Source organism: Ruditapes philippinarum, unplaced genomic scaffold, assembly GCF_026571515.1.
Source record: "Ruditapes philippinarum isolate M1 unplaced genomic scaffold, ASM2657151v2 ctg10131_1_1_1_1, whole genome shotgun sequence".
In the NCBI taxonomy this organism is placed as follows: Eukaryota; Metazoa; Mollusca; class Bivalvia; order Venerida; family Veneridae; genus Ruditapes; species Ruditapes philippinarum.
In genome coordinates, this window is record NW_026853952.1 from 8,890 (window position 1) to 73,923 (window position 65,034).

Sequence of the window (65,034 nt, forward strand, 5' to 3'; positions counted from 1 at the left end):
GTCTCTAACTCGAATGTCATTACGATATTATATGCAGACAAAATAAGTTGAAAATTTAATTCTGATTCCCGACACCTTGGTAAATCATGTTTATCATACAAAGTTTAGAAACAGAATTAAAAATGACCAAATCATTAAACGATACCGGGACACCGAATATTATTCTTCCAAATATGTTAATTCTGAAGAATTGCGCTTAGTCTACTGAGTTTAACCACACAATGCAATTAAGGCGTGATTAAAGAATATTACTTTAATTTGTACTCTGCCTGTGTACCTCAATGTGAAATAAATTTAATTCTCAAGGTTTTTTTTTTCAGGCGTAAAACATTATCACAAATGTATCCTTTAGACACACGGAAGAAGAATTTTTTTAAAATAAAGTAATCAGCTAACTTAAGGTTGATAAAACTGTTTCCAATGAATTGAATGTAGCAAAGCGGAATCAACAATCAACAACATAAATATCAAGCACGATGAACATTAAGTCCTAAAACCCAACCACAAAATGTAATGTTGAAAGACCGTTATATGCTTCCCCTCTGATAATTAGTGAATTGAAGTTTGGAGAAGTTGCGGGCTTACAAGTTTCAATATAAGCTGTTATATTAGTGCTATGTAAGCCACGTGAAGTCGTTAATAGATTCAGCATACATCAAGATAGATATAAGACATGTTATATATACTGGAAAATATGGAAAATCTTGTTTTGCCAGGTCTTATCATGAGAGTCAATATATATTTAAACTATTTCATGCAATCTAGTGCCTGGCTAAATGGTACTTAATCCTTAACAATCAATGATAAATTGGGGTCAGGAAATATATTAAGGCCGATATTATGCATGGAAAAACGTTTTTAAAAAAAAAAAGAACATAAAATAATGTTGTATTTGTGGTATTTTAGGGTAATTAATCTAATCGTAAATCTCATTTGGTATTATACCAACTAAAATCATGTGAAACAAGCACATTTTCATTTCCAATATACACTTTAAAGAAAACATTTTATTTACTTTAAGTTGTTTCTTTCTTGTATATGTAACATGTTTATTTCATTTTCATCCATTCGCAGCTGACAATGTACTTCTTAAACGATGATTATATTTTCAGAATCTCGCCATATTTATTGTATGTAAGCTGTCGCTTAATTGTTTTTATTTGATTTATTTAAAGTAAATGGCGGCTGGAGTGATTGGACGCAATGGGGAAAATGCTCGATAACATGTGGCGTAGGACTTCAAAGCCGTGTTCGGTCGTGTACAAATCCAACACCTGCAAATGCTGGAGAACATTGCATTGGGCAAAATTTTGACGTTAAACTGTGTTTTAATGACATTTGTTTTGGTGAGTGTCATCCCTTTTTATGCTTATAATATGATTATTATTCATGTGAAATTAAAATTAGTATATCCAACTTTAAGTAATGTTGCTCGTAAAAACAACCAATGTGTGTAACTCATTATTTTAGCGGTGTATGTCAAAGTAAAAGATTCACATTTAATTTATAGTATGATTTCATGGTATCTCTTAATCATGCTAACGTTTTTTACTCTTTCAATTTAAAGACTAGAGACATGTGGCAATTTTTTAAAATTGAATGATAAAGGTTTGTTTTTCATACATATAAGTACCAGACACAGATTGCACTGACATTATGAAGCATAATGGAAAGGAGAGAACTGGAGTATACAACGTACATCTATGGAAAACAGGCAGAGATATATCCGTGTACTGTGACTTCGATACAGATAATGGAGGATGGACGGTTGCTCTATAGTTATTTTGTATAATAATAAAAATAAATTTTGTTTATATATATAAAACACAATTTCTTTCTAAGCATAACCTTTCACAAAAAAGTTCCATATACTGATATTTCTTTTGTATGTCGAGACAAGTTATATCTTAACAATTTGTTCTAAATTTTGATACGATGCACAATGAAAGAAAGTGAAGACCCAGTGTAAAGCAATATTGCGTACATAATGGTTTAGAATGTTCCAAACCGGTCACAATTCTCATCATTAGAATATATTTTTGTTACAAGCTATAAGCTTAAGGACACACACTCGAATAAGTTTCTGGCACCAATCAATAATGATAGATTAATGTTACTTTTCTTGTTCAAAGAAAGAACTGCTTGCACCAGGCGGAATTAAACCCACGTGGTTACAGAGCCTTAGAAAACTTCTGAGGCACATGTTCTTGTCGTTATAATATGAACGTTTATACCGATAGTTACTTCATATTCATCAGTAGGTATAATGAACATGCATATAAATGGTGTTGTAAAGACATTCATCGAAGACATGACGTTTTGCTTTGAAGTTGTAATTTTTGAAACAATGTCTGGTACAATTTTACATCTATTATCATTCCGCCAGGTATTTCAGCATCGCTTCAACGGCAGCATTGATTTCTACAGGAACTTTAGTGACTATGAAAAAGGATTTGGTTCTGTAGACGGGGAATTTTGGTTAGGTGGGTATATGTTGATTCATTTTTCATACAGTTGTTTGAATTAATTTCTGATGGCTTTTTCGATAATAATTCTTATTTTATTATGACATTTTGTATGCAAACATGCTTATAAGTATTACATTTTTCTTAAATACATAAAGAATAATATGACAATATTCTTTTTTTACAACAAGTTTCACTTTTACATGTTTTTGTCGTGATCTTTATTTCATTTTATGACTTGTGAATGTGCAGTAAATTTCCCAAAATGAACTTTACAATACAAACTGTGCTCTGCAGGACATGTGTTATTGCTGTACACAAATCTAACTCACAAAGAGACATACAATCATCATTCTCAATGTAATGTAATTACAATTATATCGTTTTCATTATTGATAATAATGTTGCCGTTATCATAATTTGCTCAGTGTTGCCGTTTAAAATGATTGCTTCCGCTTGATCGGTATCATTGCTTAATCTGTAAATAACACCAATTCAACCGTTCGTATTAATATACCCTTGATACCTGGAAAGTAACAATGCAAACTGTCTCAAATGAAGAATACATACATGTGTGTACCTCAGTTTATAAAACATTCAGATTGCAAACCAGTTTTGAAGGTAAAGTGTACATTTTTGATAATGTAACCAAGATATACAGACATTAACACTACATATACACAAAATTGATTAATTGCAATTCTACCCCTCCCCCTTATATATTTAAGGTATGTATGAAATCGGTTGACATCATTACTTATTTTAGATATCATTTCCGGGTAAATATGCATGTACATTTTTCAATTTATATATGTATATGCTCGCACTAAACCGAGCTGCCTTTTTACATTCTATCAATTTCGTATATATACAAGTGTGTACATACATTTATTTAAAAAAAATAGGTTCAATCTTATTTCCCTTAACATCTGGTAAAGAAAAACAATGTTGATTTCATCATTATCAGCACATATATCAGAGAGAAAAATAGTGGTTAGTACTATTAATTGTATCAAATTTGTAAGTATAGCTGTTTTATTTTCCACGATCTTCAATCTCTGGACTGTCTGATATACATGTTTGTAAACGGAAATCTTGCATAAGGAATTTTCCAATAAGTGCATATTTAGCTATTTGAAAGTAACATTGTAAATATATATTTGGAATTCCTAGCTCGTTTTGCAAAGTGATGACAAATCTTTATTATTATACCTGCCATCGAAATTAATCAAATTATCTATTTGTTAGTATTGGTATAGACAGCAGTGGAAACTTGACTTTCTTTCTGTACCGTCTTATAGTTCGTTGATGATTAAGGACGCGAAAACAACTCATTTGTATTTAGTACAACACGATCATGAATCAGTCAACTTATCATTTATGGCAATAAGAACAATTGGCCTTGACCTGCCGCATGCATACTTTGCAAAGATTCCGCCTCAAAGTTTCGGCTTATCACTATGTACTATAATTTCGAGTAACTGTAAGTATTTGCTCCAATGACTTATAAAATATTAGAATATATTTCATTAGATGATCTTTGTTACTGTTTTTTTTGGGGGACAGTTTATGCTTTGTTATCTTTTGTACAAAACGACTTGAGAAATAGTCCTCATGTTCGGGAAGTGGTTGTTATCTTCATAAGATGTTCGGGTCGCCTTCCGTACATAAGAAGGGCCAATTCTAGCGCAAATACATAAAAATAATGTACTCATTTCTTAATATTCAGCTTTTAATGATAAACACGAAATAATAGTCTACACTACACGTTAACAAAATGAAATGCATATAACCAGTTTTGGTTTGTACATAGTTTTTCAACAAAACATTGAACAAGTGAACAACATTTACAATATACATTGTGGGATTGAGCATAAAGCTATAAAGCTTATGAGTGTACTCATAATATAAGTTTTGTAACAGAAAAAAATATTTCTTTATAAAAACAATTGATAATGTGTTTTTTTTCCTTATGAGAAACAAATTGCACATCTTCAAGATATAAAACATGAAATGAAGCAAGATATTAAAATGTAAAAAATGGTATTTCGGATTAAGAAATAAAGATGCTTTTCCGATTAAAATATTGTAATTTTTACGAAAAGTGTCATATTAATAAGCATAATTGCGTACAAACTATCAAAAAATAAAAGAATTTGCACATTAGCAATCCGAGCAATACATCAGACGAAATGATTGACATTCCCTACCATAGAAATATATATGGAAATTTTCCTTTATATTTAATTTCATGCCTTCCCCTGATCTAAAGGTCACATTCGTGTGTGATGTAAAGTTTAGAAATAGAACTGCCCAAGAAATCATTCAAATAAGTAAAAATTAAAAATGTCCCAATGAAAATAATTAACTATTTATTAGAAAAATTTAATTACGTCAATGTATAATTATTTCGATCTGCATGACTTTCTTTCCCAGACCATTTATTTCATAATGAATAATTAAAAATGCAGAGGGTGTGTTCAAAATTGCAAATAACTAGTGTTTATTCATTATGATAAAATACTAATATCTGACTGATTAGCTGTCTATGGAAATTAAATATATATAAAAAAAATGTTCAGTTCATTTTGCAGCTAAAAACTTCAAACTATATTTTCTAAATGAGATTGTATTTAAGAAATAATATATCCCAAACTGTGATTTTATCGCTCAATAAATCACTGTTTGGAGTTTGGATGCGAGGAATTATATTATGAGGGGGTAGCCCGAGTGATATAATGATGAGCATCGGAAATGACAAACCCTGTATCAAGTGATAAAGTTACCAATTTAAATAAATTATTTCGATTCTAACACGACATCATCAAAAAAAAAAAAGAAAAAAAAAATGCTGCCGTACATGTTATTAAGCTAAATGTGGCCTGATTTGTTTCGTACTTATTATTTTCGACGCGTCACATTTTAAGTGGTTACGTCACATGTATAATTATTAAGTCTAAATATAGAACGTCAAACAGTGATTTCATTGCATAATAACACACACTTTAGGTTATTCTTTGTTCAAAAGGGAAAAAATCGGGTTGTGTTAGAATTCTTTATAATGCATCAAATAAGCTAAACATAGAATCATTGCTTATCGTTTATCCAAATATAACACACTCTAGATGCCTACTAATTTTTTAAAGTTGAATCAAGAAATAAATATAGTGGCAATCATCATGATAATGCATAAAGAAAATATATTTATCTTACTAATAGAACAATACCCACTCTCCATAAATAAAAAAGTAGTAAGTATATAGAAAAAATCATTCATATATTTGACAAATAATTTAACTTTAGGTTTGAACATTTTTATTTGTCCGTCCGATTAAAGTTATATAAATGGGAAACTGCAAATACTGTTTGTTTTGTAAGGGAATGGGCGGGTCGAGGAATATCTCCTTCTTAAAATGTTTATTGTCCTTATAAAGACAGTAACTGCTGTACATGTATTATCCTACGCATTACGTGCAGATATTGAACATTACTTGCTTCCATTGCTCCTTTATTAGGCACTTAAATTTTTTTTATTTTTGAGGGGGAGGCGAAATATATGTAGATAAAAACATGATTACGACCTCTTCACCGTGCCAGTCGTATTTCGTCCAGAAATATCTTAACATCACTACCGGTTATACGTAAATGGGTTTTGGTGTTCAAGAAAATATAATGTATGCTTATGTATATTTTCTTTCAAGCATGTCAAACATAATAATGATTAAACCTTTACAGTTTTTCAGTATTTAATTAATTCAAATTTGCTGTTTCGCTTTTCTATCTTTTAGAAAATCTATTGGCACCAGAACTAAAACTCACTGGCTTCAGTGAATTTATAGGAATGTTATCATGTATGAGAAGACAGCATTCCACCACTACTCTTAAATTGTTGCGCATGGTTGTTTGCAATGTTTTATTGTGTTCAACATTGTGCCAGAAACAGTGATATGTTTTGTATAATATATTCATATATAAACAAATTGAGCATACTAAATATACTAATGACCATCTCTAATTGAACATATAAAAAGATATATGTTTATAATACTAATGTTCCTTATATAATTCATCAGCCGTCATGTGTACGTTTCATTAAATAATAAATGTGCATTTCATTGTTAAAATAATCATAGTAGACTTGTATAAGACTGACATTTATAGGAAATATATTTTTTGTTTAAACTTTGTATTCTTCTGAGTAAAATCACCGTCAAAGTTATGTAAAAATGTTCTTGTTTCCAAACTAAGGATGAACGAACCTTGATCTGACCAATGAATAACTGATTATGTATTTCTAAGAATTTAAGAATCGAATTCCTGATTGAAGTCAGTCCTTATATTTAATTAAAAGACGTTTTCGGGAGTTTCCATATAGTCATATAGGCAGAATTAAAACTGTTCAATAGAAATTCTTAAAACTTGACATATTGTTAGAATATGATTACAGCAATATTTTAAGCGAAAAACAATTTGGGTCACCGAACTCGTTTTTAAGTTATCTGCCTCAGACGCTAATTTAAGGTCATTTCAAGGGCCGATAATTTACACATACCCCGAGTATTCAAACTATGGTTTTAAACTATTTGAATGTGGGGTACTTATTCGGTAATTATTGAATGGTTCCTTTCATCTATCAGTTAAATAAATATACTACAAAATAAGACGTTACAAGCATGTTTAAATAGTATTTAATGAAGTGAAAGATTTTAATATGTGCTTGCATTTTATTACATTTTTTCCTTAAAAAAATAATTATATTCAGTTATATTCAGGCCTTGAAAATATTTACGAAATGGTTTCAAAGGGAAAAACGGAGTTGAGGCTGGATCTGACGGCCGCTGACGGAACATCTGTATACGAAACATTTCAGAATTTTAGACTTGGTGCAATGCCGTATTATACTCTTCATATCGACACGGGTGTGGGAACTGCAGGTATTCATTGTCGTCGTCGATTTTAATTTTTTTTTTTTTTTTGGTTTACGATGAATACAAAGATATTGCAAGTTGCGTAATAACAGAATCATTTTTTAACATCATAAACAATGAACTATCACATAAACTGCTGCGCAGGAATGAAATAATGCCATTTGATTTAAACGATATAACACTAGTGTAAATACACTTTAACGCTGCACCATATGAAAATAAGTTAATTTTTATACGTTAACTGTCCTTATTTTAGACATGTGATAAAAACATATTTTATTCGTGTAGATTCATCACTACATATAAGACAATAATATATCCACCAGAAGCTCGCATATTAATATATTTTTTTCAACTCGTTCAATAAAATTTAGTATAAAACCTACACTCATTCAATATATCCTATTTCACAATGTCCAGATTAGTTAGTGTGTATCACTGTCTAATATTATTGTTTTGTTTCCAATGCAGGCTATTGGTATCATGGTTTATCATATAACAATGGTAAACATTTTTCAACTTTCGACAGTAGGAGTCAGTAGAAATTGCGCTATAAAAGACCATGGTGGATGGTGGTATTATAATTGTGCTTATGCAAATCTAAACGGTGAATATGTTACTCCTGGTACACAACGACCTGTCAATGCGGAAGGTGGGATGACATACCACTCATTTAAACGCTGGGAATCACTCAAGTTCTCCAAAATGATGTTCCGACGGGTATAAATACATACTGATCCCATTTTGTAAGGAAATAACACATATTATGTCCAAGATTGTGATTGCTTCTATGTAAATGATTTGTAAAACATGATTTAAAGTAAATACTTTTAAAATTGTTTCTTATAGGAATAACACAGTCAAGCTTATTGAATAACCTGATGTGAAAAAGTATGCTTCTATGTATTAACTTATTGTTAAACTTCTTAAAAATATTTGTTAACGATAACGCTAAATAAGTTCGCATTCGTGTGTAAATTCAGAGTCACTTTTGCAGCAATAAAAGTGTAGACATGAATAGAACAATCTGATGATGACTACGCTTTTTATTACTCCGCCTCTTTCTTTTTTGTTGTAAATCCTCTTTTTTATAATAGTCAGTGACAAACGTAATAACTGAGTGGACATAAAAATGTACACTGTAGACCATAAAAAGAGGCAAAGTACTATTAATTGCACTTGTTATTGATATTTATTGACAAAAATATATTGACATGCAAGTTGTAAGTTTCAATATATTATCATTGACTTTGACGGAATACTAACCACTGGAAAGGTTTTATTTCTATCGAAAAACTTTGCTTCCAAATAATGTTCAATATTTTTAAGGGCAGGGAAATTATTTTTTTCGTCTTTAGAAAAGTGCATACATGTCTTTAGTAATGTTTAAATAAAGGTTTAAAATCATTGTAAGATGTGATGTGTTTTTATTCATTCGGAATTATAGTAAAACATATGTAAACAAATGTAAACGTTTTTACAACTATTGTTGTAATAATTAATAAAAGTTGTGTTTGTTTGTTTGTTCGTTTGTTTGATTAGGTTTAACTGCACGCCGACACAGTATTGATCATATGGCGACGTTCAATCTTTACTGGTGGAGGAAGACCTCCGGTGCCCTTCCGAGCATTATTTCAGACACGAATGGTCACCCGAGTAGAACCAACGACATTCCGTTAGTTAGTTGGATAGATTCTTGATTGCAAAAGCAACAGAAGCAAGAGATGGTTCTGGTAAATGGTCATTATTTTTTGAACTTAAAATAGGGGTAACGAAAAGAAAAAACAAATCAAGAATATTGTTTTTGATTTTTTATCGTTATTGTATAAAAAAGGCGTTATTGTGTTTAGTCAAAATTGATAGCATGGTCGTTATATCCAATACAAACGGTAACAGAATGCATTAAATTAATTAGTTTTTTTTATATTTTATGTCGCAACAACACTGTCAAAGTCATTTGACGACTTTCCAGCTATAGCAAAGGTAAAATACCTCATGTGCTCTACCGTGCATAATTCCAGACACAAACCTGAGTAGAACCACCAACGTTCTATAAGCTTGCTTGAAAATTTACTCACAAGAATCCAACGTCGTTGGTGGGCTTCGAATATACAGCTGTATTGAAGTTTCCGACCTTAACCACCCGGTAACGGATGCAGTATGTTCATGTTTATAACAAAATAAATGCTCATGAAAAATTTACTCAATTTATACGTTTTTTTCTCTTTCTTCTTCTTTTTCTTCCGCTTTTTTTCTAAGATTTTAATGATAGAAATTAACCATTTTGAGTACCATTACAATGCTGAAAGATGATATTGTTTTATCAATTTGTATGACTGGCGAAAATGCACTTGAACATGCATTTTTCAAAGTAAATATTACATTTTTTAACAATCATTTTACTCAACTGTGGAGATCATATCAAAACACCAGTCGACGTTAAGTGCATCGTACTTAAGGACTGGAATTATTATTATGAAATAATTTTGAATGACAGACGCATATTTCATCACCATTTCCACAAGTCACAAATTACATATGCAGATGATGAATGTATCTTAAATATATTCAGAATATTGAAAGAATGTAGATTAAATACAAGAAGTATTGTACGAGTTGTATAAAATCTTATTATGCGATCCTTTGCGATTCACGGTAAAAAGTCATTTTTCATTGACGGGCCTATGGTGTAACGTTAATTTAGCGCGCAGTAACGCTGTGTGTATATAACGCAATTAACGTCACTTTAAGGTGTTATAACACTAGATTAAAATCATCAGACATTTTCACAAATAAATCTAACGACAATTTTTTATCGTAAGAGAAATCTTACGATAAATCTCATTTTCACAAAAAATCTTAAGAAAATCTTAAGTGCAAAATCTGTCGTAACTTTACGATAGGTGTTCCTAAGTGTAATTTTGGGTAAAAAATCATGTATGTCTTACCTAAACTGAATAAAAACAACAAAAAATTGGAGGACCAATATATATTAAGCAAACAGTATGTTATAAATAACACAAATCAACATAAACATTTGTGACTTCATGATTTGATGACGTCACGATGGAAAGGGTTATGAATAGTTTAAATGCGAACTCTACTGTAGTATTGTTGAAAACAATTACAATTTTGTGAGTTCGATTTTATTGCCAACATGTACTAGTGGCATCTTTTTATTTATTAATACCTTAGCAATAACGTAGCTGAAACACTTAGATACATGGTTACAATTATTTTCAATCAAGATAGAAAATATATTAGTTTGAATCATTTTTTTTTGTTCATTGTGTTCAATACATTTTTCAAGCTCTTTATTACTTGATTTTAAAACCAGAATCAAATAAAGAGCACGCATATCAATATCAAATGAACGTTGCTAGGGATGTTAAATAAAATTTTAACTTACGAGTGGCTTTGTGAAAATGACATACGATTTTACTTACGATTATCGTTAGTCAAAAACTTAAGATAAATCGTAATATTTTTTTGTGAAAATGTCTGCTGTTTATTAAATAGTTATGTACAACTATTTTGTCTTGGGTCGTGTGATTGCACGAAGGTACTGCATAAGTGTAGGTTAAACAGTAACGAGTAGAATAAAATCATATTGTACGAGTCTCTGGCGCGCATAATATTCTTTAATTATACAGGTTAAATAAACGTTTTATTGAATGTACACGGCGAGGGTAATATTTTTTTACCAAATATCCAAAGTAAAAAAAGATTGTAGTTAAAATGAGTCATTTTACATTGACACGCTTATACGTTTTCTCCACTGTATAACAAAAACTATGCAATGCTGATTCATAACGCTTCTCTTTTTTACGCAGCTCGTTTAAAACTCATATAAAACACTCGTGTAATTAAACAATCGCCGAAGTCACGTGTTTAACCTTCTTTTATACTTTAAATACTATCAACATGTTACACATGTTTTAACCGATCAACCCATGGACGTTTGGTAATCCGAATGCATAGCATACCTTACAGCACTTTCTGTGTGGTGTTGTTAAATCGACATCAGTACACTTCCGGACCATGATTGAGTAGTTTGTGGCCGCTTGCAATTGTCCAAATAATGATAAAAAACCGTTCTGTATTGTAGTGCACATTTGTTACCATTTGGATACAAAACACGTTTCTATGTATTTATTCTCTGAGAAATCAACCGTAAAAAGTCTATGCTGGTTTTAATTAACAACAGCAACCGCAGTTCCCATAACGTTTCCTTGAAATCCAGTCTGCAATTACCGAGAAGTAGCGCATAATGAATAATGCTCTGTATACAGAACCATAATTATTCAGGGGCCATCACTTTATATTAAAAGGTTCGACAATATCCCTCCCAGTTCAATCGACGGAGGATAATAATATGACATGCTTTAAAGTTTTCATATCTTCAAGATTCCATGCCAGCCAGATGTCAAGTTCACACATAGGAAGGAAGAAGTGAACGTCTTGTGGAAAAGATTATTGTGTACAAGTTTGAAAGAAATCCATCAAGTTAACAGAAAATACGAGTATACCTTTTTTAGAACCTGACTTTTAATAAGCGTAATTAAATGTCTTGTTAAAGGGGTTGTTGTGTCCAAATGTGAAAGAAATCCATTCATTAATGAGGATAAAATATTTTTCAAGATATTGAATGTAACAGAATTTCATATTCATGACCATTTATGACATTTCCCTCAGTCTATGTGTCCCTAATATCATACATATTGGAAACATATGGTGTATTAGTAACAAATGAATAGTGCTCAAAACTGCAGTTTCTCCGCTGCTTCAAATGTCCTGTCGTTCTGTATAGGGGTCTTGGCAAACTAAGTACGGCAAGCAAATTCATTGAATTGATATCACCCGCCGCATGATTCTTATCAAGTGACTGAAGTTTCTTTGTAGTGTGTACCTCAGATATTGAAGTAGATAATTAATTATCATTACTTTTGATACAAAACCTCTAACAAAAGTTGATACATCTCAAGCAAAAATGCCTTTTGATGGTTCCAATAAATTTTGTTGAAATCCAGTAAGCCGATGTCGAATAATAGTACAAAAATGAATATAATTAACTATACATACTGCATATCTATTGAGTGGTATTATCTTATATTTCAATGAACTTTTATAACATATTCTGTCCATAACTTATGTGTAGTGTTTATAAATATCCTTAGCATGCTTTTTCAGACTTTTTTTTGCGAAAAATGCTAAGAAGTAAATTATAAGTGAAGCCGCCAATTAAGTTACGACAACATAGTTTGAGATATAGAGTTCAGTGGAAGATGGATAATTATTGACTACTGCTGCCACGAGTGAAAATATTTATTTTTATTATCATAAGTGAAATAACAAATGTTATTTTACTTGTGATAATTAAATCAATATTTTTGTTCGTGGCTAAGGCTGCCGCGAGTGAAAATATTGATTTTTATTTTCACAAGTGAAATATCAAACGATCTGTCACTGAATTTACAAATTTCCTGTAAAATGTAAAATGTATTGTTGTAGAAACGTAATTAATAGAAAGAGCATCAGAACACGACACTATCTGATTTGTACGGGGGGGGGGGGCGTAGCCCCCGAGTAATTATCAGATTGCCGAGTGTTTTGATGTTCATTCTCTTTGGGTCATAGTCAAACGTAAAAACACATTCCCTGTTGTCACAATATGAAACCCCGGGTAAAAATGAACAATGAACGAGCATCTGAATATGATATTTCTGTCGCTTTCTCTTTCTCTTCCGTCACAATAAGTGAACCCCAGCAAAAATTAGCCGATCAATGGACATGCTCTGGAGTGCGGGTAACTAATATCTGCAATCCAGTTAATGCACTGTGCATGTATATGTATACGATTAAACTCTGACACATTTGTAACAGAAATATCCCCAAACTATGATACATTATGCATAACTGTGGACTTGTACTACAGTAGATATGTATTACAACGGATATGCATTAATGTGGATATGTTTTACAGCGGATATGTATAACTGTCGATATGTATCACTGTGGATATGTAATATGTATTACAGCAGTTATATGCTGTGGATATGTTTTACTGCGGATATGTATAACTGTGGATATGTATTACTGTGCATATGTATTACAGCAGATATATATTACAGTGGAAATGTAAAACTGTGGATATGTATAACTGTGGATATGTATTACTGTTGATATGTATTACTGTGGATATATATTACAGTGGAAATGTAAAACTGTGGATATGTATAACTGTGGATATGTATTACTGTTGATATGTGTTACTGTGGATATGTATTACTGTGGATATGTATTACTGTGGATATGTATTACTGTGAATATGTATTACTGTGGATATGTATTGCATTTTGGCGAAGAAGATATCATTTTAAAGAGAACCAGTTTATTTTTTTCTGCCTTCTGGCTCCCGATGCATGAAAACTAGAATACGTACACAAATTTAGTGTTATTTTTTTTCAAATCATAAGTTAAACTACCAGAGAACACAATTATTCAGGATAAAATGGAATACGGTTTTCAATAAGATAACTTTAAGCTTAAAATGCTTAAAAAGTGTAAATGTCAGAGAAAACAATGTATGCGTATGAATACGGACTTTTTTCTCTCTGACGTCATTTTCCCGCAATCGCCATTTTGGCCAGTTATTCCGAGAAAGATTGAGAAGATTTGATATCGATTAGGAAGTTCCAGTGTTTAAAAGAGTTGTAAGTTTTATTATACAATCTGGTAAAGCTGTTGATATATTTCGCTTGATATTATGATTATTATTGATGCAAATTTTAGTGAATTACATCGATTCAATGTCAGCTCGGCCCAAAAATGTACTCGGGGCCCCCGAGTCAGCTCGGCCCTTATCTAACTCGGTCCACTTTTAAATTAATTGATATATTGGTTTGTTTTATCACTCTTTATTGTTGAAACCATATAATTAAGTGAACTGATTAATATCTGGATTATTCATAAATATGGAAAGATATTTTCATAAATTATTATTACATTTTTGGGGATGCTTAACTACCTTTTGAACACATCTCTATTAGCTATCTAAGCTGGACAAAATAGGTCCAAAACTTTGCCATGGTAGGAAAAATATAATAATCGGCGAAAAATTATAGTTTTCTATTTTGTGATCATGATTTTTGCAAGTGACTGGAGGTACTGCCCAAGTCCTGTAATGTCAGTTAAATCCTATCAATTAAAGTCAAAGAACGTGCATAATATACATGTAGTACCAACATTATTTAGTCATAAGTGAACTGACTATCATAAAACGCAACAACTAACAAAATATTACAATATGTTGGTTTTTTTTTTCCAAATCGATAAGCTTTGAAATGCTTCAAAAGTGCAAATATATTGTAAGAACTTTGTATAATGCGAATGAAATATGAATACATCCTATTTTCTCATGTACGTAATTTTCCCGTATTTGTGTAATCACCATGTCGACAAGGCAAGCAGGTAAACATTGCAACATTTTGTTCAGTGTTGAATACGACTGTATGATATTCATTGCTTATATTTCACTTTACCTTGAAAAATAATGCAATCTGCTATAACAATTACTTTATCCCTTTGCATTTCCCTTTAGTGATTAATAATGCATAAAATCGTGTGAAAGAAGTCCGTTTCAACAGACTCGGCACTTGTCTAACTCGTCCCAAAATTTTAGAGGACAGGTAATAATTACAATTGTTATACAATATGACTAAAGTTCAGATCTATTTACTTCATACATGTAGATCTGATTTCCACAGTTTTGCCTTTATCAGATGTAGGATTTCATAATAATCATGGTCAGTCCATAATTTTATAGATTTTTTATTTGTAAAGTTATAGACATTTATATGAAAATAGTAGTTGTATTAAAATTCAAAACTACAGGTCAATAATAATAAGATTACTGATTATATTATTAAATATAACAGTATGTTATATTCAGAATAATTTGATGGCTATCAATTTTCACTTTAAACAAAAATTTAAAAGTCATCATACGGTGATAAAACTTACCTAATTACCTTTGTTGATACAAACATTGAATCAATAAAAACAACTTGTCTTTAGCAGCGGAATTTTATATACATCATATTTATTTTAGTCATCATTGCATTTATTGTCTAACATCTATATGATTATCATACTAATGGTACTCATATATTTTGTTGATGAAAGTTAGTGAGTTGGTAGAGGAAGGAATAATTTACAATGGCAGCGGCTAGCAGTATAAACTAGTATTGTTTGACAAAAGTGCTGGCTGTACGGGAGTCACATACGACAAGCATATACTTGCTGTTGAGGCTTGCCGTACAGCATTTTAAAAATGAGTTGCCTTAAACAATTATTTGCAAGCTTGTTTTTCTAAAAGAAGATTTTATTGAATATCATATACAATTTACAGTTGGAATATTAATTTTTAGTGTTTGATGATCAGAAGATTTTTTTCCTTCTGAAAATCATGGTGTGAATGAATAGTTTAAGTCTGTGTGAAAACGCAAAGAGAAATAGACTGAAATTATTAAATCATTTCTATGGACAATATTGATGTAAAACATTTGTAATCAAACATGTGGGTCGATTTCCAGCTGTAGTTGGATAATGACAAAGTATTTTCAATAATTTAACTTTTAGCTAATTGAAAATTTCATGCCGGATGTTTGCTTACCATTACATTTTGCATAAGAGCTCTATAATTGACATTAAAGTCCACGGGCCAATTTATTTCTGATAGATCTTTCGGATATCTTGTTACAAATTATGGCTGAACATCATCATAGAATTATTAAGAAACAATATAAATTTTATATGTTAATTGTTTGTAAAAATGTAAGAAGACTTGCAAGTTACTGACTTCATCATTACATTTATTTATTATTGAAAAAATACAGAACGGCTAGGCTCAACAGTGCGTATAGGGTAGACGTACCAGAATATATTGTAACAGTCATGACGGCTTTCCCATTGCTGTCAACAAACTTTAACCTTGTTCATGACTTTTTCAGATTTTGGTGTATTGTCCTCATACTTGGTCGCAACAACCCTTCAAGTAGACCAGACTAAACTTGACCTTGATGTTAATATTCAAGGTAAAATGCCTAAATTTTGCTTGATTTTTTGCTATTAGTGGCTATAACTCTGTTATTTTTGAATTAATGTCTTCAAACTTGAACGCAACAGTCTTTCAGGATAGGACCTGATTCACTCATAAATATCCTTGAAGCTTTTGTGATCAGAAGTTGTGCAGAATGATACAAACCCAGAAAAATTTCATTTACTTGGTTTTGCAACTTCTGAGAAATGGATGTAAAAGATAATTGTTTTCTTAAAATTTCAGGACAGTATAGAAGATTGTAAAGACATATAGTACATACTGTATATACACTATAATTACTATACTAGACCTGTCCCAAGACTTGGTAAATTGAATTATAGCTTACATGTAAATAAAGAATGTATTTACTATTTTATTATATCATAGATTTGGTTTAAAAATCTTTGTAATTGGGCAATTTTGAACAAATTGTTTCTTAAATTATTTATTTGATATGAACTAAAATAATTATTGGGATACTATATGTATATCTCATAGTAATTATATTTCATCTTTCCAACTTTCTGTTTCAGAAGGTAGGCCTACATGTCGGATTTGTGAATGTGAAGGGCAGGATATAGATTTTAAGGATGCTTTAGGGTCAATGAGGATGGAATCAAGAGAGATAAAGGCTAAAATATGAGACTGTCAATCTGACTAACCTTGAAGTGAATAAATGGAAAAATGTTTCTTTCAACAGCATGGGCATTTAAGGAAGAGTTACATTATTATTTAGAAGTATTTGTATATGATATTTCTTAATAATTATATTCTTAATAATTATATTCTAATAGCTTTTTATTCTTGACTTGTTTAAAGGCCGACGTAGGACAGTTTATTTTAAATCAGTGACCTTCTGTCACTGGATAGTCTATTGTCACAAAAGGCCAAATTAATAAAAAAAGAATTACAGTGTAATTAAACTACATCTTATACTAGCAATTAGGAACAAAAGTAGGTACCAAGAAGAATTGTGACAAGGAATTCAGCTTTCCTTTCCTTTTCACCTCGATAATAATTCACATTAAAATATTGAATATTCACAGTAAGTTGTCTGACATATATGATAATCTTATCTTGACTTAGCTGTATATAGTTTATCAGAATCACTCACATATATAAATTTAAATAATTTTGTAAAAATTGCTGCTTAGCAAATAGATAAAATTACTTAGGGTGTCTGTGCAGATTGGTTTAGTTTCTTGACATTTAACCAACTGCATTTCACTGCTGTAGGTTTGAGCTCTGCAAAGGTTTATGGATTTTTTCATGTGAAAAAGCTATCAAGCTCATTTATGGAACATTGATGGTTGTACTCGGGTGTTGTTAAGTGCTTGAAATCATACACTACATAGGGGTACCCGAGGTCTTCCTCAACCAGTAAAGCTGGAAATTGGGCATATAACATGTGCTTTAAAGTGCACCGCCACCCCCCACCCCTTCGGGAAAAAAATGCAATTTGAATTCTGCAATTCACTTTTCAGGAAACAGGGGCGCTTGTATGATAGAACAGTAATAGCAGGAGTGATGAGGGAAGATAGATGAGTCTTTATGTCGGAAACACTAGAGAAATCGAAATACCGGTATTTGGGTTTTTCAAAACTGAAAGAAAATTGAATACCAGGGGACTGCCTGCCCTTTGCAATAGTGGATAATAGGATACTGAGTTCTTAGATGTGATGTCGAAAGCCTCTTGAAAATAGTACATTGACTTTATCTAATTAGAAAAAGAAATGACATTCAGGAGAAAACTAGTCACCAGTCTTTCACTAAAAATGTGAGATAACTTTCCAATATTTGAAATATCCCAATATGTATACAACTATAATGAGCCACCAGTACTTCACCACTTATCTATTTTTGAAATATGTATGAACAGAACTTTATAAACTTCAAGGTGAGAGTTTATCACAAAGAACATGAGATAACCTATGATTGAACAGAACCACATTGGAATATAGAGATACCAGTTCATCACCAAGAAGATGAGCTAACTTATCAATGTTTGAAATTTGTTTGTACAGAAACATATCAAGTTCAAGTTTCTTTAATTAAGAACAGACATATTTATTAGATAACTTACAATATTTACAAACATTTATACTACCACGACCATTTAAAATATTTCAGCTGAGAGTGTATTATCCAAAATGCATGTATTGTTATAATGTATAACTCTCAGTTCATTGCTGTTGGTAGCTTTTCTAGCCTATAAAGATACTCAAGTATGTTATATATAATAGGATGTTTTTTATCTTGAAGCAGCATGGCTCCAGGTTATTGTTATTTTTCATAATAATTTTGAAAATGTATTTCAAAGTAAAATATTGTGAAGTTAACAAAGAAAGTAATGACTATTGTACATATTGCTTATGACACAGTCCATATAATTTACCAAAAAGACGCCAAAATATGCAAAAATAGCCCGGGGTTAGTCACACAGTAGAAATATGGTGATCATTTGAATATTGCAAAATCAGTCATTAATGGTTTTTATTGCACTTTTTACTTTTCGTAATACCTATTTCATCAAGTTTGATTTTCTTTTGGCATATCTGGAATCATGGAGCTTTAATTCTAAATGTAATTGTTTCATAGAGAAATTGTTGTTTGATCACAATTTTAGTTTTTGTTACTGTTTGAAAATGAATCTTTAAGTTGAAAAGTATGGAATAGTTTGTTAAATCTTTAAAATTGTTAGGCTTGTCCAGTTGATAGAAGATTTATTTGAAAAAACTGCACAGAAATTATGATGTTAAGCGAAAACAACCCTTAAAATTGAAAGGGCATGAATTTGACTCTTTTTCAAATCTCACAAGAAGTTTCATTTATATTTATTCATTTAGAAAAATTATAATTGCCCATAAATGTACCGAATATGATATGAGAATTTTCTATGAATGCCTACTTTTGATTTCTACAAAGGTTTATGTTAATAGTATGATAACTTATACAGTGTGATACCATCATTTTAAACTGCTTTGGAAATAAATATTTGGTTCCTTTGCATACACTTTTTTTGACATAACAAAAATCTGTAATTTATGTAGCTCTGATCAAACTTTTGGCAAATTGTGTTACATGCTTATTGATAATTGTTAATTCATTCATTAGTATGATAGTCACTAGTTGCATAGTTTTATTATAACACTTCTGCCTGTTTTATTGAAAACAAATTTTGTTGAAAAAGGTGAAACATATAGGCAGCTGATATGAATTAGGGCATGTGTTTAGCTAAAAAAAGAATTTCGAGCTATTACTACAGTCAAGTTGCTGTTCCTGCACATGTTGCTTACCAGAAACTTTAAACTTAGCCATTATTTTTTAATGGATTGTCTTCATTCTTGGACACAACAATTCTTTGGACAAGACCATTAAGAAGACCAGACTGAAGTTGACATTGATTCATGAATTATATTGACCTTCAAGTTCAAATGTATAAACTTTGATTTTGAATTTTTATTTCCTTCAAACTTGTAGGCTAAGACATAAAAGAAAATCAAACTCAATATCTCATTGACTCTTAAATGTTTAATTTTTTTTGCTTTGATTTTTACAATGCATTTTACAATGCATCAGCACAGTGAAATCATAGTATGGTTACTGTCCAGCATACCTGGTAGAGTCAACAACCTTGACCACTCTGTCACAGACACTCCTTCTGACAAGACAATCAAGAAGATTAAATGGAACTTGACCTTGAATTTTATTTTTGACATATTGTTTTTGCCATCCGTCCGTCCGTCGGTCAACCTACTGGTGGAATTTCTACCAAACTTTACAGGAGTGATCAATTCCATTCGTAGTTATGCACATCACTGACATGTTACTTACGATTCGCTGCTCAAAATTGCCATCAGAGCTAAACATTGAAAAATCTTGTCCGACCTTTACAGGTCAAACAACAGTTGAGATTTCAACCAAACTTTACAGGATTGATCAGTACCATCCATAGTTGTGCACATTGCCTCCAAGTTCCATTTCACTGCCCAAAATGGCCGCCACAGCTTAAAATAGAAAAATCTTGTTCACAAGTCAAACTACTAGTGGGATTTCAACCAAACTTTATAGGAGTGATCAGTACTATCCTTTGTTGTGCATATCGCCAGCAAGTTTAACTTTGCTGCACAAAATGGCTGTCAGAGCTATAAATATAAAAATCTTGTCTGGCTTTCACAGATAGAACTGCTGGTTAGATTTCAATGAAACTTCACAGGAGTGAACAATTCCATCCCTAGTTGTGCATATTGCCGGCATGTTCCGCTTCACTGCACAAAATGGCCCCAGGGTTAAAAATAGAAATATCTTATCACATGTCAAATTTCGTGCTGGATTTTTGCCAAATTCAAAGGAGTGATCAGAACCATACACAGTTTGAGAAGACATATGTTTTTGTGACAAAAAACCTTCAAGTTCACATATTATATGGCCTTTACCTTTATTTGATAAAATAATCTTTGAAATTAGCTAGAATTGTCATCATTACTTTGTTATTTTTTAACAGATTTGATTCATGCTTGGACTAACACATGTTGAAAACCAACATGTTGAATTATTCTGATATAACTTTGACCTTTAACTGACTATTACCTCCAAGGTTAAACAATTTAATTTGCTCACATTGTCATAACTGCTTTTTGTCTATGATTTGATTCATTCTTTGACAAAAGAACACTTATCATTCAACTATGACATTTACTTAAATGTGTTGACAGTCAAATTCAAATTTGAAATTTACTTTATACATTTATATTATGTTTTCTAGGAGTACTCTTATAGGTACTACAATATTCTCAAACTGACGTGTTTGACTTTTTATATAAGAAAAAGCAGAGCATGGCCCAAGCTAGGTAGTGGCTCTTGTTTTCAATGCCAACTACATTATATGTATCCATTCCAATTTACATTCTCACATGTATTATTTATTGCGCTTGAAAGGTTTCTACAAAAAATAAGTCTGTTCTTACAGTTCTGGTTTTATTTTAGAATTATTTTATAGACAGTTAATTTTTTCCTTTTATTTTCTATTTGCATAATCATTTCTTGGAATAAATATAGTAAGTGCACTGATTTATGTTTTATACACTCACATGCGGAAGTCCTTCACATGAAAATTGGATGAAAGAAAAATTTAGATAAACTTGAACAACTATAGTTTCCCAACAAATACCAATGTCATATTTTGAAATGTTAATTCATGATATATATGATATCAATTATGCATTTAGCCTGGATTTGTAAGTATGCTCTTGGTACATGATTTTCAATTTTGACAAGAGTTTGGGGGCAATACTTTTATATTGTATACAAAATGGGCACTTATTCTACTTTGAAAATAGGAATGATATCAGCTTTGAACACCTGAAATAGATTGCTCTACAAATCTCGAACTTTAAAGTTTTGTATGCAACATATTGCGCCCCCATCAGTGCTTTCAGCACTTTGATTTCTTATAGGTTTATTATTGTAAACGATAGGGAACGAATTTTTTATTTTTGCCTATGAAAGAAAAGAGAAAGAACATCAAAACGCCTTCTTCTCGTACAAATCAGATAGTCTCGTGTTTCCATGCTCTTTCGATTACTATTCTCTCTCATATAGCTGTTTTCAATTGTTCTATTATTTGGATTTTTATCTTTATACATTCAGTTAAAATTCTATTCAATTAAAACAATTAATTGCATGAAATGTATTTAAATAAATAATATATGAAACATTGACTTTGTGATGTGGGCTGTTGCTAATGTTGTTATTACGTGCAGCCCAACTACTTCTTTTTATTATTCACAAATATAACATACTATAACATAACATAGAATAACAATACATAACTTAACATAACATAATATAACATAAAATAACACATACCATAGCACATACCATAACATAACATAGCACAATATAACACAACTTACATATAACATAACATATAATTTATTCAACATAAAAATTCAACATACAAATTGTAATTATACACTTTAAAGATATACAATTCAGATACAGTGTGGTGTGAATTGTAACTAGTTACAGCAAGTTAGCAAAGACGTACTGTTGACAAGTATAATCAAAGGTTACGACATAGCTAACAGAGTGTGCATAAACAAATACTTGTAAATGCAAGAAACAAAGGAGAAAGAAATTTGTTTACGTTGTATTATATCATTATCAACCAATTCAACGGCAATTATTAATACTTCTAAGATGACATAATTGTTATATGTACTAAGCATTTGTTGTCGTAGTTATCTCCCTTTTACCAGTCTGCATAAGGAAAAATGTGTTAACTTTATGGATATTAAAAGCCTATAATCTAACGTTATGTCCTTTTTTTAAATGCATTATACAGCTACTTGCCAGACTACTAATTGTTTTGATATTTGTGTTTGTCATTAATGTTTCGAATTTCTGCATTATAGGCCATCTACAAAACTATGATAAAAACAACTTTCTACGTAAATAGTAATATTTTGGGCATAATAATAAGACGTGATATTCTGATTCTATCAAATTTAATGGACAATGTCGACATTTTGTATTTTCTCTTAGAATATCAACGTGCCTATTTCCAGATTGTTAGCTGATATCTCAATTTGGTTAAAACAATCAAGTGGCTATCTTTATTTATAACGCTTAAATATTTTTCAGGTCAAGTGCATTTTTTTATTTGATAAGCCCAGTTTCCCTGTATGATAACATATTATCTGCATCTTCTTTAAGCATGCTATACATTTGTTTTAAAAACTGAGTAATCAGGTGATTTTAATATTTTAATATCATGGTTTTACGGTGTATTGCCATTAGATATCTCCCTATTTCTCCATATAATGTATCTAGAGTTGTTGAACTACGGACACAAAGATCATTTTAAGGAATTTACAATGTACAAATTCTATATTTTTACAATCATAATATCCAAACAATTCTGCGCTATAATCTAAGACGGATCCTACTAATGTATCAAACAGTTTACATTTATCTTGAATATATAAATCTAGTTGTCTAAATACTGACAAAAGGTTATGTATAGAAAATAATGAATGTTGGGCAAGATGCTTTTATGTCCGATTCCAATGTCTATTTTTAAAGAAATAAACGCCTAAATTTTTAAAGCTTTTAACGACTTCAAACGTTTGACTGTTTAAAGTGAAGTTAAAAGTTTTTAATTTTTTAATTTTATTTTTGTTGTGTTAACTTTCAGATTCAATGTTTGACAGTATGAATTTCAAATCATTTAACATTGACTGCAATCAGGGGGGTGTGTGTCCGAATGCATAACGGTTCGATTTCACGAATCGCCTTCCCTTTGATCTCTGGTTTTCGTGATTTTTTTTGAAATTCGGTCTATAGATTTCCTCTCATTTCTATTTCATTTGCTTTTACACATTTTGACCTAAGTAGTTTTTTTATAAGATAAACGAACGTTGTTATTTATAAAAGCATGTTTCAAAGTCTACAAAGGCTAAGTATAGGTTGTTCTTATCAGACACAGTTTTAACTATTGACACAGTTTGGGTTTTTATATATTAATCTGTTTTATGAATTTGTAGATAGGTTTTTATGTGAGTTGACTCTGAGAGCTGTACTGTCGGCGGCCTTTCACAGGAAAATATATATTAAACAAAATATATTATGCAATTATTTAAATGTATTTTCCAATTAAATATACAATTTAATGATTGCATGGTTGTTTTACGGATATTGTGAATGTAAACAAAAAAATATTTCAACGAATATAGTTTACGCAAAAACGCATAGAAGCATTATTTACAAAACATATTACAATATTGTAGACACATGTATATTAAACACTATGCTATTTAATTACCTGGAAAATATATATTTGCAATTACATGTATTTAAATGTATTTTCCAATTGAATATACAATTTTATGATAACATTGTAGTGTGTTAAATGCACAGTTATAGAGTGATAGATAAAGGAGCTTTAATGATAGAATAAACTGTTTTAGGGAAAAATCAAACACATGTTAAAATACAGTTTTACGATTTTATTAATAGTAATTTAAGCACCTGTAACACTATCATATAACCTTACGTGTTTTTATGTATAAAATAGTTGCAATAAAATATTATTAAACTAATAAAATAGACTAACTAAGTTATCCTTCCTTCTTAGCTAGTGATTATTTAGTAAGCAATATTGTTCCGATAACTTTGAGTAATTAAGTTAAAGTATGGTTTGGTACTATTGACCTGAGACATTTGCATATTCAATGACCTTTTGCCGGTAATCATAGGATTCCGACGTAAACCATACGGATTTTTAATGATTATAATTCAACGGTAAATGTATAACTTACCAGCATACCACTTAACTTATAAGCCTCTTGACACGGTGCAAGACTTTCAGTAAGTTGTAGATTCGAATCAAATGTTTTTTATGTTTTCTTTTACAATTCATTATTATATTTTTTCTAGACTTGATCTTTATGTTCTACACATGCGAGTCACGCATTGTGCGACTATACATATTGAAATTAATCTATTCATATAACGTGATCACAACTTCCTCGTTCTTACCACTCGGCCAACAAGCAGTATTTAATTATGTATTTTATATTGTATAATATAATTTGAATAAAGTATCGAGATCTGTACTATTATTAAATTTAAGCGTAAATCATAATAAATTACAAAATTAACGAAAAACATCCCGCAAATAAAACTAGAACTGCCACTGTCATGGCGTGAATACCCCCGCATACCACTTTGTCAGAATCAACAGAGGCCATTTAGAGCTCAAGGACAAATTCCGTGCCAAATCTGAGGTTTCTAAGCAAGTGCATTGCTAAGTTATGTGTTCTACATGCTTCAAATGTGAAAACACTGCGGACAGGAATTCTTAAGCAATTGAAGGGAAAAGATTTTTTGTCAAGGTCTCTGTGACCTTGACCTTTGACCCAGTGACCTCATAATCAACAAGGGTCACCTTATGGTCATGATCAACCACCATGCCAAATATTAGGAATGTGGGTCAAAGAATTCTTTAGTTAATGGGCTGACAAACTTTTTTAATCAAGGCCCCTGTGACCTTGACATTTGACCAAGTGTCTTAAAAATCAATAGGGGTCACAAATTAATCATGATTAACCTCCATATCAAATATGAAGACTGTGGGTCAAAGGAATCTAAAGTTTTTGGGCGGACAAGCTTTTTGAAGTCAAGGCCCCTGTGACCTTGACCTTTGACCTCAAAATCAATACGGGTTATTTAGTAATCACGACTAACTTCCATGCCAAATATGAAACTGTGGGTCAAAGGAATTTTAAGTTATTGGGCGGACAAGCTTTTTTGAAGTCCAGGCCCGTCTGACCTTGACCTTTGACCTGGTGACCTCAAAATCAATAGGGGTTATCTACTAATCACGACTAACCTCCATGCAAAATATGAAGATTGTGGGTCAAAGGAATCTGAAGTTATTGGGCGAACAAGATAATACCGACGGACAGCCGGACGGCCGGACAGCCGGGCGGCCGGAGGGACAAGCTAATTCCAGTATACCCCCCTTACAACTTTGTTGTGCGGGGGTATAAAAAGTTTTATGTCAATAATGCCAAACAATAGGCATCGTATGATCTGGAAGTTAACATAAATATGGTATAACAGAAAGAGAACAAAATGACGATGCCGATTAACCTTTGTGGATATCAATCTGTATACGGAAAATAAACTCTAAAATTACCTGTAGTTAATGTGAAACTACAATAGTCCATTGCTGATAGTAAATGAAATATATTAAATACTCCATGTACACATACACAAACACAGCTATAGGGTCTCAAATGATAAAACGAGACAAACATGTTGAAAGACAGTATTTTATTGAGCTTCAAGTTACAAAATTTATGTTTATATTTAAGTAATAATTCTTCTTTTTGTGTACACACGTGTTAATAGCATAAAATCGTCTTGTTTTACATTCATTAGATAGGATTATTTATTTTATACTGTTGAAGATTTATAGAGAAATAATTTTGTTTATAGTTACAGTCTTACTTCTTTAATGTTGCAAACGCATGTTTAATCGGCTATGAAATATAATCGAGAAGTAATAAGTTACAGCGACTAACATAGCTATTAAACGATTTAATGTTACATTAACTTTCTCTCAACATACAAAAATATTAGCTTGTAATATTACACATCAACAGCAACAAATCAAAACCAACAAAAAAGGTCGTCAATTATATGTAACATACTCAATTTGATGACTCCATTGCGTGGACGTAGTGGTAAAAGCAAGCTATCGTCTGCATACCCTAACACCGTCTCGAAGAGAACTCAACATTATGTAATTCAAATTGCAATAAATCATAACACCATGGGTAGACAGGTTCATTCCACTGTATACAGTATACGAATATATCATCTAACATTTTATATTAATATCTTTAACAGAGCAAAACAGATAATTTATTCAAATTTGCACATAGTACATCATCTTGTATTAACATATAAATAAATACATATGTCAACGTGAGATACAATAAGAGAAGACTTATGTTAAACAGTTATGTTAAATAGTTGGCACATAGAAATCAAACAATTTATCATGACAGATTTTTAGTTATCTTTCTACAAGTTATTATGAATTTCTTAAAGTAAGAGCGGTTGTGATGAACGGTGATAATTGTCACCCTTATCATAAGAAATTTCAAACATTATTATTTTTTTATTTTGTCTTACATTATGCCTGCTTGAAACAAGTTGATTAGGGAAAAAATGCAAGTGTTGACGATTAAACACTTAAAGATATGATTTGCCTTAGAAATGCTATCATTTTCCTCCAAAAACGTTTGTTTTATTTTTGGTATTTTCCGCAGTTTTCAAAAATAAACTCAGTTGCCATATACATAAACACTATTTTGCTTTTTTTAAACTATATTGGCCATTGGTACAAATAAAAGTGAAAAAGTGTTTTGTATGGAAGTAAAAATACTACTTTGAATAGATTTTGAAGCCTTTACAAAACATTATTGAACTTTAGCGCTACTTTCTTTAGTTTTAAAACACAGTATTCATTATTAAGACATTATTTAACAAAGTTTGACATCTTACAGGAAATTAAAAATTATGGATTAAAAAGCCTATACTGATTTTACTTCAGTATTTCTTAAATTAACCTAACTGTACATAAGAATTCCGCTGAACGAAGGCCATCGGTATATACCCGACTCCAAAACGCTATCACTATAACGTGCCTTCACATATACCTTTTCATTAACGGCAACCCGAGCAATAGCACTGATGGAGCTGCAAGATGAAGTAGCTTTTTCAAACCCCGTGGTGACCGCAATTTGCTTCGTCTCCTTGATGATGCTAATGATAATATGCCTGTCTCTTCGTTGGCAAACATGGGCTGTGAATTGGTATACCCCGGCCACAGGAGCCTTGAAGATGCCAGTTGAAGGATTATACCCTTGTCCATCGTTAATGTTTATATGTGGAAACACGAGCACTTTACCAACTTGGTATGGATGCGCATGGATATAATAACAAAGGTCGATATACCTGATTGATCAAGTATAAAGCATTAAAAAGACGAGCCGTGCATTATTTTATTACATTGCAAACAAATATCTATATCCATTCTAAAATGCTAATAAAAGAAGATTGATAAAAAATATTTTTCATTAAGCATCATTTTCCTGACTTTTGATTAATTGACGCCATATTTGACGTCACAAGGCGTGTAAGCATTCGTTTTCTTGTGCTGTGCATATATCGTGGCATAAAGCAGATGAAAGTCAAATCTGTTTGATAGGGAAGGTTGTTTAAATAAAATATTTGAGCTAAGACAAGCATACAGTGCACAGACTAATTTCTTTAAATACAATTTTAGATACATTTTAATAGAGTTTGTAACCTTATCGCTGTTATGAATAGATATTATCAAACAGACATTACTTGTACAAGGACCAATTTTACACAATTCGGCTTCATCGTTGTTGCCAAAGCAATGGTTTCCGAAACGTTCCGGGCGAGGTTTAGTGCATGATCGTATCCGACGGCGCATTCCAGTATCGCATGTCGCGGAACATGTTTCCCATTTACCCCAAGAACTCCAGCCTCCGTGCACTTGAAAGGAAGACATGTATATTTTATCGTATTTCAAACTTAAAGCAGGCTGTGCAAATATCGTTGCAAAATATAAACACAAATTAAGCTCTTTATATATAAATAAAGTGACTATTGATGCAATATGAGTACTACCCAAAATATGATTAACGTTCCTGCTTACTTGACACTAACCTTTTGAGTTTGACACAATTACACGCATGAGTGATACATACATGGGGAAACATACTATGTGTAGTTGAACAAATGTGATCTAAACACAATATTAAAGTCAGCCGAAATATATTCAAAGGAGTTGATGATTAAGTTACTAAATAAACATCAATTGCATAGATAATGAATCTTATACAACTTGCAGATAATAATAATACAACTCTTTGAGTATATTCTTAAGTATAAACAATATTTTATTTCAATGAATTTACCAGGACATAATTGAAGATTTCTTTTCAATTTTGTTTCCTGGGCAGTCAAGGCCACCATTTTATGGTGTCGGATTATTACATGTACGCTGCCGCAACAGTAAACCATTCCCACATGTGACATCACACGATGACCACTGTGACCACGACGACCAACCACCATCAACTTCAAGATATATTTTATATTTCATATTTCTCTAAAAGTAATATTGTAAAATGTTTTGCACATTTTTACGAGCTCCTTACAAAGTTTTACATAATATGTAAAACAACAATAACAACCAATTATGACGTCAATTAGTATTGGCCAGTGACGATAATGTTATTTATGATACTGCTGCAAATACATGATTTGATTACTATAACCGACATACAAGTAGCATACATACCTAAATTACATAGGTCGCAAAACCGTGGACAAATTTTCTTGGCTTCATTTTTCACTTCACATATACTGGACATTGAGTTCAATTGAGCACAATCAACATGTTTGCTATCCTTGCATTCAGAGTCTGTAGAAAACAAAAACAATGTCCAAACGGCAATTGTTATATGCGAAAGTGATTGAGTACTAATCGAGCGAGCGGCGAAAGTCAAATGACCAATACACCCCATTTCTGAGATATAATTGTCATGAATTTTTTATCAATATTTAAATGAACGGGAAGCAAACGACTGTCTTGTCTATGTGCAATTAATAGTTATGCAATTCATTTAAGCTAGTAAGATCAACTAAATGATGAACTATACAGATTTTTACTAAAGCCTAATGACTGCATTCTGTATTTTGTCTGCTTGAGGATAAATTGTCCTATAAATTATACAAAAACGCAATTTCTGAAATATAAATAGTCTAATTCAACCCAATTTGAAATTATAAAGAGTTACATTTAACGTCAGTTTAACATGATAAACTGTTTGAAAAAAAATCTAGTCAATTAGACAATATTTGAGCACTCTGTCTGCTAAAGAAAATATTTTACTTAACATAGATTTTTCTCATAATTGAATGTCCAGCGCATGCAGAATCATTCATGGAAACTGCAAATACTTGTGACCGAGTGGTTAAGGTATTTTTTATTTGAAACCACTTTCCTTTTCTTATGTATGTTTGTTCAAATACCGCCAGGGTTGGGAGTCGATTTTACAGTTAACTTTCAAAACTAAACCATTGCTCAATTTTAGTACATGTACCCATTCGTGCCTGAAATAATGCAAGGAAGGGCACGTAATGTCTTCCACCACAAGAAAAACTGAGAAGTCACCCTATGACCTTCAACAGTATTGGTGCGACGTAGAAAACATAGCTTACTTGGAGGATATGTACAAATGTCCTTGTTGCATTTGCTTGTCGAACAACATTCTTGGCAATAACTTTTGTCAGCACTCATTTTCTGTACTGGAACTTCGGAGGTATTTTGTATTTCAGCACATGCCTGAAATAACAATGCTAATCTTTTAAAACAATATTTTGTGGTAAATTTCCCCCAATAAAGCTACTGCATTTTAAGTCAAACTTATTGGGTCTTAAGCTTGACAATTGTAAAATCTTTTTTTTTCTTTTCTTTCTTTCATATCAAATTTTAGATGCACTCATCTACAACTTCAACACTACTTGTTTAATGCTAGTCGACTTTTAGAATCGTCATTCAAACGGTTTCAACTTCAATTTAAAAATGATATCTTCAAATTATAAAGTTATCATTTATAAATTGCCTACAAACGGAATATACTAAATAAACGGAATAAATGAAAGATTACCTTCTTGTCAATACATTCGAGGCTAAACTGCACTTGACTGGTATAGTCTCGTTTTTTGTAACAAACCTACAAGAAAAATATAAAAAATGGTACTAGTAATATCACATGTATATTGTTTTTGGAAAACCTGCCTATCTATCTACCTACACAACCATCCACCAAACCACTTCTAAACCGCGGCATACGACTAGATTTATCACAAATAACTGCAACTGATGTCTTTCTTTGCGTTAGATTTCCCAATCTTGCGAACTAGAAACATGATCACTTAGAAACAGTCAAAATGTTGAATGCATGTCTTTGTCTTAATTTCTGACTGTCTATAAACGTTCCCTCTCTCCCGTTTATTTAATCATTCATTTACACGCCTCGTCTATCTGAATAAATGTTACTAGAAAGAGTAAGAAAGTAGGTCAACTACTAGGTTAATAAGACGCTGATAAGAAACTTAAAAGTAAAGTCTGAAAGAAAACAGTCATTTTTAGCTGTTAAAATCGTCTATTTTTATTTATAAACGTCTGTTACATAGATGTGCAAGACGCGATATTCAAAGAAATTCCAAAATTTAATAATGATATAACAGTGATAAACATGGTCTCACTCAAAAAGTGATAGTTCAAAATTTTACAATACAACTACATGTAATACCTTGCAAATGTTTAAACAAAACATTGACTAAAATACTGTTTTATTCATTCAACTATTGAATGTGTTATTATACCTCTCCTTCGGAGCATGTTTCAATGGACGTACATTCTCCTAAGCTAAGTGCATCAGAACACGTGAAGCATGAAAGAGACGCTGAAATATGGTTTGAAAATATATATTATGATAATAATTATAACGATGACTCTTAGTGTGATTGAGGAATTGCAAAATATGTTTAAATATATAATTTTTAAATAATCAATAATTTTTAAAATTGTATTAATATTACACTCGTTCATTGAGAAATTCATATCAAATTACGCATTAAATAAAGACAAGTCTTTGTTGCTTAGCATTACTAAAATAAAATCTGTATGGTGTGGCTCAGTTGCGCATATTATTTCACAGAATAATATCTACTCAGAGTGAGTATAAAACGCTTGTTTAACTGGACCGGTATTAAATCACAAGTCGATGCAGATGTGGACACAACATAATTTTTTTACTACTTAACAAAGATGCAGTAAATTATGAAAAACTAGTGTTACGCTAATTCAAAAGTGTAATAATTTAAAAATATGACAAAAAAAAACGTTTGATTATTCATTTAACTCTTTTGCAAACAATCTTATTAAGATCTTATCAAGTACAGAACTAATTTTAGTATTATTTTGAATAGTCCGGTTTGTTCATGTGTTAACGTGTTCTAAAGGAATATGAATGTCGATCTTATCAGCAAATTGCTTTCAAATAAATATAATTTACGGAAAGGGACGAATAATACCGGACTTTCACGAATCCTAAGGAAATAATATACACAAAACATTACTTTAAGAAAATTAATGAATGCTTTAACATACCTGTACCGCTGATTGTAGATACAAAAAGAAACATTGTAAGCCTAAAACACAAAAGGATGTGGTTACTTTGTGAAAAAACATTTTTGCAAACCTAACAAAAAGAAAGAAATACAAATATCTCTTTTCATTCAATAGTAATGTCGTTATTGTCCTGTGCAATTTACAGACTATCCATAAACTACGTGCACATTTATTTAAGTGCTTGTGTTCTGACATGGTTTTATCTCGCTGGAGTTTTATTAATATTTTAAAAAGAATGAAATGAAATATTGCGAGACAGTCTTAAATACTCCGCACCATGTACTTTAAATAATCAAAAATACAATGTCATCTATCATCATAATTATTATTATCATACAATATAAAGGAATAAATCAATATTAATATCATGTATACAGGTCAAATCAAATTTGTAAAACCATAAAAACTACTTACATTGCACCAACATTTTTCCTCACTCGTATGTTAGTTGTTCTTGTTGAAAATCTGTATTGCGGTTGTGAAATAATAGTCTAATATACATACATAAAAGTAAAATGTATAAAAACACAGGAAAAACATAAGAATTAGGTAAAAAGGAAGAAAAATATGTTTAAAAAGAGAAATGATTTAGTTATATGCGATTTGATTACACTTGCACTATGAACTATTTGTTTTGTACATTTTCATTAGATTAAAGATCTGAATTGCTGTCATTTTCTTTTGAACCTGGTACATGCTTTCCATATATTACCAGAGATAAAATAATGGTATTAATTAGATAACTTAAATTAAAAGAAGCAAACAGAGATGCAAATTTTAAAAAAAAAATGTTTTTGCTTTGATCATTTGATTGCATTTAAAAAATTTAAAATATGCAGTTTTTAAAACGAAGATATAAGCTCTGTTCACAGGTAAAATTAAAGAATTAATCAAAGATAATGCGCAATGAATCCCACAAATTTCAGTTGATACTTAACTCTAATCTTAAAAAAGACTTGTATTATTCATAACTTCAGAAATTAAGAAAACAATAAAAAAATAAAATAATAACATAAATAAATAAATAAATTAATTAATTAATGCGACAATTAGAGAACAACAATTCATATATGTGTAAACAAGAATTTCATCGAGACCTATTGACGAGAAGGGTTATAATATACTTTAAAATAAAAAATAAATTTTAGCTTTTGTAAAGTAATGATCATATAGAACATAATTATGTTACCTCATTTTAATATCTACAAAATAACTTACCGTCGTCCAAATTCGCGCAGTCCAAGAAAAGAAAAATTTTTTATAAAAACAGTATTAGACTCTTAGATTCATTGTCACTGATAAAATTAATTTAACCCCATTTGACGTTTATATTTAGAAAACAATTTGCCCTTTTATAGGCGTAGAGACGGGTGTAGAAATAAAACAATTGAAATTTTTATTCTTCCTTAATGACCAATGAAAGCTTTTGTATTAAAATCGTTAAGTTTATGTCTTTATCGTAGCAACCGTATATGAAATGTCTATTTTACATGGTTTTATTAATATATAAAAATGACGTAAGAGTTTTTAGTAGGGTCCAACTTTGATCAGATTGAATATCATTTATTCAAAAAAAAAGGACATCACTGACAATCTGCAAACATTAAAAATGGAGAAGCCCCTCAACGTGTAATTCATTTCATGAACCTTTTACATGATGAGATTAGTCACTTTCTGCGCATGCCCATTCTGCGTAAACTATGCCAAAAAGAGTTACCGAAAGAACACATTTTAAGTATCAACATAATTACACAATTTGACTCAATCCAAAGGATTAAACAACAGTTTTGAAGATATAATTTTGGCAAACAACCGTAAATATAACTTCAATATTAGAAAATATCTAGAACTATCCGCGTCAGTCTTTGAATCCAGCGTCTATCAAATTTGAAGGACCATTGAAATTTTTTTTTTCCCAATATGCCATAAAGAAACCCTTTGGGAAAACAAAAACATTGGGTTTAAACCATCTCTTAAATTTTTTGTGGCTTGGGAAATTTCTTAACCTTGATATAGGACCCCATCTTCCCCAAAGACAATAGAAGGTAAATGGGGTTAATTCAACTTTTAAGTAATTTTTTACTGAAAATTAAATTTTAAATGTTATGAATTTAATTGAAAGTAATTTCAAGGTTTTTAAAATCAAAAACAGCCCTTAAACATTTACTTTTTTGGGATGTTTTCCTTTTAGCTTTTTGTTAAACCCCTTTTGGAACCCCTTCTTTGTTTTTCTATTAAAACATATTCTATTTGAAAATAAATTTCCCCCCAGCAAACCCGGGTCACCCTCGTAAAAAAAAATTTTCAAAATTTCCAACTTTCAAGTAAAATGTACAAAAAAATATACAAATTACTTCAATGATTATGCCCTAATAAACTATAGGATATCAAATGTGAAACAAAAGATAAAGTTATACTTTTGGATTTTGTAATGTAGAAATGCAAATGGAATAAAAAGATGTAAAATAAAACAATTCATTACTACATTGATCCTAAGAATGTAATCCGGCAACTTTCACATTTATTCAAATGTAAAACATATCTTTAACATTTTTATTTACAATATATGAACATTGATAACATTATTGAGCGTATTATTATATTTGTGTTTGCATATATTATATTAATGAAATACAAACAAATGAAAAAAAAAACATGATATAGAGGATATTTGTTTAGTTCAGTGAAAGATCGGAATATATTTCACCGAGTGAGCACCAAAAGGTATATTTCAGCCACGAGTGAAATATGAACTTTTGGTGTTCGCAAGGTGAAATATATTTCGATCTTACACTAAACTAAACAAATTTTCTATTTATTACATGCAAAGAAACGTTTTAAAAAGACATTAAACCTAATACTGAATGAAAAGCGCGCCAAATAATAATACAACGTGACGTCATTTACGACGTCACGTCATTAAGTTGGTACCCAGTACTGTGCACGCTGGTATTTCACTGAAACAACGTAAGGGGCTTAAATTCAAAACAGTGAAATTATCAAAGTGTTAATTTCACTGTTTCAAAAGTGAAATAACCAGTTTTATATCACTGATATATTTCTAAACCACCGAAAAGCATGTAATAAATATAAATATATTTTACAAAAAAATAAAAATAAATAAATAAATAAAATAAAATAAAATGAGGGCTCTGATTTTTCTTGTCATTGTGATACACTGTCAATTTACGAATAAAAAGAGCCCTATAATCTTCATTCCTAATGACGCGTGAAACATGAAAGTACACCACAAACATTATGGGCTATATGTGCGCTGTATTGTTGATTTGTATACGACTGTATATACATACTTTTAGTGTTTTGTTTCCTTCTTCCTTCTAGATTTTGGTTTGATTTTGTTTTGGTTTATGATATTGAAATGGCTTACATAACCGACAAAAATTCTTAAAGACCGCCCAAAACGCTAAAATTTATTAAAATTGTAGGCTAGTTTTGATTGAGCATGTTCAGTTTCGATCCAAAAATGAATTGTTTCAAAACAACCGGCAAACCCTTTAAATAATAATGCTTTACAAATACTTCACACTGATATATCAGAAAAAGAGGCAAGATCGTGCAGACAAAATGTTTTGTGACTTCTTCACCGTGAATAAACACGAATCCGATATACATTATTATTTTCTTCTTCTGTGTGTATATGCACCCCTGTTTTCATTTTTATTAATGCATAAGGTGCGGCGAGACTGGTGAACGATTTTTGTTCAATGCAAACATTTAAACGAGCCAGAGCTTCTGTCTGATAACATGATATTGAGTATATGTTTACTTCTCATGAAAGTTGAAATTATTGCATTTGATTTTAAGCAAAAAGTGAGTAATAGTTATAGTTTATGACACGAGTTAGTTACGAGGGTATAACACTGGCTTGGGTGAGATCGAGGGATGTTTCTGCTAAAACAATGTCGGGCTGTTAGGCCGAGACATTTTTTGTTTGTTTTATGTTGTCTGACTTTCGTTTTTTGTTTTTTGCTTTTGCAAAATTAAGACGAATGATTTTTATGAAACTATGCTTTTATTAAGACTAAGACTCTTCTATCAAAATATATGCAAACAATATCATATTTTTAAATAACATATGGTTTAAGAAAAAAAATGTTTTTGAGTATTTGCCATTGCCAAGTATGGACAGGTATAGTAAAGAGTCCGATGTCGGGTCTATGCAATGGTAGGAGTTAGTGATGTCCTAAGTTTTAACTCTCTTTTGGAAGAAAAATGTGAACAGTTATAACGAGAAAGAATTAGTAACAAATAGAACAGAACATTAACTTTAAAAATAACCCTTAAACCTTGTTATATTAGGTTTCGTATAGAGTCCGCTGTCGAGTATATCCGATGGTAGGAGCAAGGTCTGTCCGCTTTTTTAAGCTCGTCTTTTGGGAGAAAAGGGTGAGCTATTGTTGCTGGTAAGAAACAGAACAGAATATAACAAAACATTAGTAAGCATTTGCCATTGCTAAGTATGATCCGGTTATTTGATGTCTGTCTATCATTACATTTTGCATAATGTATAGGGTAAGAGTTGGTTAGAGATACAAATCTTAAATGGACAAGGAACAAAAAAGAAAAAGAATGTTAGTGTTGATATGACCTGATATTACGGTAAATATTAAAATATTGTTTGACTGGCTCTAAGTTACGCATACTTTTGCATAACCGTTTCGATACTACTAGTAGTCATTTACTTATCGAGCAGTAGTTTCAGGTCAATGGTACATCCACAAGGAGGACGCTTAGAATATATGAAATCCTTTACAACCCTCTAGTCCTGGTTTTCAAGAATGTGGGATACACATATATTGAGAACATCAACATGGTATGATATCTAATAATAATTATAAATTATCAAATTTTTAAAACCCTCTCTAGACATTGGGGTGTCAGTTATACCGGGCTTAAACCGTGTTGAGGTACCCGACAATCAAATGTTTTGTAATGGAAACAAGTTTTCACTAGTTGCAATCATTGGTTACGGGTACTCTTTTCTATAGGGGAAACAGAAATATTATGGGCAATATTTTGACAAGCGTTAATAAGCAGTTCGGGAATACGAATACTATGCAAACTTTTGGGAACGCACAATTAACTATCCCGATATAACAAAGTTTTTCAGATTATATTATTCAAGACCGTTACAGTTACTTGTCGGTGTTTTGAAAACTGTTAAACTTTTTATAAATGTTCATTTTACGGCCATGTATGCATTTCGTAATGTAATCGAACGGGGAGTGTCATGGCGTGGTCTGTCCTTCAATTTGGAACTTGGTAGATTTCACCTGTTGTCAATATGGTCCACCAATAGATTTTGAATTGTGACTATTAAATAAATAGAAAAAGGCAGTGGTTTTCTTTTAAGCGGAATGTTAAATATTTCAGACACAATTTACGAATGGTAACAGTATGTGGACTGTGGTGAAACTAATAATGAACATACTATATCGTACTTATTTAATAGTTTCATTAAAGTCGATTTTTTAAGACTTAGTTAGCTGTTTTTTTTTTATAAAATATAAGATTGTTTGATTTGTAATGTTCATATTTATTTTTTGTATATTCGAAATAATAATTTAAGACTTAAGAAAATATTGTCTGTCAATTTTTAATTTAAAATAACCATTAAAATATTTAATGCCTAGCTTAATACATAATTACTGATGAACTAAATCACTGAATGAAATATACATAAAATAGTGTTTGTTACCCTTCCCGATGCCACAACTGTCAATGCTTCTCAAAAATATAAATTGCACAAACATTATTAATGATATATTTTTCTGATAGAATCATATTTGTTTTGCAATCTAAGAAACATATCGAGTAAGACTTTAAATTGTATGTTTATATTTTTCTATACCCTATCCATGCTGGCGCGAGAGGGGATGTAATAATACTCTTAAGGTTGTCTGAAATGATAAACACATATTGACATGCATGTGTATTTTATGGAATTACGCCCTTAATTACTTGAGAAAAAACAAGTTCTGAGTAAATCCATAAATTAATTCGTATATGGGAATACAACTGTTACCTAACTTAAAAGCCCATCATTCCCCAGCTTTTATTTTTCAGAAGCCTTTTATTTTTGGTACATTCTTATAGTTTCCAAAGACTAATTCATTGGCCAATTATCAGGACCATCTTGTTTTTCTGTTGCATACTAGCAATTAATACAGAAAGTATCAGTATTTCGTATGGAAGTCAAAATATCACTTTGTTTACATTTACTACTTTTCTGAAAATAATTTCAAATAAAGCTCTACTTCCTTAAACTTATCAGTATCTAACATGCTCCAAAACAATATTATAAACTTATAAACTAGAACTCAAGTCCAATGAGGTAAAGATTCACTTGTTTCTGAGGCATAATATGCATTTACATGATCCTATGACCTACCATTTGTTTTACATATTTAAGTATTTTTGTCAAAATGTATGAACTATGCTTGTCTCGTGACTGACTATCTTAATAGTGAAGTCATCATATCTTTTCAAAGAGTTAATTCATCACTTATCTAGTTCAATTGGATTCATTCATCCCTGACAAACAACATTCGCAAATGTTCTTGAATATTTATTGTGACATAGTTATGATGTCCTGAAATGATCATAAATGGAGTGATCAAAAGAAATAATTGAAAATGTAAAAGCCTCGTTTTAATAAAGACTGTTCAGTGACAATAGTGGTAAATGAAAGCTACCATTTATGACCCCTATCACTGACTTAAATAGAATTCAGCTTATAAACATGAACATGATGAATAACTTGACTTTAGAAACATTCGCATAATAACGTGCAAATACGGGTGTTATTATATAAATAACACATGGGTTTGTGGGTAACAACAAAAATATCATCCCGACAAAAAAAACTGTTACACCTCGGGTAACAGTTTTTTTACAAGGGATGATATTTTTACTGTAACTCACAAACCCATTTGTTATTTGTTTTATTGCCCCGAACAAATACTGTTGTCATATGAAATTGTCAACTAAATGTAACTGTAACAAAAATAAACCAAGAGTAACACTAACTAAACTGTCAATACCTTTTAAATTTTAAGTGTACTGTACAGTAGGCCTACTTGAGATGTTTTTTTTTATTCTTTAAGCAATGATGATATCTACCAGTCATAAAATTACAATAAGCTGTGTTTTATTTAGAAAACAAAACACAAACCCATTTATACGGTTATGATCAGTGAAATCTGATCCTCCTGTATCCAGAATATTCTTCGAATGGTTTTTGACCAATGTGTATTCAAAATAACGATGATATCCTATGTCTGTCCAGCATATCTGTAATGTTTCACTGATTAAAATAAAATTGTTAAGTACTCCTTTACTCGTCTGAATGTTCCAGTTTGACACATACTAATTACATTGCAATTACTTTCGATGAATACGGATGTTTACTTTTAAACTATTCAACAAAAAAATATTGAAAACCCGAAAAGCACTCAAGGATGCAAGCAACTAAATTTATTGGTGTTCATAGTAACTTTAGTGATGCCTTATTGTGGTAAACTTCGAAAAAAAAACAACAACAATGAATCGAGAACAAAACGGAGGCAATTTTATTTTATTTAGAAAAAAGACCTCGTGTCCAGATTTTATACTGTTAAAAAGTACTGTTACCCCTGTAGCAGTATAAATTTCTTGGTCACGTGGTACACTTGAATTAACGGTAAGAATAACTCCCAGAGGCCTATGGGAAATTAACATTACAAAATAACATGGAACCTTCATTGCTAAGATTGATATTTAAGAAAGTAAGGAACCTATACTTTATTAGGTAATAGGATAAGTACAAAATGTGTGCAAGCTATTTTTAACAGTGTCATTCAATGGTTAACATAATAACAAAAGCGTTTCACCAGTATTTATATATTCCTTCTTCCGCCTAATTTGATAGTTTGTGATGAGCGTTTAGAGAGTAGGACTATGTATTGTAAGTTATCAAAATTTGTTTTTAATTTACCTTTATCTTGATATGACGTTTGTTTTATATTTAAAGAAAAATGTCAATGATTATATTTATATTCAGAATGTTTTACGTAGACCCTTAAACCATCTTTTATTCGGTATTTTATTATTTTTATACTACATTAAAGCTCTGAATACAGCAAATTAATATAACGTGAACTGTTATTTTATGTATTAACCTTATAGAAATTGTTTATGTTTCTTAATCTTCCGATGGACCAATATCTAAACATGTTTTTTTAATTCAATTAACAATTTAGCTTTATGCCACCAGACACTAATATATTATTTAAATGTTATCTGGATGTTAATAAAATATTCATAGCCATTCAAGTAAATTCCAGAAGGTCAAATACCCATGAGGACAATATATTTACAATTAATCAACATATTAACATAAAATAAATGCATGTTTAAAGAAATCAGCAGTTAAGTTCATGATAGATATTTAACATTATTATCTGCTACAATTCATCCGAAGTTAATGTTAGCATACAAATATTCTATTTTTATATAAAATCAATGCACTTTATTATAAATTTACTTAATACAATAACATGTGATATCTGTATATATTCACTAGCACAAATAGAATAGTAGCAAAATATGTGATCGTCGTATCTAAGTATAAGCTTGAGGTTGTCAAAATATAAAAATTAACGAGTCTCTATAAAATCAATCCGTAGATCCTAGTTACCTCTATCTTGACGTTCGAAAGTATCAAGATAGAGTGTGAAAAATCTATAGAAAACATATTACACATTAAACACATTTAAATGATTAGAAGTAAATTCATTATAAAACTTTGTTTAAAAAAAATATTTCGCCTCATTCTTATCACATGGTATTCATATTTAATAACAAAATATTAGAAAATACATAAAACAAAACATAAATTAATAGTTTGCATAGATCAGAAGAAATTAACAAAATTGTATTTTTTTGTAAGGTTGTGAGATCAAATTCCCCAGAACCTATCTATAATTTAGACTTTGTCTGTACCGTCCGCTTTATTTTACGCAGGCAAGTAATATTTTCCTTTATGAAGTATTCCATTTCGACATATATATTTTTTCAGTAGATAATGTTTTAAGCAAAGTAAAATTATAAAAGGTTTAATTCGATATTTTTACATCCATTTGATATCTTAATTGTACTTATCAGTGCATGTATTCATTTGATGTTTAGCTATTATTTGATTTATGGCAACTCTCTCTCTCTCGTAATATATATTCTTTCATTCACAGGTCTGTCTGTTAGAAAATAATGAAGTAAACATCTTTACAAACTAAAAGAATGAAGCCTAATTTATTACAAATATGCAAATTTCATTTGTAAACATTCATTTGTAAAATAGCATGATTCAAAATGATTATATAATCGTGTAAACAAAAAAAACAATATTCCAACAGTCGCACCACATTCAACATCGCCTGACAAACTTAAATCAGCTTGGTTGCATTCAAAATATTTACATTGTTGAAAAGATTGTGCCTCCATCAATACAATAAACACGAAGACGGGTTAATTTAAAGTTAAAAAGATAAAAAAAATGTTGTTTTTTTTCTACTTGTACATTTGCAATGATAATTTATCTAAACTATCATCTTGAAACAAAAGTAAACACCCTCGGTTGTTTATACAGGTTGGGTATTCATCTTCGCTGTATCTGCCATCAGTGGGTCACGTATGTAACATCTTTATTCTTTGCATTAAGTGCATTTTAAATATTTTAACAATGCGTGAATAGAACAATTTTAACAATAACAGGCACCGTATCTTCTTAAATCCCTATGCAGTTTGAAACTTAACTTCGTTAAAAGATATCAAAATAAAAGATTTAATATTTGATAGTGGGCCATAACTATATTATGTTCACACGTTCTTTTTAAAGAACAATTCATATCCAGTTTTATTGCAATTGTATCTATATAGTTATTCAAATGCATGGCATAAACACAAAGAAATTGGCTTCTTCTTTAAAGATTAAAGTCAGTACCATCTGCGTATTGTCTTAGACTGACATAATCAGTACCATTTATTTTCATTTTTATAATATTTTATAATCTTTATAAAACGCTTGATTGTTATTTTTTTTAGATTCCTTGGACTGTTTCAGTTTTACTGAAGCTGTAAATTTACGCGAATGTAAATCAGTGGAAAAATGCGAGAAAGGTCAGGTACGATACCAGAATTCAATTATACCATCACACAAAAATGTGCAGAAGTAACGAATATTTCTTAATTGTAATGTTTATATGCCCTTCTATTTGCAACCATGCAATAGTGTCCGTGTTGATTAGCAACAATTAATAAATAAATAATAAAAAAACAACACATTAACTATTAATTAATCAATTAATTAAATAATTAATTAAAAGATTACCATATATGAACAAATAGTTCCTTATTTGCTAAAGTATTAGCAATTTCTGATATAATTTGATATATTATGTAGTAAGTTCTGATATCTACTAATTACTTCATTGAAAGATTGTAGTTTTTAGATTTCAATTATTTATTCAAAGGTTTGTTTTCAAAGACGAGAATATAATAGTCAGGTTCAGTATGACATGGGATGCATTGACAAAGAGGTAAAAAAGAGACTTTTTGTGATAGAAAATTTTCACTTTCATACAATAAATAGATAACATCTTTAACGTATTTTCACATTATCAGCATATCGGTGCCAGCAAATTCCGAAAATTAAAAACTGGAAATCAAAACGTTATTCGGTTTTGACAAGAGGTGTTATTTGGGCTTTTGAATACAATATGCTTTTTATTATCTTATTTAATGTTCAACACATATAACTTTGTGATCGTCTATCTGTTTTACTTACTAGATCTTAAAAAAACCCATTTCAGTTGTTGTATTGTTTGAAAATTGCATTTAATTAATTATTTTTTCCAGAGTTGTGGCAGATATGCAACGCGTCAAAATGACTCCGAAATTGCAAAAATGAGCGTTGATAAGTCGAGTTTTTGTTACGAATGTTGCTCGAAGGATAAATGTAACGGAAATCTATGTACTTATCCTCCTCGTAAGCGCCTTTCTTTATTAGTTTATAGTTTGAAACGTTATCTTAGATATAACAATTTCAGCAAGTTCAGCAATCAAACTGCATAAATGATTAAACAATTTAAATAGTATAAATACTTATTCGTTACAGATAGCTACCTCATGCCAACCTAATAAATTTATATGACACAAGCTTTGGTAAAAATTGGTAATATATATCGTTGTAAAACAATATTTAACTTAACAGAAAATAAAGTTTGTTTTAGTGTATGGTGATGCCATGATGGATTTGCTGCACAAATTTAAAGTAAAATAGATACGGGAACAACTGTTTTCTGGTAGTCGCATACCGTGTTTTCCATTTGTTTTCTTTTTTTGTTCAATTTTCCTGAGCAATTGTTTAACATGTACAGTTACATTATAAAGGGTATTTGACAACAAATATTTTGATCAAATACTTTATGTATGCAGTTGTATGCAACAATTTAATGATGATTTTTTACTTGTTTTAGCCTCCCTTTGTCAAGACGACAAGTCAGTTGATTGTGCTAAATGGAACTCGATGTTTGATATTTGTGAGGTTACTAGTCAAGCAAAGAAAATATGTCCACAATATTGCAATCTTTGTGACCTCGGTATGTAATCTTTAATCGGACTGAAACAAAAGTTTCAACAACGTCTTTATTTTGTTGTAATTTTAACCAGCCCAATTTACATATTTCCAAGTTGGTTCCACATTTTGTTTTATTTTTGTTTGAAAACTAAAGCTAGAAAGTCGTATAATTTTAAAAAAAAAAAAAAAAAAAAAAAAAAAAAAAAGATGCAGAGAATGTTCTCAATATAGGGTTAATTTATATTGTTTATTTGATTATTATTTAGGTTTTACGTCACTGGTGACAACTATATTCATTGAAAACAAAGTATGCAAACGTTTAAAAATCCCGGTCTAACTTATTTTTTAACTTTTATAAAATTTTGATAAAGCCTCATGCTTTATTCGTTGACATAGTTATAAAGTCACCTAATTACATAATCATATTTGTAAATAAAAATGTTTTCAATGTTTTTTTCTCAACAAAACCTTGAAAAATCTTGTTAAAATGCACATGCTTGTTTACTTCCTAGTGATATGTTAAGAAATAATCAACATTTCCAAAAAAAATTCATTAATCAATGTTGACAATAAACTTATTTTTACACGCAGTGGACGGAAATTGGGCTCCATGGTCATCATGGACATCATGTGACGTCACTTGTGGATCAGGCTATTTGTTACGACATCGGACTTGTACAAACCCAGCACCACAAAACGGAGGCATTGATTGTCCGGGGAATGGAACCGAACTTAAGACATGTCAACTCAAATTATGTCCAGGTAATGTAACAAGTATTAGACATTTTAGAAAATGATTATGTTTATAAATATTTGTGTTTAAAAGAAAATCATCATGCACATTTATTCATTTGTTTGTAAAAGTATTTTATCATTTTTCGGCCGCACAATTATGATTACGATGTTTATTTTTGGGTAATCCTTAATCGCACAATAATAATATTATACATCTGATGATATAGTTCTAATATATTTATAAGTTAAAAGGAAAGACTAAACTTTCTTGACATACTGTGGAAATAAAAGCTTAATGTTAAGGTATATATCATATCATTTTCCGATGGTATTTTTTGTTAAAAAGAAAATAAAAATAGCACAATAGAGTTTATCCATTAATATTTTCACGCTAAATATCCTTTGAAAATAACATTTAAATATGTACAGTAAAACATAAATACATGCATTTGAATAATATTATATACAAAAGGCAACACTCTGAATATGATCAGAAATATATAAAGAGGTTTTAAAAATATAAAAAAAATATATGAAAATAGAAAGTATGTGTGTTCTGAAGTAAGAAGTATTTCAGAGATAATTTAAATTCATACTGGTCAATATAACCTTTATCAAAAAGCATGTATTATGCATCTTGCACTGGGGATATAAAGGGGATATATCGATTATTGTTTTTCATTTTTTGTATTAATCTGGAGACAGTGTTTTCTTGCCATCTTTATAAAAGAATGGATCCTCACCTATTTTTTTTATTAATTTGCAAGTTATAGACTTTGCTTTTTGCACGGTCTAATATTTAAGTGTGCATTTTTCACGCTTAACATCTTATTTCAGCGTATTCATTTCTATATGTAGTTGTTCAGTGTGTGTAGCTAGGTAAGCGCCCGTAATTACTATGAGAGTTTTTTTTAGTAAATATTACATCCGTTATTAATTTTTCAATGTAAAAGTGCTTCATAAAGTATGTATAGGCATTTTTTGTCAGCCACCGCCCCCATTCTTTTCTTTTAATTGATCGCATTATATTGTGATATTTCTAGCATCGCGTTATTAAATCATCGATATGATTTTTCCATGTTCAAGTTTTATCAAATTTCATTCCTAGTAATTTCGCCGGATACTTGTATTAAGTTCAATGAAAATTTGGATGTTTTCGCTAAGATTTCTTTGTTTTTCTATAAATATAATTTGCTTTTTGGTATATTTTATTGTGAAACCGTATGCTTTAGTCCAGTCATCTATTTCAGTTAGAAGTGTTTTATTTTTTCTATGAATTTACTTATTTTAGATGGTATTTTACTTAATATATTTTAAAAAAATGTCAACGACTCCAAGCAATTAATTAAAATTTGTTTACACGTTTAGTGTCTTATCATAGGTTAAACCGAAACACCGTATCCATTCTGTATATTCTTGATATTCGACGAGATCCCTATTCGAAGACTGACGAATAGGGCCGAAAAGTTGCGACTTTATTTCTAACAATGCAATTCCGCAATTTTGGTCATTTGTATTTCAAGAGATAACTTTGAAATGTTAAACTTGATTCTTTATCTTGTAGACGCTTGTTCTGATCGAGGTAATGCGGTCAAAGCGCCTTATGACCCCGATCAGATTAAGACAGCACCTTCGGATGCCTGATATTTATGATTGTCAAGAGTAAGGTAGTTAAAGCGCCTGAATGATCGCGATCAGATAAAGACAGCGTCTACGAGTGTTCGATATATATGGCATTCAACGCTACAGGGGTCCGTTAAGTTATATGCCTTAATGTGTATTCTTATATGTTGTCGATAAAATATAAAGCGGCTTAACAAATAAGCCAGATTATCGGAAGCTGTCGTTCTTCATTAAAGGGTTGCTGCAGTAAAGGAGTTCTGCTGTAAAGGAGTTAAGTTGTCGTAATCTCCCCATTTTTTGACGACGAGGCATTTTTCTTAATAACACTATAAATTAAAACATTATAGTTATTACTGATCGACTTGTGTACATAGTGCAGCCTCAAACATTTTAATGTAAGACATTGATTGAAATACATATACATGTATAACATATATGTGTCAATACCAATCTAAAATGCATTATGAATACATGTATACACAACAGCTACATCATTATCATCATCATCATCATCAGCAGCAGCATAAGTATCCCTTTATTCATTGGTAATTGAAAATAAGGACTGTATAAGCTAAACCCCGCCCAATTTTACATTCAAGTGATCGATACGGTAATCATCCATTGAATGAATGAATGAATGAACGAATGAATGCATGAATGCATGAATGAATGAATGAATGAATGAATTTCTTACTGTATCTGCACATCGAGTTAAATATTAGTATCCTACAACATTCTCAAAGTGTTATTCATTTTAAAACTAAAGCGAAATAGATAATTACGGCTAAATGATCAACATTTTATTTATTTTTTGTGTGATATATCCAAAGAGGGTCATTTGTGTTTTTCACACCATGCAATGGAATCTCAATCTGATTAAAGGGTAATAAAACTTAATTGATCGATCTGAACTTTTGTTATGTAACATGTTAAGTAATTTATGACCAGTGATCATAATGTTTTCACAAGATTTTGGGGTGTGAACATACATTTGAATGAATGAATGAATGCACTTCACCAATTTATTTTTGTTAGTACGTACTTATAAACTTTAACCTATACTTATATAATATTTTATTGTAAAATTTGGTTCGGAAGAATACTTATTTATTTAATATTTCATTGTAATATTTGGTTCGTAAGAATAGCTATTTGTTTTAATACACCGTGAACAGATTGACGTTCTACGACATTGCGCTGGCACCCTTAATTCAGGATATGCAGACGATATTTTACTTCTGCTTACTATATACATATAACTAAACGGCCACTTTTACATATTAATTGTTTTCCTTAAATGCAATCTGTTAAAAAGCCTATTTGTTAGTTAAGTTTTATATATATAAGAGATTAATTATTATCCTTCTTATTATGAATACTACTACTATTATTATTATTATTATTATTATTAGTAGTAGTAGTAGTAGTAGTAGTAGTAGTAGTAGTAGTAGTATTTTTATTGATACAATGTGATTTCACAACGAGTTGTTTAAAAAAATTGTAGAACGAAAATGTAAGGAATCTAAATTAGTACAGTTCTGATAGACTCTTAACAATTATTTAATAGTGCATGGTGGCTGGAGTTCATGGGATGTCTGGGGAGAATGTTCAGCAACATGCGGTATAGGAATGCAGAGTCGAAAACGGTCTTGTACCAATCCAACTCCAGACCGTATCGGAGATCACTGTTTTGGAAACAATATCGAAGATACATTTTGTAACACTGGATCTTGTGCAAGTAAAATATTGAATGTTCTTTGCTTGATCATAATAAGTTTCTCGTATTTGTAATAATTTATTTCATTTTATGTCATAAAGTTACATATTTATTTGGAAATCAATATTTCATTCATGATATTGTTCATTCTTAACTACTTGAAAAATAAAACAAAAATGAATGTTTAACATTCCCTAGGTATTTGAGTGTTCATTGGCAATGAATTATCAATTTTCCCTGTAATTATGGATAATTCTGTTTTATTTTGACTCATTATATATAATGCCCCTAGTGACTGTTTAATCGGTAAGAAACAGACAAATATTTAAATGCCGAAGTGATGTACGTGAAAAGTTTTTAACAGAAATATAAAAGTTACATGTGTGATATTTAAGTATAACCATTTTGATCGTTTCTTTATTCTAACTTGGTATAATACCTGTTAAAGTCATAAAGAATAAGTATATTGAGATTATTTTCTGATTTGATTTTAATTTAATAAGCAGCTCTCCGTGACGCACATTTCCATATCCTTTAAACTCTTTAATGTAAATACATTTCATTTACTTTTAGCCGTTGCTTTCTTGTTCAGGTCACATGTTTTACCATGATCTGCTTACAATAAAACTTTTAAATGATCCATTATAACCGATACACATATTCACATGTGATTAGAATTTCAGACTTTTGCAAAATTTATGTATACAATTTGTTTATGATCAAGTCAATGTGGGGCAGTGGGTGGACTATAGCTTGTCGTTTACAAAATCCTGTATTTTAAAGTAAATGGCGGCTGGAGTGATTGGATGCAATGGGGGAAATGCTCGGTAACCTGTGGCGTAGGACTTCAAAGTCGTGTTCGGTCGTGTACAAATCCAACTCCTGCAAATGCTGGAGAACATTGCATTGGGCAAAATTATGACGTTAAACTGTGTTATAATGACATATGTTTAGGTAAGAACCAGCCATTTTTATACTTTAAATGTTATTTGCCGTGTTTAAAGTATAGTTGATATATTTCGCCTAAAGCAATGTTTCTCGAACAACAACAAATGTGTTGAAACCATTACTTAGCGATGGATATCAATGTAATGCAACAAAAACTGAGACACAACAAGGTGAAACAAGTCATCACCAAAATAGATACTTATTATGATAGAACAGTATAATTTATTGCAGATCACTCCAAAATTATTTTACAACATGCGCTGTAAAATAATATTTAATAATCTGAAAAAAAATAGCCAGCCAAATTGCTGAATTTTCATTTTATTTCTAATGATATTACTTCATCTTCAACTCTCAATCCAACCAAGCATGTTTTACCGTTTTCATTCAAGCAGAAGAGGTATGTAGCAATGATAAAAGTAATAATTGTAAAAGAGATATATAATTTATTTAAAGATGATTATTTCAGATGAGGATTGCTATGCCATCAAGAAGCGTAGAGGCAAACAACAAAGTGGAATTTATAACGTACGTCTTTGGAACACAAGTCGAGTTATACCTGTGTATTGTGACTTTGATACAGATACGGGAGGATGGACGGTTTGTTTGTTTTGAGTCTCTGTGCATTTAGATGGTAAGATAAAGATCTTTGATGACAGGATGTCAATGGCCGAGTGGTTAAAGTTGTTTACTTCAAACTACTGGTTCCTCACAGTTGTAGGTTCGAATTCGCAAGGGACTTTTGATTCATGCGAGGAAGCTATCAGGCTAGCTTTCAGAACGTCGGTATTAATCCTCAAGAGCCCACTTGTGCCTGAAATAATGCACGGTCTTCCGCTACTAATAAAGCTGGCAAATCATCATATGACCTTTACTGAGCTGGTGCGACTAATACTCCGTTCTCGTTCCTTTTTTATAAAGATAACTTTTCTTCATTTACATTTGCAAAATTAAAGCATTGCTTTTGAAAATATAGATAAACTTTACAGCTAACAAGGTTATAACGAACTTCCGGTTATACGGAACATTTTTTGGACCCGAAATGTGCCTTTCTTTATTTAATAAATGTAAAATTTTATGGTTATAGCGAACACAGTTATAGATAATTATCGCCTTTAAGAAACTGTTTTCTTAGTCCAAATTTAGAAAGAACAGAAAATTACAGTTTTAAAACGAACTCCCATATATGGCTATCTGTAAATAGATCCCGCATTTTCAACTTTTGTTTTCACTTGCACGGACTAAAACTCGACCGAAATTTACGAACCATTTATCGATGTATGCACTTTGATTACAGCTGTGAAAAATGAATTTGTATAGCAGTACGTTATAGTTTTCTTTTCAGGAGATTTTAAGCATGAGTTCTTGTCATCAAATTGAGACTGTTATTCCTTTTATTCTATCATTTCTTTTATTTAATAGTTTTTCTCGAGTAAAATAATTATGATCATTTATAATTGGTTTTTAATATAATCACGCATGCTATGTGTCTTGCTAATCCATTGAAAACTACAAAGTACGCTTGATTGAAATGAAAAGAAATCTATATCTTTCATAAGTAAAAGTTACCCTTAAAAAATAATAGAAACTATTTAATATTAAGTGAAGAAAAAAACCTTGTTTATTCTTAATCATGGAAAGAAAACGAAAAACACCGAGTTTAGAAACAAAATAAGATATTTTATAAGAAATCGTGTACCACCTAAATGGCAAAGGATTCAAATTCCAATTAGTTTGTTTTACATGTAAGTCTGTTCGCTATAAAACTCCTGATACAAGGAACTAATTCGCTACATGCTCCCAAGGAAGTCCGGATATTTAGGAACAGATTTTAGATGTCCCAAATGAGTTCGTTATAAGCGGAGTTTACTGTATGTCTTACATATATTTGGTATTGACTAAACAGATTTTCCCATAAAGCATCCCGCTTTGATAATTATAATATATTAACAAATAATTATCCATTTAGGTTTTTCAATATCGATTCAATGGAAGTGTTGATTTCTACAGGAACTTCAGAGAATACGAAAACGGCTTTGGTTCTTTAGACGGCGAATTTTGGTTATGTAGGGTTGTATTGAATTAACCGTTTCATAAATGACTTGTTCACAGGTATTTTCTATGGTTCATACAATCAAAGTTTATCCGCAACAGGGGATTTAGTTTGTTTATACTTTTATCTGATAAATAGTATTGAGATCATGTCTAGGCCGATAATCACCTTCCCGCCCGTGTTTGACGTGTATTAAAGGCACATTATGCATTTGAAATCTATATGTGAAACTCTTACGGAATGTCAAACGTATGTTTAATAATGTTTAAATCATTGATTAAAATATGTTACATTTATTTTACAATTGAAAAAGTAGCGCTTAACATGCAGAATTGTGTAATAAAGGCAGGAACATGTACACAACGTTGTTTTTTGACACAGAATACTAATTCACTTTAATTATACTAATTGCCATCAGAAATAATGATGCAAAAGATTGATATTGTATAAACCAAATGAATATATGTTTCGAAACTGTTACAAGATATACAATTTTTGAGAAATGAAAATGATACCATGTCTAAGGCATAATGCACCTTTAATGTCTTTTATACGCTTAATAGATCTACAGTTTTAATTACTTAGATCAATATTGATGCCGTTAATTCGTGTCATTGTTTAATTGATTACTTAGTTAACTGATACAAAGTTGTTTCCCTAAATTTTTAATATAAACAATGTCAACTAGAATCAAGAAAGAAATTTTATTTTCTCGTTACAAATTGGCTTATTTTTTAAATTTCATTTCAGTACAAATTAGCCAAAGTTTGCATCATGAAAAATCTACTTCCATCCTACAGTTATTTGTTTTGATGACGTGAAATATGGCATAATTTATTCAATTTAAGTACGTTCGTGGCTCAGCAGTTTGATTGTGATTATGGATTTTTGGTCCCGATCGGAAAACAAACAATCGTCACGTGACACTCATTATTAGTTAAAATCATAGGCAATTTTGTTACTATATATAGTAACCTGTATATTAATCATACATACATGTGAGTATGGTTGCGTCACCGTTACAATATACATGATTGGAAACAAAGTGTGTCAATATTTTCCATTACTTAAATAATACATAAAAGAGAAGCTTTCTTAGAATAAGCCTACTTATAAACATAGGTTCATAAAACTCATGTAGATCTTTTCCGTCAAGGTACCATTAGCCGAAAAAAATATCGCAAATATAATTGTATAGTTTACATATGATGAAAGGACGTAACTCACATGGTATGAAAAAATCTAAATTTTCAAGTTGTACATTTTAATGTTCTTCTGTTTGGATAATGCTTGGTCTTTTTCTCATGTTATTGTGCCTAAGCTATGGTTTGAATAGCGAACTTATTGTTGAAATTTGGAAATGATCAGTAATCAATACTCCTGCACAACATTTATCTCTTGATATGATAGATACTTAATAAAAAATATATTTAAAAAGTCGAACTATATTTATCGCCTTTTTCATCGAGAAAATAAGTAAAACCTTGATGTTCTTAAACACAAAAATTTAAATCGGAATACGTATACAATGTATTTAAGTACCTCTATAATTACCATGAGTACGTTTTCTGGAGTAAATCAAATGGTCTTTCATCATTCTAAAACTTTTCAAAAATCAACACCAAGTCAAATAAAAAAGACACACCAACAATGATAATAAAATGGACATAAAACCGGCTTAACTTTCGGCAGTTTTTTATTTCTTTAGTCAAATTATATTATCATTTATGAATAAGATCAGGAAATGTTTTATGAATTGTTAAAGTTACATAAACGGCCAAATAATTGATCGGTGAGAGAAAAGACTCCGATTTGTATGGACATATTGTACTTTGACCAAAGTTGTAAGATATGTGTTAATTATCAACTACTCCCACATGTTTTGAAATATATATTTAAGAATTGATGTGATCCTATCTAATCCAGAACTTTTATTATTTATAACTTTACCTAAGATTAAATGGAAATTAACTTGCCTGTGCGTCATCAAATGGCAATTTTATAATGTTCATGCAATACAAAAAATTCATGAAATAATCGTATCACTCCTCAATGTAACACGACCTTTGATAAGCACTTTTACATAACTCTTTGATTACACTGCAACACTCGTTTACCATGTTATAGATATGTAATAATACTTAAACAATTATGGGAAAAGATAAGCCAAGTTAAATGGTAAATGATATATAATACCCTTTACACGTGACCAGAGCATTATCCTTACTTTGATAAAAATGAACAAAAGCGCTACAAAGAAAGCTTTTTCTGGAAATTTAACATATCAATGGTCTATCAATGGTCTTTTGGCTTATTTACCATTTACCGTGTAGTTTAGCTTATCTGTCTTTATAATTGTAGAATAACATATTTATAACAATGTATCATGGCCTTTGATTTGCAGTTGTACATAACTCTTCGATTACACAGCAGCTATTTCTATTTATGAAAACAAAAATTTATTCAGATGATGTGCATAAATGCAATATTACTACTTATTGCACTAGTTTATACATAATTACGATTAATGTCATGAGGCTTTCGTAAAACTTTTATAAGTGTAAGAGAACGTACACTTTAAAACACTATCATTTATAAACATAGCAAAATCTTGGATTTGATTTTTACATCTGTGACGATTTATCATTGAACAGTTGATACAAATTAGTATGTCCTTTAACGTAATCACATACTTGTTAATATCTGTCACATTTTTGACAAAGCATTATAAATTCTTAAACAAAAACTAAAATAACATATGTTACGAAATACGCCTGAGACCGGTATGTTAAAAGCCGTGAAGTAATTAACAACCGCCAATTTCTACTTGCAGTAAAATCTTCATCTGCACAGTGTTTCCAAAGTGTTAAAATAATGTATGTGATTATTTTATTCATATAATATCTCTACAAAAGTAATACGATATTTTTGTTAACAAATACATGAATGTAATATGACAGATTCATTGCCAATCAAAAGAAATAATTGATGTAAGGATAAATATGCCTTAACAATAAGAAAGAAGCACGACACATTATAATTATAATATTAACCTCTTATAAAAAAGAATGATAAAATGTATTTTTTATGTTTCGCAGGTCTTTGTCATAGTCAGACATAGACACATATATGTAAGTGTGTATCAGCGAACGCTCTTATAATGCAAAACCTTTAATCTACTTTCATGCAGGTCTTAGAATTATCTACGAAATGGTGTCTCAAGGAAAAACAGAGTTAAGACTAGATCTCACAGCGGCTGGTGGAGAACATGTATACGAAACATTCCAGAACTTTCGTCTTAGTGATGGTCCTTATTATACTCTACATATTGACAAGGGAGTCGGAACCGCAGGTGATGAATAACATTATAATTTTAAAACTATAAGAAAACTAAAAATAATGGTTCCATGTGATTGGCTATTTCAAACAGAGATCGCATAAACATTACCGTCGACCTCAATTAAGAATAATGAACATGTTTTATGCCGACTTTGGTAAGACTTGTTTGTAAATTTTTCAATTTTGAGGAGTCAACCAGGTTTAAAAAGCACTTGAAAAAAAATATAATTTCTAAATATTCTTTATCTAAAACAGGTGATAATAACAATGGATTGTCATACCACAATGGACAACATTTCACCACCTACAACATTGACAGGGACAAACATAGCTTGAATTGTGCTGTCGTGCAACATGGTGGTTGGTGGTACAATTTTTGTTCATACGTTAATCTCAACGGAAAATATGTAACTCCAGGCACAACGAAAAACTGCAAACTAATGTGTAGCATGTACTATTATCAATTTAAAGCTTATTATTCATTAAAAATATCAAAAATGATGTTTCGACGAATATAGTCACAGCTTTCTTAATGTCGAAGAACAATACCTCCGTAAGCTTGATTATATATCTAAATTTCTCTTATAACACAAAACAATTTCAATTTACAAATATTTGAATTGATTTGAAACTATATGTGTGTTGGTTGCTTGATCACCTCAATTCGTAAATCTATTTGGATATGATTTAATCAACAAAAATACACGCCAGACAACATATTCTGATACTGGGTTTTGCTTGATGTTCGACATTAAATGTTGGTTGATTGGTTATCGTTTTCTATTCTTTCAAATGTCACTGTTAAATTAGGATATACGAGTATATATATATATATTATTTATATATCTATAGAGAATGAGAGAATTATACATCTTAGAGTGCAAGTCACTGTTTTATAAATGTAATATTGTTATAATGATGATAATGATGAAAATAATGATAATAATAACGATAAAAATATGTTGATGATAATTACAAAAATGATAGTAATACAAATAATGATCAAATTATTAAAATGACACTGATACTTGATAAAAGTAAATAGATAAAATGTTAATAAATGTACTGAATAAGCAGTTGTATTGCGGAACATTCAGTAGCCACTGTGCTAGAAAGTGGACTCTAGACTAGAACTTCAATGTTGATTTATATACGGTTATCTCCGTACAGTAATATGATAATATGATCGACGTCACTTTTATACCCCTAAAACTGGGAAAGCTAATAGTTTTGCTATTCCATCCGTCCGTCCTTTCAACCGTTTCAGTGTTTCCGTCTAAACGGTGTCACGTTTTGAAGGATTTAAAAATTCAATTCGAATGTTGTGTTCATGATGTTCCAGTTCATTTCGTTACTACTACGTTTGTCATATTAAACAAATAATAAATATAACATGTTTATATAGAATATATTTATTTTTTCTAAAACTTTAAAATAACAATATCCATTTGCAATACCTTTCTTTTTTTACTGTGTTTTTTTTAACAACTATTGATTTTCATGTTTTCCTCTGTTGTAGATTGTAAATTATTGTAAACTTATCAAAACACATTAATAAGCATTGTTATCGTGTATTTATGGTGAAGTTATTTTTTATTTATTGTCCCCGCCTTGTTATAATAGAAATAGGGTCCATGATTTTGAAATTAATTGGCACAAATATTTAAAATAATAAGACAACGTGTCATGCGCAATAACAATTTGCCTTCCTCCAAGGTCAATGTCCCAGTTGAAGGATAAATATTACAATAGTCTGTTATAGAGTATATTGTGTTTCCAGTGCATAACGTTTTCATTCATCAAGGGATTTCGAAACACTGGTCTAAATGTTTACAATAATAAGACAATGGGTCACGTACAACACCTGGACCCTCCCAGGCCAAGGCCATACTAAGAGGTCAAAGTTTAACATGGTCTTTTATAGGGTATATTTAGTGTGCAGTTTATAGTGTTGATTTATTTTTCAAGGAATTTTGAAATACTTGGCACAGATGTTCTCAATAATGGGACCATGTGTCATATGGAATAGCCAGACTCGTTCCCTCATTGTCAAGGTCACACTTGAGAGCCAAAGCTTAACACGTACATTTCGTGTGCGGTATTAACGTTTTCATCATAATAAATTGGCACAATGTCAACAATAAAAAGACGACATATCATGCGCAATACCTAGATCCCTACCTCAAAGGTTAGGGACACACTTGGATGCCAAAGCCTAAAATATTCTGTCACAGGTTATGATGACAAGTCAGGCCGATGCAAATAGATGTCATTGGTAAATTGCCCACGTTATTTGATAAATGACTGGACACTAACTATACCCTGTAACAGATCATTTCCTGTATTGATTTTGTCTTTGTCACATTTTGTGGCTGTAAAATAGTGATTACAATTATACTTATGTATTTCTGTTGACACATACACAGAAGTTATTTTCTTTTATTTCTTGAATAAATTTAGTGCAGATCTAGTAAAAAATTTTGCATTGTACGTCCAGAACCATATCTCAATGTTTCAAAATTGCGCGATGTTGTGCTTCATGTAAAACTTCCTTTAGGTGGACACATTTTTATTGAGATCTAAAATTATATATATATTAACGAATGTAGTTTCTTAGCTTCTGTTTGCGAAGTTACTTTTTAAATGTTTAATGTTCAAAATGAAGATTTTATTATAAAGATAGTTTACGCACACCTTTGTTATGGTTCGATATTAATATATTGCAAACTTACTGGCAGCTTTATTTTAGATGTCTACGTAAGAATGCATTGAAAATATGAACATTTCTTTAAATAATAATTTTAGAGTAACTTTTTCAAAGATTCACAATGCGTTTATATGCTGATTATACTTTTTTATATAAATAATGTATGACTCGTTTATTACTTGCCTATAAGTTTTGTTTACAGACACATGATTCAGCTATAATGATTAACACAAAAAGAAAATATATGCACATCATATTTCTTAAAAGATCGGTCATAATTAAACTATACATAACTATATAGTATAGTACAGTATTGTATTACTTTTTTGAACAGATTTTAGAAAGTAACATGCAAGCCTGGAAATGAAATAATGTTCAACTGACACTTGTTAAATATGTGTTCATACTAATAACAGTATCCACTTAAAATACAGGATTGTGCCTAACATGGTAACGAATACGCCAGACTAAAGATAAATCCCATGTTTTTACTAATATTTTGTACGATGGTTCAGTTTATGTAAGATCTAAATTATTAAATAACTGTGAATAAAACACAAAGTTTGAAGCATTTTTTTTTTGCTCTTCCTGTCAAAACTTGGTAAGATCTTACAAATCCATTATATGAAATGATAAATATCGATGAATCTATTGCAACTCTTTTTTGACACAGGATAAATGATTTTTGAGATTATCCGCAAAGTCTTGTGTTTGTTCTTGTGAAAAAAATATTATTTTTATAGTCAACAGAGCGGGACCTCTCGCTATGAAAGCTTGGTCATAACTGAAAGCAAAGTGTAACAATCTAACGTCGGTACTTTGACCAAAAGGAGGATACACATTGATTATTATCGACCTCAAATATAATCAATCAAACAAAATGTCGATGGAGGGATGAGAAAAGAATTAATATAAACATTGTGTTTCTGATCATAAAGAGTCATGTACACCGCTGAAATACAACAATATGTAGAGTATGCAGTGTATTTCGTTGATTAACATTCAGACACGCCAGTATTACCAAATATACATCATCATGATAGAAAAATACCAACATCCTCATTGTTCATGTAAACAAAATCATCTTCACTATATAAACGAATGTCCTGAACATATTAACAAAAGCCAAGACGGGTACTTCACAATTTGTCCGAATATTTACAAGAACATAACCGCTGATTGATGCGTTGTATCAACTATTTCTATTGTTCAGATATTTATATGCCAACATAACCCCGACTGCGACTATGATGACAAGTGCTATGACAACAGATAAGGCTAGTCCTAACTTGCACTGCCTTTAAAATGTAACACACTGAAAACTAGATTACGAGTTCTTTTACATACTATTACGTAAAAAGGCAATTCCTATATGTTATATAAAACAATGAAATTGTCCCCATATACATGTAAATGCTTTCACTAAGTAAGCGACATAATGCCTTCCCCTTGTTTTATTCTTTTTTAGAGAAAGGTGAAATTTGAAATTTATATTTGCCAATATATCTAGGTTATAATATCTTTGAAAAAGAGTGTTTATATCGGTAGAAAAAAAACCATCAACATAAGAAAATCATTGTTTTCATGTTTAGATGTTACTGTTGTTAAAGCAATTTCTTTGTAAATCTTTGTTAAAGTGTTGTTAAAGTGTTGACAGTATTTTTTAAGAAATTGAAGTCCTAAACTAACATTTGTTTTCATAAACTTTTGAATGAAACGCGTCCTTATTACAAACATCTTGTACAATGCGATACTCAAAATGTAAAGTTTAACCTTAAATATTGCCTATTACGGCAAAATGTAAGATATTGCAGGCTCACTTTAAATGGCAGGTTCAGGCAGTGGTAAATGAAATATTCCGTGCATGTTTCTATTTACCCACTACTGCATGAGCATTTTGCTTTCATTAAAAGCCTTCTGTTACAAGTTAAGATTACTATGAAAATATAAAGGATGCTTCAATATTCAACAAACTTGGCACAAATGTTGACTTGACGATAGCCTTTGTTACAGTAACAATCTTTAATTTAAATTCAAAGTGATGCAACCTGTCAATGGATTGAGAAAGAGTAAAAGGCTTTTCAGTATTGGTCACATGTAACCTTAATATCGACTTGAGACTATTTTTAGCCTCTTACAAATCCAAAATTGTCTTGGCAATAAGGTGGGGGCGGCGGCTACTGCCACCCTTCAAACTCCTAAACAGAAGGGGGCACATCCCCCTCTGGCACCCCCTTGGTGTACCTTTTTGAAAGGGGCGAGGCGCTGAAAAAGTGGTCCTTTTTAACAACATTTTGCAAACGAAAAACAGTGTTTGCGGCCTAAATAGAGCATTTGTTTTCACTAATAGGGGAATTCAAAGCCATCATAACACGTCTATGTGAATTAAAAGGTTAAGTGAAATTGAGAAAGCATGCTAGACAAAATATTGTTTATTCCTATAATTGAAAACAGAATCTCAGAAAGATGAATGCTCCGGAATACTAGCCGGAAAAATACATATTTCTTATTTAAAAGCAATAGGATGTTACAATTTTAAAGTCTCTCTGTCAATGCTAAGACTACACTGACAATAAAATAATTGTATTGATACTGAACGTTTTTATAAAGATATCATTGAAGCTTTGAGTTAGATATGATATATGAACAACTACTTCGACAATAAGTCTTTGTCATCATCAGCAGCAATATGAAAATGTTTAGCTTTCTTATTTAATTTATTTAACCCTTTGTTTCAGACTATTCTTTCTGGCAAATCAAATTGAGGAAAATAAATCAACTTGCGATGAAAATATATAAAACATGTGAAAATCAACCTTTTATACGTCCTATCTCAAGACGAGACACTTACTAACGAATTACAAATTGAGCATGCAGTTAAGTACATGTCCTCGATAAAATGCAGCTGTTATAAATCAAAACAAAATGAAAGAGAATAATTGTTTAATCAAAAAATAATGTAAGACCTCTCAAAACTGTGTTATAGTTCACACTAACGTACCACTTGAGTTGTAATATTTCTATCAAACATGTGGAAAACAAATAAGAAATATAATATGGTACGACTACACTGACAATAGAAGAATGTAATACAAAATGAAATTGAACGTATATATAAAGATTCTTTTGCAGCTTTCAGTCAGATATGAGTCTGAAAGAAAATGAAGATTAACTTATTCAATAATAAGTATTTGTCATCAGCAGCAATACGATTAAACATATTCAACTTTGTAATTTTTTATATAACGTTCGTTTCAAACGTTACTTTTGTACTTTTTGGCATAATAATGATCCTATCATAGGCTTTATTTGTTGCTGCAAGTGGAGATATGTTGATAAAAACACATCGTAAATCTTGGTATGTTTATCTTACATGCGAGTCACGTGTTCCATTTTTTAAATCATATCATTTTTCTTTGCTCTCTAAAATAAAATGATTAAATAAATTCATTTTATAAAAAGAAGAGTTTGAAATAAACGATTATTTAGTCCGTTTACTGATGTTGAAAATAACAGCATGGTCATGCCCTGAAAACGTGTACGAGTGTAAGGTCCCTGGTTAGAAAAGAGGCACACAAATTTATTTGTCGATCATCGTTCCCTATTAGAAATTAAATTTAATGTCTAACAATAAACACATGATGCATTTTGATACAGAATAAAACATGCAACATTGAAATAAAAAAAAATTCTAAAACATGAACATAATTGTTGTTAGATGTGTGTACACTAATTGTACTGAGAGCCCATGATTTCAAATGTAAAGCTAGAAATGTTCTCTCATAGGACAAGGATATCCACATATGTCACTGATTTGTCGTCACAACAGTTTGTGCATACTGCAAACTAGAATCAGCGGGCGGGAATCTTGAGAACAGGACCGTTTAGGGTCAAATATATAACCCAAACTAAGTGGTGGGCCATGTCAATCATTAAATTTATGTAACAAGCCTGAACAATTGTTATTCTAAAATCTTTTAAAAGTAAGGTAAATGTAAAGGAAATAATTATATTTATAATAAACTTGTCCTCTGTAACGAACTTTTTAAGTTAAATTTACTAACTTGACTTTGAGAGTCAAGGTCATTCTAAGGCGACGGACGTATCTAAATTATTCAACAATAAATGTTATTGTGTAAAGATCAGGTATAAAACAAATCCGTTAAAAGTAACATAATTATGATTTAGTAAGCAAAATACAAATATTTCACTTTGAATGTCAAGGCCATATAAAGACCAACGTTATATGTAGTTATATCTGCTCAAATACTTCCTTAAAAATTTAATAATCTATTTATAGATACCAATTATCACACTTCTTAATTAACAAATATGTACAAACGTAGCAATAATGAATTATACTATTCATTTGATCCGTAAACCAAATAATTTTAAGCTACATGCCTCAAGATAAGCTAAACTATTTCAAGAAAATGAAACCTAAAATATGAGATTTTAAAGATGTAAGATGATTCATCTTTCAAGTAATATTTTACATGATACATGTGTGTGCGATAATTGACATATTTTTGCAATATTTTTAAAATATATCTACTGCATGACTTTCGCACTAAGGGTTTTTGTTTACTTATATTGTCCTTTTTGTACTTTACGTATGTTTAAAGTACCGTACGAAATGTGGTAATTACTTTCTTGGTTCAGTTCATAATATTTTATTTATTTAATTCATTTGGAAGTTAGCATGAAAATCAGCATGAAAATTAACATGAATCTAGAGGCATGCTGCTGAAAGTTAAAGCAGGACTCATTGTAATTAAATACAATTTACTTGAAGTCTATATGTTACATGAATTGTTTTTGTCTGAATGTTCTTACTTGTATGTTCCCTTATTTTATAAATATATGTATTATTTAATATAACATTAATTTTCATAAACTTCTATGTTGGAAAGTTATGCTATTTATTATTTATCACCAATCTCGATATGTAATTTTTCATTTTTCTGGAAAGCTTCAAATTGAACTGTTAATACCGCCATAATAGAAATGCTATGCTATTCCAAAAAGTTGTTTTTTTATAAGTTGTGAATGCATACCGAATACTTGTTTTGAAACACTCCGTGTGATTTATTTACACATTATTTTGATCAAATGTATGATAAAATGCATGTCTGTGAAAAATAAATAAAAGATAACTATTTGGTTTGGTGTTGTGGCAAAACTCATTCAATATAATTTTATCAAAAATGAATGTTTGATGTTAAAGATATACTTGGCACATATCATAAAATACTACATCTGTTTGCCATGCATGCCTACACGTCTATATTTTAATCTATTTGGCACGTAGACGCTCTTTCCGCTGCTAGCTTACATTTTCACGATGATTTATTCATAAACGACAATGTATTCGCTTTAATATAGTTGTTTTTATACACATGTTTACACTTTTTTCACACAATTGATTTTCGATTCTCATATTTCTTCCTATTTCATCCTATTAATTTTTATGTTAGACTTTACGGAGATCAACATAAAAATAACCCTTGTCGTCGTTTTTAACTTTGTTCTAAACTGTTAGTGACGTGAGAGTCGTTTGTTTGTTCGAAAGGTAGGGAATATGAATAGATGTTAAGGCCTCGACAGACAGTATGATTTAGTTGTACAATACTTATTAGAGATATGATGTACAATTCTCAAAGCAATATAACACTTACATGCAGACCGTAATTCTGCATCGTACGAACCATCAGGTTTCCCTAAAAAAAAACATTTTATAAATAATCAGGATTCAAACATACCACAACTGAAGTTTTCAATATCATTTTCACCCCATCTTACTACTATGTTTCCCTTTTAGTCCTCACACATAAATATTTGCTAGTACATCTTAGTTTTAATTGGTGTTGTACTGCAAAATCCTATCGTCTGTTGAGGCCTTTATTTTTTATAGTTATTTTGTGACTTGTTAATTAGATGTATTTCGTGTTAATGATACTTATGGGACGATTTTTAAAATCAATTACAATGAATGTTTTGTTCATAATATATTTAATATGACCTGATAAACTTGGCGTACAGTTCGTACTTAAGCGATACAAAAACTATAACAGAATTTTTCATTTTCAAATTTTGTTTATTTTTAGCCAAAATCATAACAATAATTGGTAAAAGTGATCTCACGTTTTGATCGAGTCTGTACATGACGAATGTTGAAAAAGTGCATCATCCCTCGCGCCCCTAGCACCAGCTTGAGCGGTACACAGTTTTAAACACTCAAAAATGCTGGAATTAATGACCCCGAAGGACCAGAACAATATAACAACACTGAAGTGATATTTTATCAGCAAGGTCAATTGAAAAACTTTGATTGCCAAAGATTATGTCTTGCCAAAAGATTATCACCCCGGTAAATCTAACGAGATATAAATTCTATCATTTTCTAATTTCTTGGAGCACTTTTGATATCACTGAAATATATTTAGACTCATAAACTTCGCAGATATAATATACTGAACAACATTAGGGATACACCAACTTTGCAGTCTTCTGCCTGTCCATTTGGATAGACATAGATAAACAACGATAGTGTCATAACAGATTATCTCATCTAGCTCTGTTCTGGCATTGACTGTTATTGCACGAGGTTGCATCTAACAATGGTAAAATAGTTATAAATAAGATAAAGAAATAAAATGAAAGAAACAAATCACATATAAACTATGTCTGTTTCTAATCATCTTGACAGATGCTAAATGCTCGGCAACCTCTTTTAATATTTCATTTATTACAGGTTGTCTTCCTAATGAAAGTTCAAACTGATTCGGGAAACATTTGATTAGTAATTGTGACTCTGTTTTGACTTAAACTAGCCATATTCCTATACAGTATTACTTGAAAAAATGTTATAAGTGATTTAGTTTAAACTTTGAAATAACGAATTACATATTTTTTGTTCTCGGTCACTTTATTATCTGTTATATAAAACATGTTTCACAGAGTAATGTGTTTCAAATTTACAAAAGCATTCTTTCGTTGCAATTCTTGCTATGCCCAAAACGTAATTCTTTATATTACAGACCTTCAATTCAATGGATTTAAAAAATATTTTAGTAAACTAATTATTTGGTAAAAAACGTGTTTACATTTATTATAGTTGAGCAGATATTGAATTATATGTTTACAAGACGAAACTCTATTCATTTTGTATGTTACATCAATTTAAAAAAACCGCTATTCGTAATTGAAATTTATCAAAATATCAATTATTTAATGGGTTATTGTTTTGTTTTAAACTACGATTTTGTTAAAATCTCAATATTTTTAACATCTTTAACATATTTAGATTTTCAAACTTCCCTCTTAAGGGTTAACTATTTTTGGTACCAATTCTAACGAAAATGCTTCTTTCGTTATATCATTGTCTAATGCGTTTAGTTCTTGGAGACAAAAAGGGAATACATTTAACAATGCTTTTGATAAAGAAGTTTTGGACGTGATGTTTTGACTTTCTTACTGTTATAGCAACACCAATTTTGTATAAAATCTAAATACAATGATAATAACAAACTATGTTTGAATGTTGTTAACAATTGATACTTACAAAACTAAACAAACTATGAGAGTCCGATGATGCACTTTAAAAATGTTTGATAAGGTTCGGTAACGTTAATTTGATTTCAGAAGTTAGAGAAAATCCAGTTGTTAAATGAAGGACTATGAATAGAAAAGTGTTTAAATGATATATCATATCTATTAGACTGGTATCATGCCAGCATTTTAATTTCGATAGACACTTTTAAAGATATATATTATGCAAGACGTCATTAACGTGGTATGAAAAGGATTTCGGGTTTGTAAGTAACACTAAAGTATCACAGCAGACACCAATTGTGCTTGGCTATGTATAAGTATTGACACTTTCAATGGCTCTTCCTAGTTAAAGAAATGTTATTGTTGTTTTGTTGCTGCACGTTTGCTCTTCACAGTGTAAAATTTATGAACTTATGTTA

General features: G+C 30.6%; 4 protein-coding genes and 2 long non-coding RNA genes across 6 annotated transcripts in view; 4 read left to right on the forward strand and 2 right to left on the reverse strand.

The window, feature by feature from the left end:
• LOC132738489 (thrombospondin-1-like) overlaps nucleotides 1-1,375 on the forward strand; it is a gene marked incomplete at its 5' end in the record, with an annotated part of 7,913 nt that extends 6,538 nt beyond the window's left edge. The window contains one exon of the mRNA XM_060725992.1: nucleotides 1,176-1,375. Within this exon, the coding sequence (XP_060581975.1) occupies nucleotides 1,176-1,375 (200 nt within the window). The remainder of the gene's footprint in view (nucleotides 1-1,175) is intronic.
• A 5,882-nt stretch (nucleotides 1,376-7,257) lies between these two features.
• Nucleotides 7,258-8,119, forward strand: LOC132738487 (fibrinogen C domain-containing protein 1-B-like). Its single transcript, XM_060725990.1, has 2 exons — nucleotides 7,258-7,399; nucleotides 7,926-8,119. The coding sequence occupies exons 1-2, from the start codon at nucleotides 7,258-7,260 to the stop codon at nucleotides 8,117-8,119; spliced, it is 336 nt and encodes a 111-aa protein (XP_060581973.1).
• A 20,917-nt stretch (nucleotides 8,120-29,036) lies between these two features.
• Nucleotides 29,037-30,442, reverse strand: LOC132738484 (thrombospondin-2-like). The gene is made up of 3 exons (XM_060725988.1): nucleotides 30,327-30,442; nucleotides 29,404-29,526; nucleotides 29,037-29,180 (listed from the first exon to the last, which is right to left on the reverse strand). The coding sequence occupies exons 1-3, from the start codon at nucleotides 30,403-30,405 to the stop codon at nucleotides 29,077-29,079; spliced, it is 306 nt and encodes a 101-aa protein (XP_060581971.1). The 5' UTR covers nucleotides 30,406-30,442; the 3' UTR covers nucleotides 29,037-29,076.
• Nucleotides 30,443-30,774: 332 nt separating this feature from the next.
• LOC132738485 (uncharacterized) lies at nucleotides 30,775-33,209 on the reverse strand. The gene is made up of 3 exons (XR_009626880.1): nucleotides 32,284-33,209; nucleotides 31,497-31,576; nucleotides 30,775-30,841 (listed from the first exon to the last, which is right to left on the reverse strand). It is a non-coding gene; the product is annotated as an uncharacterized LOC132738485 (long non-coding RNA).
• A 7,033-nt stretch (nucleotides 33,210-40,242) lies between these two features.
• On the forward strand, nucleotides 40,243-42,511 carry LOC132738486 (uncharacterized). The gene is made up of 3 exons (XR_009626881.1): nucleotides 40,243-40,270; nucleotides 41,951-41,992; nucleotides 42,406-42,511. It is a non-coding gene; the product is annotated as an uncharacterized LOC132738486 (long non-coding RNA).
• Nucleotides 42,512-44,499: 1,988 nt separating this feature from the next.
• Nucleotides 44,500-55,166, forward strand: LOC132738488 (angiopoietin-related protein 2-like). The gene is made up of 7 exons (XM_060725991.1): nucleotides 44,500-44,701; nucleotides 47,865-48,035; nucleotides 48,798-48,968; nucleotides 49,432-49,562; nucleotides 50,932-51,028; nucleotides 54,206-54,367; nucleotides 54,610-55,166. Exons 1-7 carry the CDS (start codon nucleotides 44,500-44,502, stop codon nucleotides 54,870-54,872), a joined length of 1,197 nt encoding a protein of 398 aa, XP_060581974.1. The 3' UTR covers nucleotides 54,873-55,166.
• Nucleotides 55,167-65,034: the final 9,868 nt, after the last annotated feature.

Excerpts from the sequence above, each read along its gene's own strand:
- LOC132738487 (XM_060725990.1), top strand. The coding sequence starts at position 7,258 with ATGGTTTCAAAGGGAAAAACGGAGTTGAGGCTGGATCTGACGGCCGCT. Across the intron at positions 7,400-7,925 it reads CACGGGTGTGGGAACTGCAG|GAGTCAGTAGAAATTGCGCT; the intron begins GTATTCATTGTC and ends TTTCGACAGTAG.
- LOC132738488 (XM_060725991.1), top strand. The coding sequence starts at position 44,500 with ATGTTGACAATAAACTTATTTTTACACGCAGTGGACGGAAATTGGGCT. Across the intron at positions 44,702-47,864 it reads TCAACTCAAATTATGTCCAG|TGCATGGTGGCTGGAGTTCA; the intron begins GTAATGTAACAA and ends ATTATTTAATAG. Across the intron at positions 48,969-49,431 it reads TTATAATGACATATGTTTAG|ATGAGGATTGCTATGCCATC; the intron begins GTAAGAACCAGC and ends TGATTATTTCAG.
- LOC132738484 (XM_060725988.1), bottom strand. The coding sequence starts at position 30,405 with ATGAGTGCTGACAAAAGTTATTGCCAAGAATGTTGTTCGACAAGCAAA. Across the intron at positions 29,527-30,326 it reads CATTTGTACATATCCTCCAA|ACTCTGAATGCAAGGATAGC; the intron begins GTAAGCTATGTT and ends TGTTTTCTACAG. Across the intron at positions 29,181-29,403 it reads TTGCGACCTATGTAATTTAG|TTGATGGTGGTTGGTCGTCG; the intron begins GTATGTATGCTA and ends TATATCTTGAAG.